Source organism: Raphanus sativus, chromosome 1 (genome assembly GCF_000801105.2).
Source record: "Raphanus sativus cultivar WK10039 chromosome 1, ASM80110v3, whole genome shotgun sequence".
NCBI lineage: Eukaryota > Viridiplantae > Streptophyta > Magnoliopsida > Brassicales > Brassicaceae > Raphanus > Raphanus sativus.
Window position 1 is genome coordinate 19,140,958 of NC_079511.1, and position 72,089 is coordinate 19,213,046.

A 72,089-nucleotide genomic window follows, 5' to 3' on the forward strand; every position below is an offset into this window, starting at 1 on the left:
TGGAAGAGAGACTCAACGAACGAAGTGATGACATTGACGACACTCTCAACGAAAGAGTGACCAGCCTTTGCAGAGCTACTGGTCTATTGAAGAATGAGATACGCAGTATGCAGATAATTCTTGAGTACCAAGGACAGCGCTCAGAATCAATCGACACAGTTGATACTGAATCGACCGACAGAACTCCCAGCGAAACGACCAACGCACAAGTTGTCGCATCGATCGACACTGAGTCCTTGGCAGATCAAGATCAGCAGATTCATGACCAGCACGACACAAAACAACATGATAAACTGTCCGAGCATTCAACATTTGATTTCTATCAGCATCAGTTTGACATGGAAGATTTGGACAGAAGGTTGCAAGTCATCAAAGCAGATTTAGCAAAGATACATCCTAGATGGACAAGATCAGATGATGCCACAAGAAGCTTCACTGCTGCTGAGTCCAAAGATGAGGGAAATGTTTGCCCACCAGCAAACAACAACCCCCACTGCGCCCCCTGAGTCACAAACATACCAAAGCCAAGCTAAATGACTATAACAAAGCGCTGAGTGGGAGGCAACCTACTATTAGGTTTTCTTTTATTTCTTTTTAAGTTATTTTTCATTTTTACTTTTATTTTTCGGATTTATTTTTGCAGTTTTTATAAGATCCGAGTAGAATGATGATTCCGTCGACCAACACGTACCATTCATATCGCTTGACACCACACGACCATTACTAACGACCGACGTACACCCCTACAAATCGATCGACACCTTGTCTATCAGGTTTAATCGTTCTATCTTGTTATATTTATTATTTATATGATTTATTTCTTTTACCTCACTCCGGCTGTGTTACACTGGGACAGTTTAATTTAAGTCTTGGGGGGGGAGTTTACTAATATGTGGTTTTATTTTGGTTTTTATTTAAAACTTTTTTCAAAATTATTTTTCACATAAGTATTAAACAGGGACATTGATATAGATTTATATTTGATTGTCTGACCACTCTTTAGCACCATTCTAGATTTACTGATTGCAGATAGTACTAAAGATGCTAAAGTGGATCAACCTGTAACCTATATACACTAGCTGATATTGTTTGAAGGAACCAAAGCTGACCTCCAACACTAGTACTGATTTATTTGCTTGTCTTGGGGCTTGGAAATCACTGGATCGGAATCCTCTTACAAGTCTGGAAGGTAAAAATTCGGTGTGTTTCTGGTTCCCTTCCTTCTCTCTCTTCGGCATCTCAAAGATCTAAGTTTATGTTATAAAAGATTGAAATGATTTCTTGAGAGGCAGAGGGGTAGGAGTGTCTCCTGCGACCCAGTATTCTAAATCTCAAGGATGATCACACATTGTGGAAACGAGGGATATGTAAATTACCAGAGACCCCAGTATTCGCTACACTTTGTCAAAATGTATGAGTTACAATGCAAATGTCAATGAGATAGACTCGATGACCTTTGTGGCATCGAAACCTGTTGAAATTGAAACTAATAAGAGATTCAGAGAAGAGAGATGAGGGGAGAAAGGGATCAGAGAAGACTACATGTGTGTTCAGATACTTGTTTGAGTTGAATCCATGTGTCCTTTGATCGATACTCCCAAGGTAAAGCCTGCACTTTTATTTTATGTTAAGAAATGAGGTTAGTAGATGGGAATGTCAGATGAGATTTGCTAAGTTGTTGACTAGATGAGTTTGGTTGCTAAGCTAGGATAAGGCATAATGAACTTCTGTGATTAGGATGTTTAGATATGAATTGCAAACCCATAGAGTGATGACTTCAATATTTTGAATCTTTGAGTTCCTACTGTTTTCAAACCTTTTCCAAAGATTACTGTTTTTGCTTGAGGACAAGTCTGGGGGAGTTGATATACCATGGATTTTACCCGTTTTTAACCATTGTATACTAGTGTTTTATTATATATTTAATCTGTTTTCTAAGGCTGTTAGGTATGTTTTCAGGTTCAGGAGCGTTTTGTGATATAGTGATGTTTTTGGAGCATTTTGGAGTACAAGAGATGGTACACCCGAGTTGACCATTCAAGACCAAGTCGGAAGTCAATATTGCGATAAGAATCGATCGATACTCATCCAGAGTTGTCGATCGATGTAGCTGAGAAGATCCGCATACTAGAAGATTATAATCGATTGATACACATCCAGTGTTGTCGAACGATATCGAGGACGAAATGGTTTAGCCGACTACTTCACCAAGACTTCACCAAATTACGAGATTGCCCCTGATGAGTTTTTAACCTAATGGAAATGCTTAAATATTCCTGCTACGTGTTTTTGACGGAAAGCTTTGAAGAGTCTAAGAAACACAAGTCTTGAGAGGCAAAGCAGAGAGTTTGAGAGAGAGACTAGAGTTTTACTTGTTTTGAGAGATTGGAGAGATTTGTTATCTCCTTTTGTATTTCTACTTTATTCTATCTATGCAATTTTTTCATCTATCTATTGTTATGAATTGCTTAGTTATGTCTGAGTAGTCTACTTGTTAGATCTAGGGTTTAAATAGGTTTGTGGGATCAGCCCCAAACTATAATTGCTAAGTTGTGATATTCATCAAATAGATTGCACCCTAAGCTTATTCTAGAGTAGCTAACTAGAATATAGATCACTAGGATCTTTGATATCTTGAATTATCTGTTTGAACTAGTATCTCCTTGGAGAAGAGCTAACCGCCCTCCTTGAGATCTAGTGTTCATTATCAGCTCGCGCCTAGGCATATCTAGAAGCCGTCGATCGATATCCCGATAGGTGAATCGATCGCCGAGCGAAAGGTGTATCGATCGATATCTCTAAAGGATATCGATCAACTATTTTTCTATGTCAACATACGATAGTTGAGGCCAGAGATCTAGATTATTTAACCACTGAGACATCACTGAGAGTTAAGCGACTGAGTTCTATAGTATCATGCAAACAACTTGTTAGGAATTTATAGACATTATAATCTCCATTCCTGAATAAAAGCCCTAAGTCTAGCACTCTTCATTTCATTTAAAACCAACTTCACCTAGGATTGATTAGTAGATTATATTTAATTGGTTCCCTAGCTCCTCGTGATTCGATCCCTAAGTACTACAGCTGTACCTCTTATTTGAGAGAGTAAGCTTTACTGGGTAATTTGAGCACTATCATGCATCCACTACGAAAAGTTGGTAGCCCCTAAACACTCTTTAACTCCACCATAAAATTAGCATGTTTCACACCTAGCCCATCTACCCTGAATAGTGCCTGTGGTAAGAAGCTCACGATACTCTTAAATGAATTAGGGAGTTTTGTCTCGATAGTGTTGCATTTTCAGGTTTGAGATGTAGAGTATGGAGCTGACTTTTGAACAGCGGTCAGTGGGGTTCTGGTAAGGATGTGTTGTCCTAGTTTTACTGCTTGTATGGTTTAGAGATTCGTGGTTAAGGTATGGTTGCTGAGAATATGAGAGTTCCCACACTTTCAAACCTTTCTCCCTGTTCTTGACACTTGGCCTTATTCGAGGACAAACAAGGATCTAAGTCTGGGGGAATTGATATATGGTGTTTTGATATCTTGTATATATGTTTTCTAATTGGTTTTCAAGTCCTTATCAAGCCTTTCTAGTCCTTATCGAGTCTTTCTAGTCCTTTTCGAGTCATTACAGGTCTGGAGTTGCATTTGATGGGAGATGGACCAGCTGCAACAAAAGAGGCAGAAAACAGTGCAATTTGGTGATTTTCATGCAGAACAGCCTGATGACTGTTCCCGATCAAGCGGAACAACCAAGTGCCTGTTCCAGCGGCAGAGATTATTAAGGAAATTACAAGACATCTCGGGATTTGCCCTAATTATCCTATTTTTCTCTCCCAGCCGCCTGTGGCTTTGATATATCATATTTTTCTGTTTCTCATTATTTTTCTACGCTTCTTTTCACACAAGAAACCATTGGAGACTTTAGGATCTGAGGATTTTTCTTAATGTAAAGGGAGAAGGCTCCATCTCTCTCGCCATAGAGAAGATTGCCATGAACCCTCTTTCTATCTCTTCTATTAACATGAAGTATTATTCAGATTTGATCTCTTTGTTTTCTCTTGTTATGATTAAGTAGTCGGCTAGCTTGTCTAGGGTTCTATGGTGTTAATTTCGTGAGCTAAACATAGATAAGTGAATCCATTGATTGTCTTCATTCATAAATGTTCTTATTGTTTGCATTAAACTGGCCGCTTAATGTTAGATCATAGGTTTAACATGTTCATTAACCATGTAATAGGTTGCTAGATCTGTTTTGAATAAGCATTGCATCCTAATCAGTGAAAGTAGATATTAGGGTGTTTTTTGAACCTATCGGACTTGATCTCTATTGCTTGCCATCGTTTCTCACCTCAACGACAGTTAGAAGGTGAGATCGACTTGCAAAGGGGAGAGTTCCACAACAGTGGACTGTTCTACCTTGAGTGATCCGAGTTCTAGACTTACGCTTAACTACGCTTGAATAATTGTTTGGCTCACAAGTAATATCACCGGATGAAGTAACCGTAGACTGGCTTCTTTTTAAATTGAATTCTCATTTACATTATTTTACTTGCCTTGCACCATCAATCAAAATTTCATCATTGTTTTAGCTATATATTGATCCATAAAAATAAAGTGTAATAATTGGTCTCTGTGGATTCGATCCTAAAGTGCTACATCGACATACCATTTGATTGTGGTAGTGTGCACATTAGGTTAATTGGTGTGCGTATACACGTAATATCAACTATAAAAATTAAAATATCCAATCTCTTTGACAAACAACTCTCGGGAAACAAACGACGAAATGGGAAAAGGGGATAACCAGCTCTACCCAACCGTTTGAACAACCTGAAGAAGGTCAGAGCTTGGTCTTCCCAGGCCAGCTCGCCATATGTCGAGCTGAGTCTTCCCAGGTCGCCATAGGGAGAGTCCACTTTGTTATCCTTTGAGTCTCGATCAAAATGTCTTTTGTTTCGTCCCAATCAGAGTTCATGTTGAGATTTTACGAAGAAAACAAGGCACACTTGTATGTCCCAACTGCACTCTTCCTAGAGCGAATACGGCTTGTCCCACTCACCCTAGAGTGGAAACAATTTTTTTTGCTTTGAGTCTCGATAAAAATGTCTTTCGTTTCGTCTCAATCGGAGTTTCCGTTGAGATTTTGCGAAGAAAACAAAACACAGTCCCGGACAACTCGCCCTAGGTCAAGTGCCGCTTGTCCCGGCCCACTCGCCCTAGGGTGAGTGAGGCCTTGTCTCAGCCCGCTCGCCCTAGGGCGAGTGCGGTTTGTCGCAGCCGCTCGCCTAGGGCAAGTGTGGCCTTGTCTCAGCCCGCTCGCCCTAGTGCGAGTACGGCCTTGTCTCCGCGAGTGCAGCCTTGTCTCAGCCCGCTTGCCCTAGGGCGAGTGCGGCCTTGTTTCAGCCCGCTCGACCTAGGGCGAATTCGGCCTTGTCTCAGCCCATACCCCACTCGCCCTAGGGCGAGTGCGGCCTTGTCTCAGCAGTCTCGCCCAAGGGCGAGCGCGGCTTGTCTCAGCCCACTCGCCCTAGGGGGAGTGTGGCCTTATCACAGCCTACTAGCCTTAGGGCGAGTGCGGCCTTGTCTCAGCCCACTCGCCCTAGAGCGAGTGCGGCTTGTCGCAGCCCGCTTGTCCTAAGGCGAAAGCGCATTGTCTCAGCCCACTCGCCCTAGAGTGAGGGCGGCCTTGTCTCAGCCCGCTCGCCCTATGGCGAGTGTGGGAATGTCTCAGCCCGCTTGCCCTAGGACGAGTGCAGCTTGTCTCTGCACGCTCGCCCTAGGGCTAGTGCGGTCTTGTCTCAGCCCGTTCCCCCTAGGGCGAGTGCGGCTTGTCTCAGTCCGCTCGCCCCATGGTGAGTGCGGCCTTTCCCGGCCAGTCCGTCGAACCAATGCCATGCATTCTCGCCTAAGTCCTCGTAGCTCCATCCGAAAGAACCATGAACCCAATGTCTCTTGTTCGCCTCGATTTGAGTTATCCTTGAAACTTTACGATAAAACCGCGGAGATTTCTTTTCTCGTATAAGTTCAAGTCCATCCTATAAAACGGCATCGGTTAATTTAACCACCAACTGCCTAGAATATACTATTGGTTTTGAAGTTTTTTACAAAAACCAACGTCGTATCGAAGGTGGTTTCTCAAAGAAATCGCAAAAACGTTTAGAGTCAAAAAACAGTCCAAGGAGGTCAAAATGCGGCTAAAAGCCCACTTTCGATTTTAGACGAGATTGAGCCCAAGATTACTAAGACGGTTTATCTCTTATTCGCATGAGAAGATAAATGTTAAGTTTCCCAAGATAAACGTAAAGTTTGGAGGATAATCATGAGATCAAAGAAAAATAGAATATTTCCGTTTTATGATAAACTCGACCTAGGGGCAGAAAGGGAATATGCAAACCGATCTTAGAGGAGTATATAAGGGGTGTCAAGGCGAGAGGCGCAAAGGAGAATTCTTTTACTTTAGAGCACTGCACTTAGAAACTCTAGGCATTACTTTCGACATGCCTGCTTCTATGACTTGCAATCATACTAGAAGAACTCGCACAGGCAGTTCGATCTCTTGTTCAATTCATTCCAACTGAACTATGTCCGATTTGATCCTCGAAAGGAGTACTTTTTCGTATGTTTTTTATCTTTTGTTATCTAGCTGCGATTCAATTAGGTTTAAGGTTTTAGGCGGCTAGAACTAAGAATATCGCTGACAGCTCTCACGGCCGAAGCTTTTATAATCTTTTCTAATCATCGCAATGCTCTCACACGAATTCGAAATAAATATCTACTTTTTCTATACTCTTTTTGTTATCTTTCTATATTTTCCGTATTTATTTGGTCACTTATCGTTGACTCTCGCAGATAATCTGGACCTCAAGGAAAGTAGGGTTTTCTTTGCTTTTCTCCATTCATTGAAATCGATGGTGTGAATTTCAGTTCCCACAGTTTGGCGCTAGAAGGACACATTTCCTGTAGTGTTCCATTCGTACCAGATGCAGACCAGAATCTTCTTCAACCATTGTTTCATGCATCACATGCTCCTGACAATCATCATCTAACAGATCACCAATTACCAATGCATCTGCAGGTGATGTAGGATGCTTAAGCATATCTCGCCTAGTGTACTCATTCCCTACAGCTTCCTTTTGATTTCTGAAAGTTACGTTTACATATCACGTCTTCTAGGATTGCCCTCATGCCGTACAACCAATGAAGACAAAGCTTGAATGTGATTCAAACACCTCTCCACTTTCATGCTATGAGGAAATGAGGTACCCTTCTCATTCCACATCATTTTTGGCTGTCTTTAATTGAACAAGTGGTTCCAAATCTTTCACGATTCCAGACCATGTTTCGCCCCTTTTCCTTCATATGGCTTTGGACACCTTGCTCTCTCACTGCAATTACGTTCTTCTCTCGAAGAGAAAGATGAAAGCTCAACACGACTCTGTGATGGCTCATATGAGACCATGTCCTTGATAAGTATCTCCTTTCCCAGTTGCTTGGTGTCATGGTCATAAGGGGCCAATGAACCCAAACATTACTGTTCCTGAGTCGTTACCTGAGACTGCAATACTTTTCTTTGCCTGGTAGATTCAGATTTTATGTCAGCAACTCTCTTCTCACAAAAATGGCCGATTGTGACAATATTCCGCAGTTGGTACAAGGTTTAAATAGTTGATATGCTCAAATTAACCTTTAAGCTACTCTCTCAAATAATAGGTTTGTAGTAGTAATTAGGGATCAAATCCATAGAGATTCAATATTTCACATAATAAACTATTGGTTTCAGAGAGCCATAGCAATAATATAAAGAAAATAAGAAATCACTATAGAGATTGGTTTGTAAGTTATCATGAGAAGACGCTAGACCAAGAATCAACAAATGGGAACAGAGAATCAAGTACCCACTATAGTACTGTGACAATTTCTACATCTGATCAGGTCCTATGCCCTGAAAGCATAAGGCGTGATACAGCCAAGGCCCTGCGTTAAGAAAATAGGCATTGTCATCCACTGAAACGCAAGACCAGGATCTTGAATCCTGCTACATCAATTGATCTAATCAGGCTCTGAGCCTAAAAACATCTACTAGACCATGTTGTACCTTTAAAAATGCATCTCCTTCGGGTTTAATTACGGTTCAGGTCTAAACGAACCCAGAAAAAGGGATTAAAGAAGCAATGTTGTGCTCAGGATAGACTTACTGAGAAGGAATGACTCCGGTAGACTGAGGTGCAAAGCTTATCTCTGGAATTCGATTACAAAATCGAAAGATAAGGGGTAATTTGCTAGGAAAAAATAGGAAGATATTACTCCGGATTCCGTTCAGGATGCCGACCTTCCAACTCCTGCATGGAGTAATCCCAACTCAAACATGGCTCCATTTTGGCCTTAGATAAAAATGGAAGTTTTCTTTAAAGAGGATTCTTCTATATTTTTGAATATGGAATTTTTTGGCCTAATTACCCGTGCCACGTCTAACCTATAAAAGAGGGGGGGGGGATGTAAACCCTAGAAAAAAAAATCGGCATAAAGAGACTAAAATAATATAGCTAGGCGGTTAGAAGTAGAGTTTATACACCAAATGTTGAAATTTCGGCTCAAATAATCAATAATACATCTCTTTAAGTCTCAATTCTTGCTTCCATACTGCTTCCAAACCGTTTTGTATTATCATCAAAGATCCTACACAAAAATACCCTAATAAGATGCTCATGAGGAAGACCATGATAGAGATGCTGACCCACAAAAGAGAGGTATGAAGGTTTCATAACAGTGACATACCTCAAAATAACATGTAACATATTTAGGAAGCCTTTATATAAACATCTAAACTATTAAAACTGAAGTACATATAGTACTTAACCCTAACTTTTCCACAATATTTACCATCCCATGCCACTGCAATTAAAATAAATAATAAATAATTAATGATTAATTGTTATTGAACATTTATTATAACTGATTTTTTAAAAGATTTCCATATATATGATCTATCAATCAAATCTTAGGGATTTGTTGTAATAAAACGTGATATACTCCTAAAGTAACGTTTTTAATTTCTTTTCCTATAATCAAGTATAATTAATTTGAAATACAAATCGATTATATCATATACTTTAAAATAAATGAAAAAGCTTTATAGTTTGAATATTAGTTGGACGACGATGATACTATCGAACATGTATTTTATAATATTACAGACCTCTTAGTCCATATGCATATATTGATTATTTTTTAAAATCATACGGTTTTTTATCAAATAAATCATACGGTTTAAGAATGATTCTGTTTTTTTGGGCTCACTTTTTTCTTATCTACTTGATGCAACATACACTCAATAAAAAATATATATCTAACTGATGCAACTCACATCCAATAAAAAAGTATATCTAACTGATGAATAAAATATATACAATTTTAAGTTGATACAGTCTCTTTTAAAACAAATTATATTTACACTTTATATTAATACATAGTTAGTTTTTTCTAAAACATATTAATATATAACCGATGCAACATACATTCAATAAAAAAAATATATCACAATGCAATTAAAAAATATGGTCTGAATAATAAACAAACACCAGAACGGACGCACGGATTTGCCGATTTAACTTTAATCTGGTTTTTAACATAACTCAAAATCGGTTTGAGGAGCGAGTCACGGTCTGACTTTTTGACGGGCCGGTTTGGTACAGTTTTTAAGACAATGCAAGTATGTAATATTAATATATTATTTAATATATATAAAGTATAAAATTTATAAAAAATATATATATATAACCGCGCGGACGCGCGGATTAAAAGCTAGTTGGAAAAATTATTGGAGGAGCCCCAATTACATATAAGCTTTGTGCTACAGATTTTCCAAACCCAGATATAGTTAATATATATACATAATTATCACTTAACCATTAAAATGAGAGAATAAAACATGTTTAGAGTATTTAATTGACACTTAGAAAAAACTTCCTAAAACAATTAAAATATGGAGAAAATTTTAAATAACACTCTCTGTTTAGTTTTCCTCTCACAGATACATAGACATACAAGTTAATCATATAATAGCCTTGTATATACTCTTGTTGTGTCCTCCTATGCCACATCTATTGCATTTGTATGGTTGTGATTTAGAACCTTGAACACCAAACTCATCAACTGATTTATTCCTCTATGTATGAGGCCTTTCACTGTTTTTTTTATTAGATAGAAATTGACACAATACTCAGCAATATTTTAAAGAAGATGCAATTAGGTAAATCTGAACAAAGCGAGGACGGCCTAGTGGTCTTGAGGGAGCTTTGGCCCCAATACGGACCCGGGTTCGAATCCCGCTGGCCACTGGGGGTTAAATTTAAAATCTAGGTTCCCCTAGCGTCCGGTGACCGAGGCGTACTCCGGCCGATAATGTAGGCTGATACGGACACTCGTCGCTAGTCTGGATCCACTTCGGTGGATGCCAGGATACACCGGATTATTCAAAAAAAAAAAATAGGTAAATCTCAATCAGGGTGTATTCTTTCAGCATAAGCCAACTTATTTTTAGTCAAGTGGAAAACATCAACATAGTGGTTTTCATCACTCATTGTATGCTTAACTATATTCTAGACTGATTTATAAGGGTTAACATATATTTAAGAGAATTATCACAATATTCTAAAAAGAAGATATGGAGAAAACCGATTTACATGTTTCTTTCCAAAAACATTATTATCAACTCTAACTGAAATTCCTCATAAACTTTGTAAAAACTATATGGAAATTTTTTTCCCACTTAAAATATAGGATGTTTAAAAGGCAAATTATCATCAACAAAAAGTGATGAATTCCTAAGCACATGAACCGCTTTCTTTTTGTATCTTCTTTTTTTGTTTTCTTATCTCCATATCAACTACTCATGTATTTAACCAAAACTAATTCACTATCACTTCAACTATTGAGTTTGAAGTAAATTCAAATCCAATCTCAGCTGGTGTTTGTTTCTGTAAAATTAATCAGATTCAATATATAGTTCTGCGAACAAAAGAATCACAAGAAAAAAAAAGCAATGCAAACACACTAAAAAGTACATAAACAACACCAGACACTTTGTTATCATTTTTTTCACACACTTCATTATCTAAGTAATGAATTGAGAAAGAGTATCAGATGAACCCATTCTGATGCTTTCCTCTTAATGTTTGTATAATCAAACTCATTCTGATGATTTTCTCTTAACGTTTGTATAATCAAAAAAAAGATGAATTTATAGTTATGCAAGCAAACACACTACGCACACACTAACACTACAAGAAAACACTATTTTGGCGAGGGAAGTTAACTAGGAAAATGAAACCTCGTATATTTACGTTGCAATTACCAGTAACTTACGAGGAAAAATAAAGTAAATGTTATTACGTCGTAAAATAACGACGAAATTGTTTCCTCGTAAAAATATAGTAAGATTATGTGGTTTTAACGAGGAAAGCTAGTTTCCACGTAAAGTCGACGTAAGCTTAGCGTCTACTTTACGAGGAAATAGTTTACGTGCCTTTAACGACGAAATTTTGAAGCACGCTTTTTCGGCTACCTACTTAAATTTCGTTGTAAATCCCTAGCAAAAAATCAACTACCAGATTAGAAAATTTTCTATAAATATGAAAATTTGAACATCATTTTAAACACACCAACAAGAAGAAAAAAAATGCAAAAGAAAAAAAAATGTCAGGTTCCGGGAATGTTTTCGAGTTGCGGAGGTGGATGTATATGCATAGAGATGCTAACGGGAGAGTGACGAAAGAATACCTTGCGGGGCTGGAGACATTTATGCATCAAGCAGATTCCACACCGCTCGCCCAAGAAAGCGGTAAGATGTTCTTTCCATGTCGGAAATGCAACAATTCGAAATTGGCAAATCGTGAAAATGTTTGGAAGCATTTAATAAATAGAGGTTTCACGCCAAATTACTATATCTGGTTTCAACATGGAGAAGGTTATAATTATGATCAGAATGAAGCTAGTAGTAGTAATAGCAATTTTCAGGAAGAACCGGTTGATCATCATTTGCATAATGAACATAGTTACCATCAGGAGGAGCAGATGGTAGATTATGATAGGGTTCATGATATGGTAACTGATGCATTCGTAGCTCATGATGAAGATGAAGAACCTAACATAGATGAAAAAAAAGTTTTATGAAATGTTAAATGCGGCGAATCAGCCACTTTACAGTGGCTGTAGAGAAGGTCTCTCTAAATTGTCGTTGGCTGCTAGAATGATGAATATTAAAACTGATCACAAATTCATAATCTACCTGAAAGTTGCATGAATGAATGGACAGACTTGTTTAAAGAGTATTTGCCGGAAGACAATGTGTCTGCTGATTCTTATTATGAGATTCAGAAACTGGTTTATAGTCTTGGGTTGCCTTCGGAGATGATAGATGTTTGCATCGAAAACTGCATGATCTACTGGGGAGATGATGAGAAGTTAGAAGAACGTTGAATCTGCAAGAAGCCACGATTCAAGCCGCAAGGACGGAGACGTAATAGGGTACCGTACCAAAGGATATGGTACCTACCAATTACAGACAGATTGAAAAGATTGTACCAATCAGAGCAGACTGTTGGAAAGATGAGATGGCATGCTGAGCTTACTCAGACGGATGGTGAGATGACTCATCCATCAGATGCAAGAGCCTGGAAACATTTTAACAAAGTACATCCAGAATTCTCAAGCAATATCCGGAATGTGTATCTCGGATTATGCACAGATGGATTTAGTTCATTCGGAATGTCAGGGAGACAATATTCATTGTGACCAGTCTTTCTTACGCCATACAACCTGCCACCGGAGATGTGCATGCAACGGGAGTTGCTATTCTTGACCATATTAATATCTGGTCCGAACCATCCAAAAAAGTCTCTGGATGTTTTCGTACAACCACTGATAAAAGAGTTGAAGGATTTGTGGTGAACAGAGGAGAGGACATATGACTGCTCAACGAAGACGAATTTCACGATCAGAGCGATGCTTTTCTGGACCATAAGCGATTTTCCTGCCTATGGGATGTTGTCTGGATGGACTACACATGGAGATTTGCTTGTCCATATTGTAATGGAACGACAGATGTGTTTCAACTGAAGAATGGTAGGAAGACAAGTTGGTTCGATTGTCATCGTCGATTTCTTCCCATTGGCCATTCTATCGAAGAAACAAGACATTGTTTAGGTACAAAGGGTTGTGAGAGACACTCCTCCTCCATATTTAACTGGAGAACAAATTGAAGAGCAACTCGATTACCATAGATCTTTGGAAACAGTTCCTCGTGGTGGTAATTGGCATGTCCCCAGTAATATGCATGATTCTTACGGTGTTCATCACAACTGGCACAAGAAGCGTATATTTTGGGAGTTGCCATATTGGAAGGATCTTCTTCTGCGCCACAACCTTGATGTGATGCATATAGAGAAGAATTTCTTTGAGAACATCATGAATACAATATTGAATGTCCCGGGGAAGACAAAAGACAACATAAAATCGAGGTTGGACTTGCCGGATATTTGCTCAAGAAGTGAGTTACATATGAAAAGCAATGGACAAGTTCACGTTCCGATATTCAGATTGTCTTCAGAAAAAAATTCGGTGTTGTTCAACTGGGTAGCATCAGAAGTGAAGTTCTCCGATGGGTATGTTTCAAATCTCTTTAGATGCGTTGAAAAGGGTCAAAAGTTCTCCGGGATGAAGAGTCATGATTGTCATGTGTTTATGCAATGACTACTTCTCTTTGCATTTGCGGAGTTACTTCCTACAAACGTACATGAAGCACTTGCAGGTAGTATATTATAACGCAGTAGTTTTATAATGATTTAGTTTGCAATAATATATGACTAATAATGTGTTTAATTGTTTTTGGAATATACAAGGCACTGGAGCATTTTTCAGGGATCTGAGCCCGCACACTCTTAAAGAAAAAGTCGTGGAACAGCTTGAGGAGAACATTCTCATTTTATTGTGCAACTTAGAGAAGATATTTCCTCCTGAATTTTTTGACGTCATGGAGTATCTTGCTGTCTACCTCCCATATGAGGCATTGCTTCGTGGACCTTTACATTACGGATGGATGTATTAGTATGAGCGAGCCATGAAATATTTGAAGGAAAAAGCAAAAAACCTCGCAATACTTGAAAGTTCTATAATTTCTGAAAGTTTGACGAAAGAAACTTCTCACTTCACATCGTACTACTTTGCGTCAAAAGTACGTACTCGGAAAAGAGCTCCAATGAGATATGATAATGGTGGTGTCGCGCCAACATATGCAGTTGCTGGTGTTCCAGACATCTTTAGCCAGATGGGCGACTGGGTGGGAAATCAAAAGAGGTTTGGTGGTCGAGTGAAGAAGACGCTCATTGTGCACACACCTATATTATACTCAATTGCGAGGATCCATTGATGCGTTATTTTGAAAGGTAACATATATGGACACTTCTAAATTAACACATATAAGTATAAATTATATAATTGTCAAAGTTAATATAAAATGCTATTTTACAGCCTATTTGTTTTTCAAGTCGAAGAAACATTCTTAGGTATATCCACAAGTGACGTAGACAAAAGGAAAGATCAACACTTTATAAAGTAGTTGAAGAAATAGGTATTAACTCAAACTCTCTTTTTTCAGGTCGATCAAACTCTTTTTCATACATTATTCGTATTTCAATGTTCATTTTATTTTTGCAGGTTGATTATGACAACGATGCAGATTATCCTAAGTGGTTACACGAAGTAATTCAATCTCCACATGTAACGGTCACCACATCACAAATGTATTTCACAGGAGGCTATACTTTTCACACATATGAGTATGGTAGACAGCGGGCGACCAGTAACTATGGAATATGTGTGAAAGGGGAAACCGATTTCTACGGGATCTTGATGGAGATTATTGAAGTAGAATTCCCAGGGATATTGAATCTGAAATGCGTCCTCTTCAAATGTGAATGGTTCGACCCCGTCGTCAACAGAGGTGTTCGGTTTAACAAATTCGGTGAAGTTGATGTCAATGGTGGACGAAAGGTACAACAAATTATTTATTTTGCATACACGAGCAGAATAAATTAACTTCTATGTTTTCTTTATTTTTGCAGGTACAACAAATTCGAGTCTTTCATCTTAGCTTCACAAGTAGATCAAGTTAGCTACCTTCCATACCCTCGGATGAGAGAATCGGGAATTTCTTGGTTAGCCGTGATCAAAGTTACACCTCGAGGACGAATCATCAGTGGAGAAGAACCACCATTGCAAGAAGAACAGATAAATGAAGTCGAGGAACCTGAACAACAAATTGATGATATCCTTCTCACTGATCTGCATAATCATGAGTACGAAGATCTTACCGACGATGCCACAGAGGAAGCTGTTGAAGACGAGTTTAATGAAAATGATGATGTTTCTAGTGATGACGAGAATGTAGATGTATCCAAATGATGTATTGGTTATTAATATGATTGATTTTCAGACTTAATGTTTTGGATTTGATGGATTTAGTCATGAAAAACTATTAATGTAATGGGATTTTGTATTAAAAATAATAGATTGAGATTATTGTTGAAAAGTAAACTTGATTTGGGATTGGGCTAATCATTTCTCTAATCATGTTTAGCCCAAAACTTAGCCCAAAATCTAGAATAATCATCCACCTCCTCAAAATAAAAATCTAGATATTCTTATAGAATTATCTAGATAATTAGTATAAAATAATCTAGATATTTAAGTAGAATTCTCTAGACTTAAGCTTAAAATATTTGAGATATTTTGTAATATGGAGGCTATAAATACCTCCACCCTCCTTTCATTTGTATCATCAAGAAATCCAAGCTTGTAAAAATTATCTAAATATTAAGAAATCCTCTTCAAAGTTATAAAAAGCTTTCTTCTTCATAAAGTTTCTTTCTCTTCAAACACTTAAAATACTTTCTCCATTTCTATAAAGTTTTTCATTCCAACAAAGTGGTGTCAGAGCTACAACTTCCTTTTGAAGATGGCAAACAATGGTGTTCCCCTCCAAGTTCCATTGCTCACTAAGAGCAACTATGACAATTGGAGTCTTAGGATGATGGCTATCTTATGAGCACATGATGTGTGGGAGATAGTTGAGAAAGGCTTCAATGAACCGGAGAATGATGGTGGTCTATCTCAAACTCAAAAGGATGGTTTGAGAGTTTCAAGGAAGAGAGACAAGAAGGCTCTCTGTCTAATCTATCAAGGATTAGATGAAGATACATTTGAGAAGGTTGCTGGTGCAAAAACGTCCAAAGAAGCATGAGAAAAGCTTCGGACTTCTTACAAGGGAGCGGAACAAGTTAAGAAGGTACGACTTCAAACTCTAAGAGGAGAATTTGAAGCATTACAAATGAAGGAAGGAGAACTCATCTCAGATTACTTCTCAAGAGTCTTGACGGTTACTAATAACCTAAAGAGAAATGGTGAGAAGTTAGATGAGGTGAGAATCATGGAGAAAGTTCTTAGATCGTTGGATTCGAAATTCGAGCACATTGTTACCGTGATTGAAGAGACAAAAGACTTGGAGACTATGACGATGGAGCAACTTCTTGGATCACTACAAGCTTATGAAGAAAAGAAGAAGAAGAAAGAAGATATTGTGGAGCAAGTTCTCAAGATGAAAATTGATCAAAAGGAAGAAGCTGCCCGAAATCATCCGAGACATGGTGGTGGTCATTTCCGAGGACGAGGACGTGGTGTCAATGGAAGAGGTTGGAGACCATATGAAGAAAACTTCAACCAAAGAGGAGAGAATTCATCAAGAGGTCGTGGAAGAGGAAATCCAAAATCAAGGTACGATAAATCAAGCATCAAATGCTATAGTTGCGGAAGGTTTGGACATTATGCTTCTGAATGCAAAACTCCAAACAACAATAAAGTTGAAGAGAAGTCCAACTATGTTGAAGAAAAGAGTAAAGAATAAATGCTATTGATGGCTTACAAGAAGGATGAACCAAATGAGGTTCACAAGTGGTACCTTGATAGTGGTGCAAGCAACCACATGTGTGGGAATAAAAGCATGTTCGTGGAGCTCGATGAATCAGTGAAAACTGATGTGGCTTTGGGAGATGAATCGAAGATGGAGGTGAAAGGTAAAGGAAATATTCTCATCCGCTTGAAGAATGGAGATCATCAGTTCATTCCCAATGTTTACTACATTCCAAGCATGAAGACCAACATCTTGAGCCTAGGACAACTCTTAGAGAAAAGTTATGACATTCGACTAAAGGATAATAGCTTTTCTTTAAGAGATAAAGCAAATAATCTCATCACAAAGGTGCCAATGTCAAGCAATATAATGTTTGTCTTTAACATTCAAAATGACATTGCACGATGTCTCAAGATGTGCTACAAGGAGGAATCTCGGCTTTGGCATCTTCGATTTGGGCATCTCAATTTTGGAAGCTTAGAGCTACTTTCTAAGAAAGAGATGGTGAAAGGATTACCTTGCATCAACCATCCAAATCAAGTGTGTGAAGGGTGTTTACTTGGAAAGCAATTCAAGATGAGTTTTCCAAAGGAGTCAGAGACAAGAGCAAGAAAGCCACTAGAACTCATACATACAGATGTATGTGGGCCGATCAAACCAAGTTCACTTGGTAAGAGTAACTACTTCCTTCTCTTTATTGATGACTTTTCAAGAAAAACATGGGTTTACTTTTTGAAACAAAAATCAGAAGTGTTTGAAAATTTCAAAAAGTTTAAAGCCCATGTTGAGAAGGAAAGTGGTCTTAAGATCAAGTCCATGAGATCTGATCGAGGAGGAGAATTCATGTCCAAGGAGTTTCTGAAGTATTGTGAAGATAATGGCATCCGAAGACAGTTGACGGTGCCGAGAACTCCTCAACAAAATGGAGTAGCAGAAAGAAAGAATAGGACAATACTTGAGATGGCAAGAAGCATGCTCAAGAGTAAGAAGCTACCAAAGGAGTTGTGGGCAGAAGCAGTGGCGTGTGCGGTCTATATATCAAACCGATCGCCAACAAAGAGTGTTTTAGGAAAGACACCACAAGAAGCTTGGAGCGGAAGGAAGCCCGGTGTTTCACACCTAAGAGTCTTTGGAAGCATTGCTCACGCTCATATTCCAGATGAAAAGCGGAGCAAACTAGATGATAAAAGTGAGAAGTATGTCTTCATTGGGTATGACGCTAACTCCAAAGGCTACAAGCTCTACAATCCTGACACAAAGAAGACAATCATCAGCCGGAATGTCATCTTTAATGAAGAAGGAGAATGGGATTGGAGATCAAATAATGAAGACTACAATTTTTTTCCGTCTTTTGAAGAAGAGAATGTGGAACAGCCGAGAGAAGAGCCCAATACACCACCAACTTCACCAACACCAAGTTCTCAAGGAGATGAAAGCTCAAGTGAAAGGACTCTACGTTTCAGAAGTCTACAAGACATCTACGAGGTAACTGAAAATCAAGACAATCTCACTCTATTTTGTCTATTTGCGGATTGCGAGCCTATGAACTTTGAAGAAGCTCAAAAAAAGAAGTCATGGAGAAGTGCAATGGATGAAGAAATCAAGTCCATACAAAAGAATGATACATGGGAGCTAGCTTCACTTCCAAATGCGCATAAAGCAATCGGTGTGAAGTGGGTGTACAAGGCAAAGAAGAATCCTAAAGGAGAAGTTGAAAGGTACAAGGCAAGATTGGTGGCAAAAGGCTATAGTCAAAGAGCCGGGATCGACTATGATGAGGTATTTGCTCCAGTTGCTTGCTTAGAAACGGTTAGATTAATCATTTCATTGGCAGCCCAAAAGATTTGGAAGATACATCAAATGGATGTCAAATCAGCCTTCCTAAATGGAGACCTTGAGGAAGAAGTCTATATTGAACAACCACAAGGCTACATAGTCAAAGGAGAAGAAGACAAAGTCTTAAGGCTGAAGAAGGCGCTTTATGGATTAAAGCAAGCACCAAGAGCATGGAACACTCGGATTGATAAGTACTTCAAGGAGAAAGGCTTCATCAAGTGTCCATATGAGCATGCACTTTATATCAAAACACAAAACAATGATATATTGATTGCATGCTTGTATGTGGATGACTTGATATTCACCGGCAACAATCCGATTATGTTTGAAGATTTCAAGAAGGAGATGACAAAGGAGTTCGAGATGACTGATATTGGATTGATGTCATACTACCTTGGCATTGAAGTAAAGTAAGAAGAAAATGGAATATTTATTACTCAAGAAGGCTATGCAAAAGAGGTGCTTAAGAAGTTCAAGATGGATGACTCAAATCCAGTTTGCACGCCAATGGAATGTGGAGTTAAGTTATCAAACGAAGAAGAAGGAGAGAGTGTGGATCCAACACTCTTTAAGAGTCTGGTTGGAAGCTTACGCTATCTAACATGCACAAGACCAGACATCCTACACGCAGTTGGAGTTGTGAGTCGATACATGGAGCATCCAACAACAACTCATTTCAAGGCAGCTAAGAGGATCCTACGCTATATCAAAGGTACAATCAACTTTGGCTTGTACTACTCTATCTCTGAAGATTACAAGCTTGTTGGATATAGCGATAGCGATTGGGGTGGAGATGTAGATGACCGGAAAAGCACAAATGGCTTCGTGTTTTTCGTTGGAGAAACCGCTTTTACATGGATGTCAAAGAAGCAACCAATAGTCACCCTTTCTACTTGTGAGGCAGAGTATGTGGCAGCTACTTCATGTGTTTGCCATGCTATCTGGTTACGAAACTTGCTAAAAGAGTTGAACCTACCACAAGAAGAGCCAACAAAGATCTTGGTGGATAACAAGTCGGCAATAGCATTGGCAAAGAATCCAGTCTTCCATGATCGGAGTAAGCACATAAATACTCGTTATCACTACATTAGAGAATGTGTTACCAAGATGGATGTGCAATTAGAGTATGTGAAGACAAATGATCAAGTAGCTGATATCTTCACCAAGCCACTCAAGCGAGAAGACTTCATCAAGATGAGGAGTTTACTTGGAGTAACCAAATCAAGTTTAAGAGGGGGTGTTGAAAAGTAAACTTGATTTGGGATTAGGCTAATAATTTCTCTAATCATGTTTAGCCCAAAACTTAGCCCAAAATCTAGAATAATCATCCACCTCCTCAAAATAAAAATCTAGATATTCTTATAGAATTATCTAGATAATTAGTATAAAATAATCTAGATATTTAAGTAGAATTCTCTAGACTTAAGCTTAAAATATTTGAGATATTTTGTAATATGGAGGCTATAAATACCTCCACCCTCCTTTCATTTGTATCATTAAGAAATCCAAGCTTGTAAAAATTATCTAAGTATTAAGAAATCTTCTTCAAAGTTATAAAAAGCTTTCTTCTTCATAAAGTTTCTTTCTCTTCAAACACTTAAAATACTTTCTCCATTTCTATAAAGTTTTTCATTCCAACAATTATAAGTTAAGGAATTGTGGTTTTAGAATTTGGAGTTTAGAATGAAAAAAATAGATTGAGGTTTGGGGTTTGGAATATATGAAATAGAAGATAAGGAAGATGGGGTTTGGGGTTTGGGATTTCAGATTTTAGGGATTTAGACATAATCATCGTTATTAACTCGTAATATAACGAGGAAATAATGAAGAATTTGAAAAATAAATAAAGCCGGACTCGATAATTCCACGTAAGCTGAAATCGTCGTAAAGATCTCGTAGGCTTACGTGGAATTACCGAGTCCCTCTTTCTTTTTTAATTTTCTCGTAATTTCCTCGTAAGTTTACGTGGAAATAACGAGTATTATGTTTAAATCCCTAAAATCCTAAACCCCAAACCCCATCTTCCTTATCTTCTACTTCATATAATCCAAACCCCAAACCCATCTTCCCTTTAACCTCAATCTATATTTTTTCATTCTAAACCCCAAATTCTAAAACCACAATTCCTTAACTTATAATCTCAATCTATTATTTCTAATACAAACTCCATTTACATTATAAGGGTTAACATATATTTAACAGAACTATCACAATAGTCTAAAAAGAAAATATGGAGAAAACCGATTTACATGTTTCTTTCCAAAAAAATTATGATACAACTCTAACTGAAATTCCTCATAACGTTTTTAAAAACTATATGGAGAATGTTTTTTCCACTTAAGATATAGGATGCTTAAAAGGCAAATTATCATCATCAAAAAGTGATGAATTCCTAGGCACATGAACCGTTTCCTTTTTGTATCTTCTTTTTGGTTTTCTTCTCTCTATATCAACTACTCATATATTTAACCAAAACTAATTCACTATCACTTCAACTATTGAGTGTGAAGTAAATTCAAATCCAATCTCAGCTGGTGTTTGTTTCTGTAAAATTAACCAGATTCGATATATAGTTCTGCAAATAAAAGAATCACAAGAAAAAAAGCAATGCAAACACACTAAGAAGCACATAAACAACACCACACACTTCATTATCATTTTTTTTTGTTCCCACACTTCATTATCTAAGTAATGAATTGAGAAAGAGTATCAGATGAACCCAGTCTGATGCTTTCCTTTTAATGTTTGTATAATCAAACTAATTCTGATGATTTCCTCTTAACGTTTGTATAATCAAACAAAAGATGAATTTATAGTTATGCAAGAACACACTACGCACTACACATAAACAACCCATATACTTTATTCTCAAAGAATCTAATGGAATAAAATAAATAAAACAAGCAGTACAGAGACATCATCAATAAGTGATATACCCGATCCAAACTGAGCTCATTCTACATCCTTCCCTTTTTTGTTCAGAAAGACGATTAACACTTTCACACCAAGCTGAATCCATCTTATACTTATCCTCAAGCCTCCCTCTGATCCTATTAACCACATTTCTGAACAATTGTGTGTTTTCTCCTTTTTGATATCATCGTAAACCATCCTCAACACTTCAAGCTACAGCTTTTGCTTTCCTCTGCAATGGCTTGCGATGAAGAGTAGGCGCATGATTTCATTCATCCTTTTTAAAGCGTAGCGTTAGCTTCAATGTCAAAAGACTCGCCGCTTATAGGCCTCCGATAGATTTTTCTTTGCTTTCTCCGTTAGTGCACATCTTCATCATTGGTCCACTCACTTTTTTGTCGCACTCCATAGATTCGTCGAGATTTAGGGTTTTTTGCTGTGCTCAAAACTTTAAGGTGGAACTGATGATGGTGGAGCTGAAGAAGATCACCGGAGATGATGACCGCGTTGAGAAAATATAGTGTGGAGAGATGATGGCGTCAATTCAACATTTTTTTATTAGAAATAACAGTAATATGATAATTTTCCCTATTAATGAAACTTGTTTAGTCATACTGAGTTATAGAACCTTGATTGGAAAGAAAACAGTTGGTTAATGGCCGTTTGAGGCCATTCTCTAAAAATTAGTTCTCTTACTTTCTTTACCTAGCCCGTTTTCAATTTATCTCAATAACTACAAATTTGTAACAAAAAAACCATATATTTTCTTTACCTAGACCGTTTTCAATTTATCTCAATAACTACAAATTTGTAACAAAAAAACCATATATTGTTTGTAGATATCTTCTCTTGTGGACTAAAAGTCTTAAATAATTTTTAACCAATAAAAATATCTTAATCAAAAACAATAACTTTCGCAAGATGCCTTACAAAAAATCTTTTAAACGCTATTGTAAGCGAAAGTTTCATTTATCACAAGGGAGGTACGGCTCTAGGCCCTGTTCTAAATTGCAGGCGCCGAGCCGCTTAATCGGCCGCAAACTCGTGAAACGTATGCTCACCGTGGCGAGTTGAGCCAATACGGTTGTATTCTACGCCAGACCCAGTTATATCCGCCGAGAACGTATTTTTGTGTTACGCGGCCGTAGAATTTGTAAATCATGTGAGCTAAAATTGGTTATATTGTGTTCCTATTTGTACGATTTCGATCGAGAAAGTATTTTGGTTTACACAAAACTTTTTTTTTTCTTCTACTTTTCACCATCTCTGAATCTTATTGTTTTCAGTCTTCATTTTGCAGAAAACAATGGCGAACGGAGAAAAGGAGTTAGAAGAAAGTGGTGTGATTTTCTTATTTTTGTTAGGGTTTTATTTTTATATGGGGTTAAATATTTTTAATAGGTTTTAGTTTTCATTAACTCGGCCCATATGTTTTTTTATAGACGTGAGATTTTTGTCTTTTCTCCAAGACCATTGATTCACATAGACTTCTAAGACTAATAATTTATATTTGCTGGAATTTTTTTTCTTTTTACGCTCATTCTCTAGTTTAGGCTATGATACATATATAAATGTCACATACATGAATGAATAACAAAATTATTATATATGATTTAAGTTTGTAAACTATAATTTTATATATTTAAATTAATAATCTATTAAAAATTACTTCCTGCATACTCTCCTATTTTTTTCCAATTTTTCAGTAATTCGCTAGGCATATGGTTGCCATATGGATAGCGCGTAGCGAGTTTCCGAACAGGGGCTCTGGGTATAGTTTAGTAATACTTCCGGTATTTTCTAGTGAATTTTTCTTATTTTAATCGTTAACTAGATTCTGACCCGCCCTTAAAAGGACGGGTATTTTTTTTTTTGTTTTTTCAATATAAAGATTGATAATTCTTTGTTTTAATTATATAAACTGTGACATGATCAAGTTTCAATTATGCGGGTTTGTTATAGTGTGTACAGTAAGACGAACTTTAAGATGCGTCACAACCGTTTTATGTTTGTAAATAAGTTAAACAATGGTTTTATCCAGTGTTTTGAAATCCGACCCGGACCCGCGGTTGAACCGGAAAATCCGGTGATCCAAAATAAATTCGGGTTGGGTTTTGTAAAAAACCCCCAAATTTAAAAACCCGCAAAAACCCACTAAAACCCAAAATCCGGTACCGGTTGAACCAGTAGATAATTTTTTTTAGTTGTATATCAAATGAAAATAAAAATATAAAAAGTTAAGTTAATTATTGTAAATGTTTATTAAACATAATACATATCTAAACTATTATTTTATGTTTTAAAGATATTTAGAAAGTAGTAACTTTAGTTTTATATATTTTTATACTTTTTATTTTATTAGCTAATATATTATTATATAATAAAATTAATTCATTTATTAATCTCCGGTTCATCCGCGGTTTACCTGCAGTCGATTCAATGACCCAGTAACCTGGTAAATCGTCCGGGTCGGTTTTCAAAACATTGGTATCCGAAATTTTTACTTGGGCTATTATATAATTTTAAAGATTTATAATTTATATAAAATATTACTAAACATATAAACTGGCCAATAATATTTTTGATTAAGTCTTATCCTCGTGTAGTTACAAAATTTCAATCTCTAATATCAACTTATTAAAACTATTGCAGACTTTAATTTATGATATCTATATTATTAAAATAGAAGTACAAAATTGAATTAACCCTGAGTTTTTCATCTTATTTACAATTGCATGCCACTGAAGTATTAAATGAATCTATATTTTTTGACAAAAATCTATATTTCTTTTCCTAATTTAAATAATAGATTTCCTTAGTCGAATCTTAACTAAAATAGATTTCCTAATAGATTTTGTATTAACATGTTAATATTTTAAACACTTATTAATAAAAAAAATCACACATCAAAAATCAATGTATATAACATATAATAAAATATAAAATAATTTATTCATAAGTTATTAGTATAACACTTTCATAATATAAGTCAAATTAGTTATAAATATTAGATTTTATATGCTATACTGTGATATAATACACGATTAAAAACAAAAAAATATAAATATTCAAAGTATTAATTAAATTGTTGTTTTAAATTGTTATATTAACAATTATGTAATACATATTAATTTACAAATATATATATATTATCATTAGTACAATGAAAAATTTAGTGAAAGCAAATATTTATATGGACACAGGTCAAGCTATAGAAATAAACAACAACATCGAAAGATTTTTTATGTATTAATAAATTTATTTTATTTGTTTTTAAGGGATGCTAAGATTTTGAAATTAGAAAAAAATATGACCCACCTCTATATTATTTTAATTAGGAAATTTAAAAATTTATATCAAAATATTTTGTAAAACTTTTAATTTATAATTTTTATTATAACTACAAATATTAATTTTCAATCTAAATTTATGTTTAAATATTATAAATATATCATTTAGTAAAAAAACTAAAAAGATAAAATAAATACCCGCCCGATATTAAAAAGTTTATGGAATTTGAATTTAATTATATAAAAACATAATTCATTTAATTAGTTAGTAAGTCCATCTAAATGTTGAAATAGGCCCACAAAAACAAATGATACTAATGCCATTAATGAATTTTTAAGTTTGTTCATATCATTAAAGATAATTTTGGAAAACTTTAAAACATTCATTAAGGGCATAAATCAGGAATGAATCTGATTTAATGGTATTGATGGTCACTCAATTGTTTTATTTGTGAAATTTCAGACTATGAAGTTATAATATGGTGAATCTTTCATATCTATCATCACTTTGGAAGCTTATCGCAATCAGCAGAAACCCATCCGAGTTGTTGTTTCTCATTGTCGTAGATCACCATAGTCCCTTGCATAGATATATCTTCAAAAAAAAAAACAACAACAAAGACAAAATCAGTTTTGTTTAGCCAAAAGCTAAAACATTACTGTTAATAGTTGTTCCTTCTTTACCTCCAATTACGTTGGAGTCTTGTAATCCTACTTCACTTCCATTGAGTATTCCCAAACAGACGTTCCCAGTTTTCTAAATATAAAATAAATAAAAAAACCATTTTCACAATCTTGAATGTACTAAAGGAGTTTCTAAGGTCTTTATATTTCTTACAGAGACGATGAGATAAGACTCAGGTGGGATCTGGAGCTGAGAGTTTGTTCTGCCATTCTTAAAGTTGACTGTTAAGGTCTTGAACAAGTTCTTGAGCTCAAGAACAGATTTCAAAGGCTTAGCTCCTTTCCAACATATTGCTAAAGTCTTATCCTCTTTCACATCCTTCAACGGTTTACCTTTCAGATCATTTCCAATCTGAGACACACGAAGAGATATTGCATTAAGTAACCATAAAAATACTTACATTATTCTTGAGTTTTTGTATAGTTTTCTACCAGGTTAACTATTGCTTGGTATGTCTTGCTGTTGAAATAAGTATAGGAGCTTCCGGAATCAAAAATGAATTTGAGGCCACTTAAACCTGTTTGCTTCCCGTTGTAAAGAAGCTCGGCTGGTCCAGTCGTGTAGTGGTTGCTTCATGTCAAATGATAGACGAATCAATAGTTATAATAAGAAAAACAATACCGACTTCTAGTAATATATATAAAAGAAATAACTGAAGAAATACTTATACATAGGTGACACTAATGTTGTCCAGGATACACCAGTAGAAGGAATGACATTGTCTCCAAAGAACAAAAAGCCTCCACCTTTAGAGCTTAAGCAATGCCCAAGCACATTTCTAGTTAGTCCGGCTGAGACAAGCTGTGTCAAGATGCTGATTTTCCCTTTCCCAAGCCCCAAAACTCCAACAGTAGCAGGCGGAGGATGTGCACTATGGAAATACTGATCATAACCACACCTATAAACACATTGCAGGAATCAACATTTCCATCTCAAGACTCACATTACTGTGTTAATGAAAATACAATTCCCTTAGGTAGCTCACCCGAATGCTAAGCGAGGTACAAAAGACGAGCCGTCTAGGAGTTTTAAAGAAAACTGATCAACGACAAGTGCACCCATTGATGAACCTTGATCAGCATATTCAACCTCGTAGTCGCATTGGTCTTTAGGGTTCGGACATTCAGGCTTCTGAGGCCAGTGTAGAGCTGAGCAAATTGGGTCTGAGCATGGGACAGTGTTTGACTTAGGCTTGTACTGAAGTTCAGTACGCTACAAAACAAACAAATAGAGATAACAATAAGAAGAGAAAGAGGTTGATTTTGACAAGAAAATGAATAGAATAATATGAATATATACCACAGAGCAGCCAGAGCAAGGAGCATCGCACTGAACCCATGTGAGATCACTGCCAGTATCAATATCAAAAGTAAAGTCCTTTGGAGGATTTCCTATTTTAAGAGAGACCGAGTAATATCTGCAATACAAATATGATTCGACGATGAAGAAGATAAAAAAGGGCTAAAAAGTCTACGTTGAAAATTAAAGCAAAAAAAGTCTACGTTGAGAACGAAGGTTTGATCGTCAAAAATTAAGAAAATACACAATGTTCAGATATAAATTTTATATTTTTACATTTTTATATTTTTGAGGTTTTAGTTTTTGCTTAAATAACTTTTAAGTCTTTTTAATTAAAATGTATAACACCAAAGTTCTGAACAGAGGAAAAAACAGAGCAAAATTCGACCAAAACTCTTCTTCACCAAGGAATCTACACATTTTTGAGGGTTTACGGTTTAGTTTTAGACTATAACATAAGCTTGGTTTGCAGATTAATATTTCTAAATCTTGTTTTAGGAGCTACGCCATAAAAGAGATAAGAAGAGAACATCGATATGTTTACCCGAGAGGGAAGACATTGCCGGAGAGAGGGAAGACGAATGAGTAAGGAGGAGATTTGGGAGATAGCGTATTTGAGAAGGTTTTGAAGATGGAACCTTGAATTGATTGAGGAACTATAATCAAAAACAAGATCAGAGGAAGAGACAATCTCAAATTCATATTTTATCTCACTTTCTTGCAAAGCAATTTTCAAAAGCAAATCAAACAGTTGCAGAGAGAGAGAAAGTTGAGATATGCATCTAACCATCAAGATTTCTGTTTCTTATATACTAATAAAGAAAGAAAGAAAGAAAAAATAATTATTCAGTCAACAAAAGAAAGAAAGAAAAAAAAAACAGCATGCATTAATGATTAACCCTTTATGTTATATAAGAAAGAAAGATGAAAATAATTAGTTTACAAAAAAAGGATGAAAAAATAATTATTTTATCAAAGAGTTAGCTGAAAACAATTAATATGATTTCTCAGAAGATAAATACGATTTCTACAAAGAAAAACTCAAGAATATGATTTCTACAAATTGTAGTATTTTCTTGTTTGAACAAAGAAATACGTATAGTTTGCTGCATTCTTACTTTGGGCAAAATAATTTGGTGTATTAAAATATTCTAACATATGAATAAACTAGGTGTCTTCGTACAGAATGTGCAGTACTAAATTTTTTCAAATTTAAATTATATTTAAAAATTAAATTTGTCAGTATTATATTTTATTATTTTGGACCAATATTTAATATAAAATTTATTTAATTAATCATAACATTAAGAGATATATAATTTTGTTTATATTAAATTATATTTAAGAATATATATGTTTATATTTAAAATTATATTTTAGATAACTTTTTATCTATTTCTTTTGGTTAAATATATTATATAGGCTTGTATAAAATTACTAAAAATATTCATATAAATATTGTATAGTTATCAAAAATTTAAATTAAACAATATTTTAAAAGAAACTAATGATATTATGGTTAAAATATCTAATTAAAAAAATTATAGAAAAAACTGAAAGTCAAAAAATTGAAAATTTTAGTAATAAAAATTGTATGATTATAAACAAAGAATTAAATAATATTTCGTAATTTTAATGTCATATTAGAAAATATTTATTTTAGTGATAATTTATAAGTTATTATCATATTTAAAAAAATTACCAAAATCATAAATCAATATTAAATATAATGTATGAGTTATTGTCATATTCTACAAAGATTACCAAAAATATATATTAATATTAAATATAATTGTTCATGTCATATTTAATCATATTACATGTCATAAATTTTAGTTACAAACTGATTGTAAAAAGAAATGTGGCAAATTAATTCATAAACTAGATTATGACCCGCACAACCGTGCGGGTATTTATTTTCATGTTTATATACATATTTGGTTTATTTAATTAGTTATATTTTACGATTATTCATATATTTAAATGTTTAAATCACTATTTCAACTACAATAATTTAATAGTTTTCATGCTGTTAATTAACTAACAATTTCAAATGATCACATATATATATATATATATTGCTTCTTATTATGTATGTATTTTATATTTAATTTATTATGATCCCGATCCGTAATTCAAAGTGCTAGATTTCCTTGAAAATTTTGTTTTTGTTTATTCAGTTTATATAATAAATTATTGTCTATATAAAAGTTTAAGAAAAGTTTACTTTTTATACATGTATTATATAGTTTATTAATGTTAAACCATTCTACCAACATATTATATTTTTAGAATAAATGTTTTATATTTATGAAAATAAAATATACTAACTTATCAATTTAAAATATTTTTTTTTGAACTGAGATTTAAAATAATTTATCATATTTAGTTCAATATAGTAGTTCTAATAAAATGTTAGATTTGTTAGAAATGTCATACTTCAGAATTATTTTATTTTTAGTTTACTATAATTCCGACTCGAAATTCAAGGTGCTAGATTTCTTTTAGTAATTTGTTTTGTTTATTCAATTTATATAATAGATTATTGTATATATAAAATTTTAAGATAAGTTAATTTTTATACATGTTATATAATTAAACAGAAATGTATACTGCTTTCCAACAAAATCTTTTTAAAATCTTTGTAAAATGTATTTTTGGAAAGTAATCATTTTAAGTGGCTATTATTATCATTACAATATTTTATATAATTTTAGTTTTTGTTTATAAATCAAAACTAAATTATATTTAAATTTCTGATTATATTTTATGACAACTAAAATTGAAATTAATCAATTTTCGAAAATAAATATTGAAAAGATTCTTTAAAAATTTTGTTAGAATTTTCTTAAATTAATATTTAAATACTAAATGATATTATAGTTAACTTATCTGTATTTTATAAATCTTCTAAATAATGGTATAACTTAAAATATCACACATGAAATGAAATTGTGACTTCTATTTTAATATAATAGATAATATCTAGGGGATGTTTAAGAGCTGGAAGTTTGGAACCCTCGTAGGAAATATCGGAGGACTTTAAATGGTCATGGTCTCTGGTCAAATTCTAATATACGAAAGTACAAAATAGCATAAATTTGGCAAAAAAAAAGAAGAAGAAAAGAAATGGCAAACATTTATTGTCAAGAAAAGCAAACATTAACATTTGTATTTGTGTTTCAAAAAATAAATACCATTTGTTGCTTTTTTTTGGGAACAAAGCTCTTGCAAACTTTCAGCTGTTGATGTCTTATTGAATAATAGAAGTTTGTGACACAAAAATGTAACAAATGCCATTAATTTGGTTGTTTAAGCAGCATTTGATAGCTCGAGAATTATATACAATGATAATTATATCGCGGGCTGGCATAAATTTGATAGTTTGAGTGTTGTTCTTACAAAATGAATAATAATTACACAACAAAAAACTTGAAATTTTTTCTCTCAAAAATTCCACACAGTTAGGTAATTAAATTATGAACAGAGGAAGCTTTGTAGTAGAAAAATATTGGAGGGGGAAGAGCCGGAGAGAGAGGATTTTTAACGCGGATTTGACGCGGTTACGTCTGTACAATGGGGGTTTGATGATTTTGACACATTTAAGAGATTAAAAAACAATGACCATTTCAGATAAGCTGAATTGTATAACTGTGGGTATTAATGAAATGCCTTATAAACTACGTGTATTTGGAATAATGGACAATTTAAACCATTTATAAATGTTTTTCTATTAAAACATGTTTTCTATTAAAATATCTTATATATTAAAACATAAATCATTACTTTTTTCATGTATGATTTTTTAATTTGGATCATCTTTTAATTTTTATGAAATGTATTTAACTAAGACTAATAATATATAGAAATTTTTAACTACTTTAATTATAACTAGAACATGATCCGCACTCCCGTGCGGGTGTTTGATTTAATTTATACTCCCTTTGTTCCAAAATAAATGAGTTTTGAGGTTTTTACACGTTGATTAAGAAATTACAAACTTTTATTCTATTTTCTCGTTTACCTAAAAACAATAATGATTAAAGTAATTTCAATCAATAAACAATTATACTACATAATATAAATAACTAAAAATATTAAAATGTATTTATTTTTTACCTAGAAACTTAAAAACATCACTTAAAATGGAACAAAAAAATTTCCCTAAAACTCCACTTAAAGTGGGACGGAGGGAGTATTTAAATTCTTAAACCTTCGGTTTATAAAAAAATCACATGTGTATTTTTTATATTTTGTAATTTGACGATTTAGTTAATCTCATGAGAAAAGTTATCTCTTTTTAATACATGCGATTTAGTTAATATTCATACAATATAAATAACGGTCAATATATAAATATTGTTTTGGTTATATAAACTTTGGAAATGTAATTAATTAATTTAAATTGATTATAAATACAGTTGCAGGATCTGTAAATAAAAAGAAATATAAAAAGGAAGTACATAATATATTGTAAATTTAATAGCTAAATATGTAAATAAAAGTAAATACCAAAAATACTGCTACTAAACAATCCTCATTTCATTTCAAACGAATATCCAGAAAACCCTAGCCGTCAAAAGAGAAGAAGAGAAATTTTTCATAGTTTCAAGCCGATGATCGGAGGCTTCTCCAGCTCCGACATCGGCTTGTTTAATTCGTTCTGCATCTCTTTCTTGGATCTGTTTTGTTTGCAGTCGCTGTTTTATTGCCAATTTATTTTGAATCTGGCAAAGTTTTTTATTGTTCTTTGTATGCTTTTCCAATTGGTTTGGAAAGATAAAAATTTCGGTTCAGTTGAACTGTTTAGAAAAGTTAATTGATAGATCTAATGCGGATGGTGGTGACGGGTCTTACCGGCTTCAATCGTTGATGGTTCTTCATTCGATGGTGATGGAGTTCTTGCTACAAACTATGGTTACTTCGAAAGACAGCATGAAATTTCTACGGAACGGTAATCTCTTTGGCTCTACTAATATAGCAAAATAGAGAATTGTCTTATCTCGGTGGCTCCTACTGGAGTAATAAAAAGAGAATGACAATTGTTTTCAACTCACTATGAAGCATGGTGCTTTTGGATTAATATGAAGATTGTCTCCTTTGAGATTCATCTATTCCATAAGCAAATATGAAGCTTTTGTATGAAAAATCTTTAGTCATCCATACGCAAAATAGATGTGTTAGTTTATTTTGGATCCCTACTGGTGTATCCTTTTTCTATATTGTTTTATTGGTTCTTATTGTTTAGAATTTTTTGCCTTGAAGGCTTAATAATACAATTCAACGACAAAAAAAAAACAATCCTCATTTAAACTTTTATCTATATTTCCAAACAGTACTAAAATGTACTTCAGTTTTAATAATATAGATATTTTTTTATATCTTTTCATTTTTAATATATATATATATATATATATATATATATATATATATATATTTTTTTTTTTTTAAAAACTCCAACAAATCTCTTTTTAACAAGATCTTAATTTTCAAACTTATATGTAAATATTTTCACTAATTCGAGATTATTTATGAAATATTATTATAAATTAATATATTTCATAAAATTAAAATTAAAATATAAATTTAATCATGTTTTATCTATTGTATAATCATAATCAATCACTGTAACATAAAATTATTATATCAAGCTAAATATGATAAATTATATTAAATTGTTATATTTTATTTTCTTAAATATTTATATTTAAAATATAATACATTTTTGAAGCAAGTTAACATTAGTAAACTATATAATACATATATAAAAATCAACATGTATTTCATTAAATCTAATAATATAAAATATTTTAATCATAATATCTTTTCATTTTCAATTTAAGTATTTATTTTAACAAATCTGTTGAAAAATATTTTAGCAATATCTTAATTTTCAAAAAGTTTATGTAAATATTTCAACTAATTTCATAATTAGCAATGAACTATTATTATACATTAATATATATTCAGTTATCAAATAAAATGAGAAAAAAAATTATTATATTGAACTAAATATGATAAAGTTATATTAAGTTGATAAATTTATAAATTTTATTTTTATAAATATAAATATTTATGCTAAAAATATAATACGATGACATAACGACTTAACATTCACAAACTATATAATACAGGTATAAAACTGACATATCTTAGATTTTGTATATATAATAATATATTATCTAATGAATAAACGTAAGAAAATATTGCTAATAAGAAATTATATTTTAAAGGTCGGCAGGTCAAAATGAGCATAAATTTAATACAAAATAATTTTGAATATGTTGTTTAATGCATATATTAGTTTGTTCTATAAATAAATGCAAATACAATAAGATAAGTATATAATAAGAAGCGACAAATACATATTACAGTTTTAAACAATTGATAATTATAACATGTACACTATAAAACTATTGTATTTAAAATAGTTATATAAACATTTAGATTTATGATTAGTGTTTAAAATGTATACCACCAAAAGTTTAAAATAAATATATATTTATATCAAATTGAAAACAAACATCTGCACGGTTGTGCGGGTCAAAATTTAGTTTTCACTAAATGATTGACTGATTACTAAACGAAAAAATATACAAGATGAGGTACATAGCTAAAGAGTCATGAAAATTTGAGAACTCCTAAACACTAAACCAGCAGGAAACAACCCTCCTCAAGAATCATTAGCCAGAAGAATAAAGGGAATTCTCCGGAGCAAGATACATCAAACATTACAAACAAGGTTTAGAAATCAAACTTGGGGGTGTTAGTGGGAGTAATATTTATATAGAGTTTGTTGATTTTAATGTAGAGGATTTGTAAAATTTGGAAAGAGTTGTAGAAAATATTGTCTATTGTGAAAATCTATGAAAATAAATTGTTATAATGATTTTTAAAATCTAAGGTGTTGAATCCTAAATCCGGTAATGGGAGATTAGAATACTAACAAGTGATTGAGTGTGAATAAAAGGGTTTAAAGGTTTCGTTTAATGAAGTGTCTAGCAAAACGCCGAAAGGAAATACAAAGAAGAACTCGTCGTTGTTAATGACGCACTCAGAACTAAATCTCTCCTTTGGCCGTCAACAATGGCTTAGAAACAGTAAATATAGGTCGAAACACATTTTGGGCTCTTTTGCAAATAAGAAAAACTTCTGAGCCCAAACTACAATTCTTGGATCTTCATTAAAACTCGTTGAGCGTAAATTTGGGGAAGTGTAGATCGACACTAGGTTGGTGTCGGTCGACACTTGTTGACTCTCGATTGCTTTATCTCGCGTATCAGCTGAACCACTTTTAAGTAAAACGATTATAACATTTTTGTTTTAGGATCCTGATTGACCTCAGACCAGTGGTATTGATAATACAACGAGGTTCTAGATGGATTTGTGGTATCCCAAAAGTGTGCTTATTGAGTTTTCTGGTGAAATTGACACACATAAACTGGGTATTGGAAGGGATATGAAGATCCGAGATGTTCTTCTGAATGGTGAGTGGAAATTTCACAGGTGTCGTGACAGACATACACGTACCATGGTTCACGAGATAGAATGTTTTCCCTGAATGCTAACTGACAGATGGAATGAAAATTTATGGAAACCTGGGGATGATGTTTATGGTAACAAGTGTGTCTCCTCTGAAACTTAGCATCAAATCAGGCATCACAAGGAAAGAGTACTAAGGAGTAAGTTTGTCTTGTTTTCCCCAGGAGTTCCTCGCTATGCTTTCATCACTTGGCTTGCCATAAGGGACATAATTGATTTTAGAATAATTGCACTCCCTACCCACCAAACTCACCCTATTTGTATTCCACACACTAAATCTCCCCAATTTTCTTTCCCATATCACTACCATTTTCCCCTCCTCATATGGCAAATCCCTAATATTCAACTTCTTTTAGGATTTTGAGTAAATTCACTCTTGATTTTAATAGCTCAAATTTATTTTTAAAGACCATATATTAAAATTTATGGATTTTTATTCTAATGGTTTCTCACATGATGGGAGGAGTCTATAAATATGAATGATATTATGGGCATATACACCAGAACCGAACCAAAATCAAATAAAAACGAATTTGAAATTGAACTGAAGTTCACAAATATTCGAACAATATCTGTGTTTCTAGAACAAAAATACGAAATCAAACCCAAACCGAACTGAAAGTCCAATGGGTACCAAAATATATAAATATAGTTTATATAATTTAAAATATCAATTATATTTGATTTTAAAATTGCTAATATTTTAAAATACTGCTTATAAACCAAAATACTCAAGAACATCGAAATACCCTAATATTTTTTTATCTAAATATCTAAAATATTCAAATTACAGGAAAGAATTAAATTACTCAAATATTTTTTATTCAAGATATTTAAATTTATCTGAACTGTCCGATATTTAATCTGAAACTGAAAAGATTTGATTTGTATCCAAACTAATTGAAATTAAATGAAAACCAAAATCGAACTGGTACCAAACTAGACTAAATTTTTATGGGAGATCAGCTGGTTCCTACAATTGTTATCTGAATAGAAAATCAAAATAACTTAGCCAAAATCGAACAAATTTCATAAGCAACAAAACGATTTCTATATCTAAAAAAAAAAGAGTTGAACTAGAACTGAATTGAAGCAAAAACATCAAGGCCTAGTAGGTTTATTAAATATCTTGGACAGTATTCATATTAGGATAACTATGAGGATATCAACGAGTCAAAATGAAAAAGAAAAAGAGAGAGAAAAAGAAAAGAAACAGTCATCTTCTAGTTTTTCCTCATGCTTCTTTCAAACAAACTAGAGAAGAATGGGTGCAGATATAGTCAAAGAGGTCCAAGACTTCTTCATATCGGGGGTCATGCCACAATCTATAAACGAAACCCATGTCAGATTGATCCCTAAAGGAATTGAAGCAACAAAGGTATCAGATTACAGGCATATTGCCCTTTGTAATGTGTATTACAAAATCATTTCAAAGCTTCTTACCCGAAGACTCCAGCCTTTGCTCCACAATGCCGTTGCTGAAACTCAGTCTGCATTTGTCAAAAAGCGAGCAATATCAGACAATGTTCTAATCACCCATGAAGTCCTACACTACCTAAAGACGTCTAAAGCTGAAACCCAATTCTCCATGGCAATAAAGACTGACATGAGCAAAGCCTATGACATGCTAGAATGGAACTTTGTTAGGGAAGTACTTACGCGTTTGGGTTTCCATGCAATCTGGACTAATTAGATATGCAATGCATATGCACTGTGTCCTCCTCGTTTATAGTCAATGGAGCCTCGAGAGGATTCGTGCAACCATAGAGAGGGATTCGACAGGGTGACCCTCTCTCCCCCTACATTTTCATCCTATACAGTGAGGTCCTTTCGGGTCTATGCCTAAGAGACCAACGCAATGGGAAACTAAAAGGAATCAAGATGGGTACTCATTGTCCTAGCATTAATCATTTGCTATTCGCAGATGATACTATGTTCTTCTGTAGGGCAAACCAGAAAACAGCAAAGACACTCAATGAACTTCTATCAACCTATGAGACAGTCTCAGGCCAGCTAATCAACACCCAAAAATCCTCCATCAACTTCTCAAAACGCAAAACCCAAGCAACAAAAGACTCGATCAAGCAAACACTGGAGATTGATAAGGAAGGAGGTGTAGGTAAATACCTAGGACTCCCTGAGCACTTTGGTAGACGCAAGAGGGACCTCTTTGCCTCGATTGTCAGTCGCATCAAACTCAAAGCTGTCAGCTGGTCCACAAAATTCCTTTCGCAAGCAGGGAAGATGGTGATGCTCAAAAGTGTTCTTGCAGCCATGCCAACTCACTCTATGTCCTGCTTCAAGCTCCCCGTTTCCCTCTGAAAACAAATACAGTCAATATTAACTCGATTTTGGTGGGATTCAGAACCAGAAAAACGCAAGATGTCTTGGATATCCTGGAACAAAATGGCAAGACCAAAAAAGAAAGGCGGACTGGGCTTCAAAGAGATTACCTCCTTCAATGACGCCCTCCTTGCAAAGATCAGCTGGAGAATAATTAAGAATCCGTCATGCTTATTAGCTCGCTGTCTCTTAGGAAAATACTGCCATACCTCCTCGTTCCTATCATGCCAAGCAACTAAAACCTGCTCTCACGGCTGGTGCAGTGTCCTTAATTGCAGAGACCTCCTCCTCAAGCAAGTAGGATGGATGGTTGGTTCAGGCTCTATGATCTCGGTTTGGACAGACCCTTGGCTCTCACATAGCGAAGCAACTAGACCCACTGGCCCTCCCCCTGAGCACCTCCAACACCTGAGAGTCTCGGACATCTTCCTTGATGGCTCCACTGATTGGGATCTTGGTTCCTCCCTTTTCACAAATATCAAATCCTCAAAAAAAACAAGCATCAAAGGCGCCCCCGATGAATTGGTATGGCTTAAGACCCCCTCAGGAGAGTATACAACTCGATCTGGTTACCTCGTACTAACAGATGAAAGCCCACCTCTGATACCAATGGAACAAGAGCCACAAACTGACTGGATAGGCAATGTTTGGAACCTGAAAGCTGCCCAAAAAATCAAGCTCTTTATCTGGAAATCATTCCATGGAGGCCTTCCTGTGGGGGAGCAGTTTGCAATAAGACAAATCCCAATCCAGACTAAATACCCCCGATGTGATGAGGAAGAATCGATTGTTCACGCTTTCTTCAAGTGCCACTACGCCATCAAAGTTTGGGAACTTGCTCTGCTGGCTCTGCCTTTTCACCCCTCCCTGGTTGAGTCTGTTATTGCAGGTCTGGAACAAGCAAGAAGAATCCCTTCTCTACCACCGCTTGGACTCCCTAAGGAGACGATCTCAGCTTGGATTATATGTTCCATTTGGCTATCAAGAAATCAGCTAATCTTTCAACAACGAACCTTCACACCAGAAGAGACAATCGTGAAAGCTCTCTCTGATGCCCGAGAATGGACAATCGCCCAAGCAACCCCAACATCTTCACCCCACCTGATCCCGATGATCAATCCCGAACCAAATCCTCCTACTCAAGGCCGCTGCACAATCTCCACTAATGTGGCTTGGAACCCCTTGACAGGATCTGCAGGATTCGGTTGGGTTGTTGATAATCATGGCTCCCTCTCCCAACATGCAGCGACTGCAACTTTTGTTTCATCGCACCTCATGGCGGAAGCCTTGGCTGTGCGCGCAACCATAATCTTCTCCCTCAATCGTGACCTGGAATCGCTAACTCTCCTCTCTAACTCTCAATCGCTGATTAAGATGATCAAGAATAAGGCTATTCACCTGGAGATCTTTGGCATCCTTCACGACATCTATCTGCTTTCTCATCACTTTACTTCAATCAAGTTTAATTTTATCCCTAGAGCTGCTAATGATATGGCAGACTCTATAACCAAACAAGCTTTGTATTCACTAAACCCGGTTTAATTTAAATGAAAAATCGCACTTTGCAACAAAAAAAAAGTCATCTTCTAATTAGTAATTTAGCTGTTCTAATCCTAGTGTTCTTGTCTTAAAACAGATCGAACTAAAGAGAGAGAGAGAGAGAGAGAGAGAGAGAGAGAGAGAGCCGTATGGCTTAGAGATGAATGAATTGTTGTGTTATTCCATAAGTAATGAGTTCCTTATATAGGATTACATAGCTTGGAGACAAAGTCTAATAACTTGGAGTAGGGAACAAGTAAATCTAGAACATTCCATAATAGACATCACACAATATTCATAACACTTCCCCTTGATGTCCATTATGCATGTAAGATGCTATCTCGTTAAAAACCGATATTGTAATGCCATAACCGTCTAGAGTTTGTAATGCGTTTGGAATACTGCCTCGTTAAAACCTTTCCATGGTAAACCCAAAAACCCAATGTGGTAAAAACGGGAAGCCATGGATAGGAAAAAGAGTACAGCCGCATTACTCCCCCTGAAGTGAACATCACTGAAGGTCTCTCAGTGATCGCATACCAATCTGCTGCATAAGGTTCCTGAGCGTGCATGTTGGTAATGCCTTACTGAAGAGGTCGGCTGAGTTCTCGCTGGATCTGACTTGGAGTACCTTGACCTCTCCTTCTTTCTGAAGATCGTGGGTGAAGAAGAACTTGGGGAGAACATGCTTAGTCTTGTCACCCTTGATGTAACCATCTTTGAGCTGAGCTATGCGGGCCGCATTGTCTTCGTAAAGAACGGTCGGCTCGTTTTTACCATCCGTGATTCCACATGCTGTCCGAATATGGTGTGTCATGAGTCTCAACCAGACACACTCTCTGCTTGATTCATGGATCACCAATATCTCTGAGTGATTGGATGATGTGGCTGATATAGTCTGCTTGACTGATCTCCATGAAATGGCCGTGCCTCCATATGTGAAAACATAGCCGGTTTGGGACTTAGCACTGTGTGGATCGGACTGGTAACCTGCATCAGCAAAATGCTTTCATGATATTCATGGTCCATTCGGATCATATGGTTTATCTCTCTTAGATAAATTCGACCATGAATGTCTTTGTATGTCCATGATCTGTCCGGATCATGACATCATCCATAATCCATCTGGATTATGTTCTTGTCCACTATATATCTTATTCATATCCTTTGACCAAAACTCTTTATGAATTTTTAGTATATGTCCACGGTCTGTTCATGAAGTGGCTATTGTGTTATAGTTTGAAGTTTAATCAAAACTAAGCCACTTTTTGGTCAATAGGACGTTCCTCTCACTTGGATGGTTTAGGTCGGATTTAAGACCTAGAGGAACTGGTCGGAACAAGCTGGACGGGATGGATTGGTCGGGACCAATGATGATTAAGGTCGAATTAGGTCGGACATGATCCTAGTCGGTATGGTTCCCTTTGGTCGTGAATCTGATGGATTCTCAGACCATTTGATCAATCTATTCTTGGTACGTTGGATCATAGATCCCAACATTCATATACGGCTAATGATCTCTACTATAGATCATCGTAGTCTCTTCATAGCCTTTCCAAGAATCAATCATCTTAATCATCCTTTCTTTAAGTATAAACACAAGAAATATATTGACTACTATATGGACTGATCTGAAACGTTCTTATAGAACTTTCTACTAAGCATCACTTAGTCTTATCATATCGTGTGTACATACACGCATGCAGCTGCATTTCAGTCCATGAACAACGCAGGAACGATGTTGTTCTATGAGAACTTCTTTCTCATTTCTCAAGGTATCTTATGTTACCTTTATATCCAGTGATATATCCAATGTCTACTACATCTTCCTTAGATGTCCAAATCTTTATTAATTTCGATATTGGGTAGTAGCATTCACCACCTAGGAATTCATTTCCTTGTTCCTTAGTCCCTGTGAGTATCCTTGTGTGATCAAGCCATTCCTTTTGAATGCTTTATGTAGCAACATGTACGACCACTTGTCTGTACTTTCATGTTCTACAGCTCACGATTTTCTTTTCCTCACAAGACTCATCTGTTCACTGGTTAGATGGCGTCTATCTTATGTATTTGGCCAATACGCCCATCATATACATTCTTTACTATAACTCCACGTCCCATTCATTTCTCTATGATGAGTACTCTTACGTGGGTTAGTGATCCTCGCATATCTCGTATGCTCAAGTGCTTTCTCTTTATCACTTATGAGTGTGTGTATGTGTCGACACCTTATATAATGTTCCTTCGCGTTTCTATCGCGTTCTAGACATGATACAATCGATTGAGATTTTATTATTATCAGGATCATTGAATACTTTGTAGTTTGCAAGGCTACATTGTATGATACGTGTACCTTAGGACCGGCCGGTCTTATCTCATTGTCTAGTATGGTTTCTCTTTCATGAACCCGGATCTATCATTATGAGCACCTTATCTCTTTCTATCCGAGGTTCCTTGTATATGGAACATACTGGTCTATCTTGTATAGACTTCTAGCAACTTGATTATGTCTCTACTAGGACATTTATATAGTGGTGCTAAGCTGGTATGACTTAGTCATTCTTTCGGGTCTGTCTGGCTATCATTCTTTCTTTGTTTATGGACGTCCAGTACATATATATCTGGTCCGAGGATCTTTGCCAAGACTTGGATGGTTAAAACCATTCCACTTTCACTTTCTATTTACCAGCTTATAGCTTTCTCCATGATGTTGGATAGTCGGATTCATCTTGTATGTAATCCGTGTACCTTGGCCACAATATGATCACCTTTGTTTGGCTCATGGTCTCATTGAATTCGTGGGAGAAAGATCATGTTCTCTTATCCAACATATATTCCCGATTTTCATCTCATTCTTAGATGAGGTATTCCATCCTAGATGGCACATAGGTATGTGGTGGTTTATTCATAAACTCTTAGGATGGTCTATATCTGGATTATGACCCTTTATCATCTTTAGACAGGAATATCTATGCTCACTTTATATGGCCTGATGTATCTTATCTTTCATACATGTATTCTTGTGGTGTACCCAAGCTTATAGACTTTTGAAGTCTCAACCTTATAGGTTATGCCTTATACGGCCAAGCTATAATGCCTTATGGCCTTCGGCCAGGCTTATCATGTTCGGGTTTTATAGTATGGTCATGGACCACACGGAGTGTTTATTCTCCCCCTCATGAACATGCTATAAAATACGTTTGTTTGTCCTCACTTAAACGTAATGCTTGGACGGCCAGCATGGTTTTAGACCATGATACACGAATTTGTGGTCTGGTCATGATCACGGGTTTTGTCCTCACTACCCTTATGATCAGATTATACTTTCGTGTTGCTTGGAACAATGAAGCCTACTGAGTTTCCCTTGTGTACATGTTTCACAACGTGAGATCTTATGGGATAACTCTTTGTGCTTTAGTAATTTTAAACTTTGCATCAAGTTCGGACCAGGATGGCTAATCCGGTCATGCCATAAAGTGTATAAATTTGTTGGTGAACCTTACTGGTTACCTACGCTTTTATGCCTTATCACACTGATCCTTAGCATAGTATTAGATCAGTAGGGAGAATGTAGTCTCGACCTCTCTTATATATATGCCTTTGGCGATTTTCATAAGCTTAAGGGACATTTCCTTTTGCTTTGCCCATTGGTTTATTATAGAAACCATTTTGATGTGGCTTGTAATGCCATTTCGACCTTTACTCCCTCCTCGGCCATGATTGGATCTACAACCACGGTTATTGTGGTATCCTTGTCCACGGCCAGTGGGGATTTTGGGTCTTTCTCAATGGGTCTTAGGTGATAAATTTCCTGCCTCTTAAGGCCATGCCTTAGGCGTGGTGATCTAGACATACTCTTCTCGAGTTTTCATTCTCATTTGTCAATCAAAAAAAATATTTTTCAAGCAAATCAATCAAGATAAAGAAAAACTTTTATTAATGCTATGAAATTTGAATGACAAATTATATTTAAAACAAAACACCAAATCATAAGTATGAAATCAGAATGTCTAAAGGCTTTAGACAATGGTCTAGCCGGCCACTCCATCTTTCACTTTGGACGTGGCTCCCATGGATTCTTCATCATCACTATCTGCCTCATAGCCGCTCATACCATCTTTCATCTGATTCATCTGTTCATTTTGAGATAAGTATAAGAACAGATTGTTGCATGTGGTGAAACCTTTATCTCGATAGGTTAGTTGTAGGAATAAATCTTTTGGATCTGCTGTGGAGAAAACTTTTTCAAGTAATTCCTCCTCTGTCAACTTTTCACCACAAAACATCAGTGTATGAGCTACTTTGGATAGAGCATAATTGTATTTTTCCACGGACCCAAAGTCCCGGAAACTGAGGCTCATCCACTCATGCCTTGCCTTTGGTAATATCACCTTAGTGTATTTGAACTTTAACTCTGTCCAAAGGCATCGAGGGTTTTGTATATCTTGGTACTAATTTCTCAGTTCCACATTGAGATGATGGCGCATTACTGTTAATGCCTTATATTTCTCATTCTCGGTTCCATGATCATCCTTGATGATATATTCACTAAGACCTTCTATCGTTAGTATAACCGAGATATTTATTGCCCATCTTAGATAGTTCTCTCCAGAGATATCTAGGGTATCATAGTCCATGGGTTGGAATCTAAACATCTGAAATCATATCAAAATGATTTAAGTGTTAGTACATACAATTTCTGATGCCATTCGGCTATACAAGAAATAAAAAGGCACTCGGCCAGTATGTAAACAATAAAACCATATGGCTTGAGTGACCAATGCCAATCGGCTATTACACAATTAAAATCACACGGCCAGCAAACAAATAAGAGGGCCACACGGCCAGTTTGCATTCTTTTAGAAATTTATTTTTCTCATAACTCATCCATCTCTTAATCAACTTGTTTGATTTATAAATCCCTTGAAAATAGTGGGATGGACGAGTGCATGGTCTAGCCATACCATATGGTATGCTACATCGACCCATGCGGTTTAATGGTCTAGTAGTACCATTCGGTACACTTCCTCGACCAAATAAAACGGATCGTGACTTAGCTGCACTGTGGTGCACATCATCCATCACCGGTGATTGTGGATCACCGTGGATCATCGAGGATCACCGTGGATCACCTTGGATCACTGATCATCGTAGATCATCGCGGATCATCGAAGATCATCATGGATCATAGATCAACGGGGATCATCGTGGATGATCACCGTGAATCACAGGTGAAAAAATCTAGTTGCACCTGAGGGTGAATATCATCGATCAATGATTTTTTTTTATGGTCTAATCGTACTTAAGAGTACGTATCATCGACCTTTACTTCATATGGTCTAGTCATACCTATTGGTATGCATCATTGACCTAAAAGAAAAATATGGTCTAGCCACACTATGGTGTGCATCATCGACCAAATATGTGGAAAACATTAACCTTATGTTTTGTTTGGACATATGGCGTGTCATCCTTAAAGGGGTATCACTTGTTGTCCATACAAAACAAAAGTCATGTAATCACATGCTTTATATTTTAGGGTTTAGGGTTTCTTAAAATCAGATTTAAACTTTAAGGATTAGGGTTTAAAATTCAAATCTGATTTTAGGATTAGGGAAAACATTAGCCTTATGTTTTGTTTGGACATATAGCGTGTCATCCTTAAAGGGGTATCACTTGTTGTCCATACAAAACTAAAGTCATGTAAAACTATTAAGGGTTTAGGGTTTTGATTTTAAAATAAAACAAGAACTAAAATCAACCAAATCAAATTGCAAACTTTTAAATCGGATTTAAGATGAAGAGAAGTTTGAAATCCGAATTGCTTGAACCACAAGTAAAGATTAGGGTTCTTGAGATCTTACCTTAATCTTTGCCGGCATCTTTTCTCCTTGCTTTCTCTTTTAGAAACCTTGAATAATCAACAATGAAAGTTTCAAAGTTGGATTAGTATGAGATCTAAGAACAATAGATATCGAAATTAAGAGAGATAAGGAGTTGGCGGTTATTAGGGTTTTGGATGATCTTTGACGGCGCGGCTTGCACTGGGAGGTGACGGCGCGTCCGGAGTCGGATTGCTGCGTGGTCTGCGGCGCTGGATTCTTCTCGTCAAAAGCTTCGGTTTGATATATTACTTGTCGTCTGGATCCTTACGGTTAGGGAGATGTGTCGGTTTGAAGTTATGGCCGAAATTAGGGTTTTTGTGGTCGCCGGATTTTAGTTAGGGTTTAGAGTCTCGTGCTGATAATGTGTTCTAATCCTAGTGTTCTTGTCTTAGAACAGATCGAACTAAAGAGAGAGAGAGAGCCGTATGGCTTAGAGATAAATGAATTGTTGTGTTATTCCATAAATAATGAGTTTCTTATATAGGATTACATAGCTTGGAGATAAAATTTAATAACTTGGAATAGGAAACAAGTAAATCTAGAATATTCTATAATAGACATCACACAATATTCATAACATTAGCTAATTAGATATACGCGTTTCCTTTTGTTTTTAAGGATCTAAATTTATTAATTTTGATGGGATCCAGTATTACGCGTTTATTATCTCTGTGTTTCGTACCTGTTTCCATCGAAGTCAAAATACTTTTTGTTATTAGAAAAAGGAAATTGTGGAAAAAGACAGTTTTTCTTTTTGGAAAAAGACGTTACACATTATGTAAATATTCTCTGGATATATCTCTACTCGCTAACAAATAAAACAAAACGTCTATTCCACTCTCCTCTCTTCGCCGTGAATGGCAACACCAGGGGTGGCTCAGCCTTCGACCAAGAAACGAAGCTTCCTCCTCCGTGATATTTTCAAAATTTGCGGATCAATGTCAAGAGTTTTGCCTCCTGAGAAGCCTAATCATAAACACGAACGAAAGTTCTACAAGGAATCCAAACGCCACGAAGAACATAAATCCAAAGTTACTAACGAGGCAAACGCTTTCAATTTCCAGGTAATGATATTACAAGACACAACTGGTTCGAAGTTTCGGTAGATGATGCAATATGTGTATGGATTTCCATGGTAAATATTTTCTAGGAAGCCAAGGCTAATACGGTGGAAGGCGCGAGTCTTCGCAAGGTTCGAAGCTATAACAGACTCGACAGCGTGAGACACAAGAAGCCATTATCTTTATCAAGAAGTCATAGCCACAACACGGCCACGGCAGGTGCAAGGCAGAGTTCATCATGTGTAGGGAGAAGCAAGAGCAGCAGCAACAGGACGGTTTCAGCTGGTTTTATGCCTACACTTATGAGATCCACGACCACATCGCCTAGGAGCTTTGCAAACCCAATATTGTACTCGACCTCATCAGAAAAAGTGGCTAAACCTCAACCAACAGAGAAGAAACTAAGCTGCTCGCTCGAGGAGCTATGCAACGGATGCACTAAGAGGATCAAGATCAAGAGAGATGTGACTACAACCTCAGGGTTTGTTTCTTTTCTTTTTTTTTAACCAACGACTCAACTTTTGTTACGTACGAGTCTTTTCGAACAAGAAGAGTAACTAAGCTTTAATTCTGTTGTGAAGGCAACTGAGCAAGGAGGATGACACGGTGGAAATAAGAGTGGAACCAGGATGGAAAGAAGGAACCAAAGTGACATTCGAAGGAAAAGGAAACGAAGCAATGGGAAGTTGTGTACCGGCTGATTTGACATTCGTGATAGTCGAGAAAGAGCACGAGGTGTTTAAAAGAAAAGGTGACGACCTAGAAATGGCGGTGGAAGTCTCTCTTCTCGAAGCTTTAACGGGGTTTGAGCTCTGTGTTGCTTTACCTGATGGTGACAACATGAGTTTGAGGATAGAAGATGTTATTCACCCCGGATATGTCACAGTCATTCATGGCAAAGGGATGCCAAAACCAAAAGAGAATGGGAAGACGAGAGGAGATTTGAGAGTTCGGTTTCGGACTAAGTTTCCGGAACAACTTACAGATGCTCAAAGAGCAGAGATTCAGAGCATTCTTCAGAATGATTCTTGATCTTGTTTCTTTTTCTCTTTTTCTTTTTTTTTTCTTCTTTTCCTAAGGGAGCTTTTACGACTTGGTTAATTAGATTAAGAATCTAAAGAATCTTTTTTGTTTTTTTTGTAAACAACCAATTTGAAATGAAGAAAACGGATTTCCACAATCAATCTCAAATCTCTTATTCATCAACACACATATCTTTAACAACCAAAGTTCATGTCCGAAGAAAGTAAGATACAAGGGGATGTATAACCCATTGTCATCATCCTTTTAGGATAAACCTAAAAGGACTTTGAATGTGTCCACTAGATTGCTGTTGACAAGTGTCTTTAACAGTCCAAGCTTTCGTCTAGAGTATGGTGGATACCTGATGGCTGAATCACCTAAAAAGCTTTTGAAGAGAACAGATTTCTTGTGACTGAATGCATCAAATGAGAATTTACCATGGTAAGAACCAATTCCACTTTCACCGACTCCTCCAAATGGCAATGTGGGAAGTGTAAACTGGAAATATCGAATATATTTAGATGAGGATAAAGCTTTAAATAGTAATGATAAAACTGCTACTAGGTGAGATATGACTAGTGTATCTTACATGAACAGCTGTGTCGTTGACTACAATGCCTCCAGCAGAAACTGTCTTGGTAAATTTCTTTTTCAGCTTGTGGTTTTTGGTAAACAAATACGCAGCAAGTGGCTTGGGTCGAGAATTAATCACGCCAAAACACTCCTCCAGGTTGTTGAGCTGTGCAGAACAAATGAGATCATTAGATATGCCTTTCAAAGCATAACCTGCCAAGTTATGTCACACATGGCATCCAAATTGATGAAGCAGAGTCTGTATTAAATGGCAAGTGGTTCTTACCGTGACGATTGGCAGGAGAGGGCCAAATATTTCTTCACTCATGATCAAAGAATCTAATGGCACGTCAAGCAAGACTGTTGGAGAAATTTTCCTGATTGATTGAGACAAAAAGATTAGCATAAGGGAGAGATGCTGTCAAGAATGAGAATAAGAGAGAGGAACTCACAGGTTCTCTCTGTTCTTTTGACCTCCATAGACGATTTTATTAGAAACTTCCTTCTCCTCTAACATCTTAGACAGGCGATCAAAGTGATTCAAGTTTACAATACGTGACGTATCTTTGGACCCCATAGGGTTATTCCCATAAAATGCCTCCAATTCTTTCTTCAGGGCATCAATCTTGGGAAGAGAAAAGAGAGCGTCAAAATACAGAAGTGCATCAACGATGTATTTTAATTTCTCAACCTCAGTGTCAGCTTAGATAGGGGGACAAGCTATCTGAATAGATAAGGATCCGTGTTTTGTAAAAATACATGTATTTTAAATTAAAAATAAGAAATAAGGTCTAAATATTTTGTTATATGAGTGTATTTTTATTTTTATCACACTTTTATTTAAAAAATACTTCTGGAATTTAAAAAAAAAAAACAAATATCTATCAGATTCTTTAAAACAAGTATTTGCTTAAAGACTTGAAAAAAAATTTGCCCAGTCCATGATACCATTGAGCCGGGCTCTGCTTAACCTTACCACTTTTGGAGCATATTCTTTTGTCGTCAGGATGTAGTCTGGAGAAATGCACGCCTGTCCATTGTTGCAACCCCATTTACCTGATATTATACGCCTGACAGTAATCTTCATAGACAAAAGAACAATGTATTCGGGAAGTTACATCCTCTAAACAAATAAAATCGCACTGCAATGTCACTAGGAAAAGAAAAGTATTTCATTACTACTTTTAAATTGGTATCTGAGTCTATGACAACAGGAGATTTTCCCCCAAGCTCTAGAGAAACAGGGGTGAGATGCTTCGCAGCTGCCGTCATTATGATACGCCCAATTCTCGAATTACCTAACCAAGAGTGGAACTTTTAGTGTTTTGAAACTATGTCTTAGAAATGCGTTTGTTAGTACGTTAAAAACCTGTGTACCAACTAGGACTTGGTCTAGTGGTTAAAACTCTTAGAAAATCTAGTAGGTATCTAAAGGATCATAGGTTCAATTACCTTGGGAAGGGTTTGTTCTCCTAAAGAGGGTTAATTTAAAATGGTTTAAGATTCACCCTAGAATATGTACGGCCTTTGACAAATACCTCTAGACATTAAAAAAAAATGAACCTGTGTAGAATATTTTGTCCCACTTCTGCTCCAGCAGCAAAGTTGTTTCAGTAACAGCTCCTTCTACAACTCTCACTGCAGAAGGGTCTAGATACTGTTTCAGTAACTTTGCGAGCAGAGAGGAAGAAGCTGGAGCCAGTTCTGATGGCTTTAACACAACAACATTCCCAGCAGAAATCGCACCAATAACAGGATCAATAGACAACACTTGCAAGAAACAGGCAATAGTCAAATGTCGTTTGAAGGCATTCAAAATGGATAAGCTAGAGGTAATACATAAATCAGTAAGGGATTGTTCAAACATACTAAAGGGAAAATTCCAAGCCGAGATTACAAGGACAACTCCGAGAGGTTCTGACACAATTTTAGCTGATGCAGGAAACGTTGTTAGAGACGTCTTTGCCTGAGGTTAAAATAAAACAGTGTAATGGTTATTGAATTTGACAACAAACTCTGCAATCTGCACAAATCTGTATCTAAAAGCACACCTTATGTGGTGCCATCCAGTCTTTTAGTTGCTTAAGAGCTAACTTGATCGAGTTTCTCAACAAAGCTACCTGCATAATTACTTAACCATCATAATCATATAACTACTACTCCAAACAAAATTTTAATTTTCACACATACTAATAACACATATTAAATATTAATTATAATGCGTTAATTTTTAGAACTAACTATTTTCATAATTTTTAAGCAATAGAATTTTAAAACACAAAATTACCTTTTTGAAATTACAATTTCCTAAATATTGCACTAAAATGGAAAATATTTCTTTTTGAAATTGTTTTTGTAATACTCGGATAGTTTTTAAACAGAGGGAGTATATTGCATGGTTTTTCTAGTCATGATTAGTTAACCATCATAATCAAATAACTACTAAACTGAATGGTTTTCCTAATCATAATTATGTAACCATACTAGATTGAATGGTTTTCCTTGTCATTATTAGGTAACCATCATAATCAAATAACTACTATATTGCATGACTTTGCTAATCATAATTACTTAGCCATCATAATCAAATAACTACAAGGATTGCATGCAATTCCTAATCATAATTACTCAACGACCATAAAATCAAATAGATTGAAAGGTTTCATTGTCATTATTAGTTAGAGTATTATGGCTGCATGGCTTTCCTAATCATAATTAGGTAAGCATTTTACATATCTAGCAAAATGTAATCAGAATATTGATCTAATCAAACTCACCGCTTGTACACCAAAAATGCTTAATGACCAGATTATACATATTGTTCACGCCAGACCATAAACACATACCTAAGAAATAACACGAATAAAAAGCTACCAAACTAGAGTGGCAATTTATGTTGGTAACACTATAAATGTGAAATGTCAATTTTCGAAAGCTCAGTTTTGTTGTTCATTGTGATGTAACGAGGACACGCGGAACAAACGTTCGAAAAGTACGTGGAATCCCCACAAAATACAGGTTCGTTGACAAATTAAGGACCTGACTTGTTTAACCCCAGCGATTGAGTTTGCGGTTGCGGGAGTTTACGGGTGCGGGTGGTTACGGTTTCAAGCGTTTTTTAGAGATTTGTACAATTGGTACATCAGTTAGTAATTGTTACGTTTGCGGCACTCTTGTGACTGGTAAACTACCAAACGCAACATCTGTTAAATAATAAATTAACAATATTTATATTTTATATAATTATAAAAATATTAAAATTATAAAAATATAATAAATATAAAATTTATATTTATAAAATCATATAATTAAATTTTAAAATTTATAAAAAATATTTTAGTTTGAAATTTTTATAATATAAATTAAAATATAATATGTATACATTTTACAATTTCTATTATTTCAACTTTAAAATTTTATTGGACATTTTTAGTATTATTTTTATTTATTTTGTTTTTTAAGAAAAAAAATATATATCCTCCCGCAACCTTCCGCAACCGCCCGCAACCGCAAACACTAGCTGAAACCAGCTTTTGATTTTAAGAGGTTCGAAGCGGTTTGAAGCGATTTTTAGCGTTTTCTATGATTGTTTCGAAACGTCAGCAACCGTTGCAAACCGCAACCGCAAAAGCTGCGTTTGCGGGTGATAGCGGGGAAACCAGTCATGCCCTAAATGTCTAGGGTCCATTGAACATAAACATTACAAAAGTTAATTGCATATTTGTTTTAATAGGACCCTTTTTATATTTACTTTTTTAGGACGGATTCCCACAAAGTTTACTTGCAGTCGTTTAAGATGATTCTCTATAACATACTATGAAGAAAAGATTGGCATTAAAGTCTCTACTTACGCAGTGGTTGGACAAATGTCAAACCAGAACATAGTGGTCACACAACTAGGTGATAAAAACATAAATGACACCGCCCAAAAATAGGAGAATAGGCTTATCGAACTTACGGAGCCATGAAGACTCGTAAAAACTAGATTCAAATGATTGATGAAGATTTGAATAATGGCATTAAAGTCTCTACTTATGCAGTGGTTGGACAAAGTGTCAAACCAGAACATAGTGGTCACACAACTAGGTGATAAAAACATAAATGACACCGCCCAAAAATAGGAGAATAGGCTTATCGAACTTACGGAGCCATGAAGACTCGTAAAAACTAGATTCAAATGATTGACGAAGATTTGAATAATCGATTTGAAAACTAACTACGTAGGAGCATGAAAAGGATATCATAAAGAGGACAAAAGGCTTTCACCTCATAAACAGAAGACTCGAGTTCAGGTTTGCCTAAATCGTCGTGGAGAGCGGATACGATCTCAGGCTCGTGTTTGTCGCAAATTACGAGAAGTTTCTTAAGCTGAGTGACTCTCCACTCGTAACCGCGAGTTACTCCGGCATCGAAGTTCCGACGAAGCTCTGTCACCAAATTGCTAGCATCCGCCATTTGAAAGATTTTCGCCATAGCAGAACGATCAACGATCACCGATATAAACGCTTACGTAAGCAAACACCAAAATGAAGAAAGAGTGAAAAAATAACAAATATTGAGTTTTGATCCGGAAAAGAGCTGACTTGATTCTGCTGAATAAATGAAACAAGCGAATATATTGTCGTAGATTTACTCAGTGTACCTTCTTCAAGTTTGCTCATGTTAAAGAAGGGACAAGTATCTAACTTTTGTCTATATTTCAGTGTTTATAACACTGGACCGACCTATGGTTGGACAAGGTTCCACGATGAATTTTACCAGATTGGATCTAACAACTGGTTTAATCATGACCAGTCTCGTAACCAAATTATATCTCAAAGTTATTGAATTGGTCTTAGCAAAAAAAAAGTTATTGAATTGGATAAAAACCATTAAAACTATTAAAAATCTATAAACCAACAATATGGAACAAATATATTAGTTTACATTTATAAATTTATATTAGATATTATTTATATTTTAATTATTTACCGTATTTACTAATATTTTTTTTTAACTTTTATATTACAAATATATTGAATTAGGTTTACTGAACAAAGTTTACCCGGTGGATTTTTATTGAGTCGTGACCCAAATCATTATACAATTCAGCTTCCGCTCCGGTTTCAAAAACATTGCTTTATGTCCGCCTTTCAGAATATATTTCTATGCCATATTTATTAAATTTATTAAAAAAATTATACATAATGTTTTTAAAATTTGATAGAAAGAAGAAATATATACATTTTGACATCAGTTCTATCAAATAAACAAGATATTGTCTAAAAAGACATACCAGAATCGAGTAACCAACATAAAAGGATCCATATGAAAACATAGCAGATTTAGTTAATTAATCATCAATTACGTTTTGCGCCTGAGATATGTAAGTAATCCTTAATTGGAATCTTCTTTGTCGCTTTTTAAATTTCTTCAGCTCTGTCAAGAATCTTGGCCATGCCTCCGGTTCTACAATCATTGAAATCATGTCCTTACGGCTGCGTCGATTGCCTTAGTTACAGTGACTGTATCTGGATTGACGTCTTCTTCTGGGTTTGTCTTCTTCGGTTGGGCTATAATGTTTAGGCCTAATAATGTTGGGCTCGAAATCTTGCTTGCTTTTGTTGTCTGAAACTGTTGCTTGAGTAGACGATGCTGAGTTGTCTTTTTCGAATCGTTTTCAGCCGATGGCTGGATTATCCTCGTGCGCTTGGGTTTCATTATTACAGAAAAGTGATTTGCCTCAGCTTATGTTCAGCCTGGAAGCAAATTTGCGACTGTTTTTGGCATCTCCAGATTGCTGAAATTCCACTAAGAGTTAAGAATTCGATGTCTAGGTGATATGTTGAAGGGACTGCCTTCATGGTGTTATCCAAGGCGTTCCCATGATTACATTGTAGATGGCTGAATGGTCAAAGACCGCGAAGTCAACTATTTTGGTGACTTCTTTGGCTGTGACCGGGAGTTTAGTCGATCCAAGATTCATTGACGCTATGTCAGTTAGTGGCTTTGGCATTGGTGTGACTTCAGATAGAGAGGGCATCGCGGAAGATGACGTTGACCGTACTTCCCGTGTCCACGAGGATCCTGGCGAATTTGAGATCTCTGATTACAAGGTCAACAACGAGCGGACCACCGTAATGAAGTTTATTGATTCCGCCAGTTTCTTCTTCCTTGAATGTGATTGCGTTGTTCGGGACGACAAGGGGTGGAGACTAGGTCGACTAATTCTTGCTTGATTCGGCCTTTTGCTAATAAGCCTTAATGGATGAGACCATATCCTGGCAGTACTGTGATTCTCCGATGATCATGTTTACTCTGCGATGATTGTTGTCATTCCCTTTGTCGTCTTGCCTTCTTCCACATTTTTTGACCGACTGATTCTCTTGGGGAGTGTTATCCGGCGGCATGGTTTTATCAGTCTTTGGTGGTATATCAGCTTTGCGGATGAGATCTTTGGTGCCGGTTACTTTGGATATTTCTCCTGCGAAAAGTTTCACGGTTTGCCTTGCGGCAAGAACTTTGCAGTTCACGGTCGATTGCCCCGAGTCTTATGGAAATCGCAGAAGGTAGTCTCGTCGTAGTTCAATTTTCGAGTCCATATATTTCGCGAGTTTCTTCCTTGTTCTGATGCGGAGTTGATGGCATAGTTATGTGCCCCTTGACGTTGTATCCCTCTTGATGGACATACTTGTCGTTAGGAGAGGTTTTCTTTTTTTGGCTTCTGGTCTGATGCCTCATCTTTCGAGGAAGTATTTGTCGGCTTATGATTTTGCGACAGGAATTTCTCCTCTTCGATGATGACGTGGTACATGGCTTTATGGAGAGCGTCACGTATCATGCGTGGATTTTTGAAAGTTTATCAATTTTTTGAATTTCGACTTGTACCAGAACATTTTTCTAAGCACGTCTATCGCCATCTTGTCACTTATGCCGCTAGCTCTCGACATGACGACTTTGATCATATTCATGAAGTCATAGATATGTTCGTCTTCCCTTTGGGATAGAATCCAAAGGTATTCGTCGAAAGTATTCCTATCCATAAACATGGAATACTATTTGAGAAACTCCAAAGCGAGTTGGCGGAAGCTTCCGATTGAGTTCCGCTTTATATGAGAAAACCATTTAAGTGCTGCACACTGGAGATTTTTGACAAAGAGGCGCTTTTGTGATCTGGAAGGTCTTGATATTCCAAGGGTCTGAGATTTTTGTCTCGGCAATGTGAGCAGTGAAGGGAGTTTTCCGAGCTTCTTCGAGAAGTCTGTCGATCTCGGGTGCAGCTTTAGTAGCGTGGTTGATTTGAGATTTTACCACTTTTACCTTTGCCGCCGTTTTTGTGATATAATCAATGTGTTCACGAATCTTGACAAGATCATCGCCAATAGTTTTTCGACCATTTCGGCATTTGCTGTGAGTGATCCGAGCCTGCTCTTCAGCCGGTTTCTCTTTTTCTATCAGAAGATGTTTTCTTCTTCAGTGGTTTGTCGAACATAGAATCGTTCCGAGTCATGCAGCTTCTCGATCTTCTTGGATGCAGATCAGCATCCTCTTCCTAATGATCGGGTTGATCGATGGGATCCAAGTTGACTCCCTCGACTTTGTCGTCCTCTGCCTCTTGGTCACTGGACGAAATATTTCCATCGTTGTTTTGCGTTGCATGCGTCCGGAGTTATTTTGCCGGAGTTTTGTCTCGATGAATTTCTGGTGCGTTTGCGGCTCTATCTGATAGAGTCATGAAATTGAATCTTCTTCCTCACTGTTAGGGTTTCAACCTGTTTAGCGAGGGAACCCATGAGCTTACCTTCTTCTTCCGTTTTCTTTTCAAAACTGGAAATATCTTCTTTACCTCCTCGAATGCCGCTGTGTTAGTGTCAGCATTAACCGCAGAGACGTTCGCTGTTGGAGTGTTATCGACATTGTCGCGGGTTTCTCCACCGTCGCAATGTTGTTAACTGTTCTGATCGTCTGTCGCTATATATGATCAAACGTTTTGCGGCTGAGAGTTAGATTGATCTGTACCCCCCGCCATCCCCTTCCCTCTTGCGCCAAGTTGTAAGAAACATAAATTCACACCGTCGATTTCTGTAAACGGAAGAAAACCAGGAAACCCTAACTTTCTTTCCTTGAGGTCCCGGATTTCTGCTAAGCCAAACGTCAAGCAATCAGGATACAAAAACAAACAAAATAATAAATCAAGAATGAAAAAGAGAGAAATCGATATTTTATTCTGAATCTGCGTATAAGCGCTTACAATAGGTAAAATCATTGGCTGCAAGAGCTGCCGGCGAGTTCCCTAGTACTAACAACATATGACTTGAAAACCTAGTTGAGTCGCAGCTCGATAACAAAATAAGAGAATTTCCTAAATTGCTAAGAAAAAGTTGTGTCCCTTGCGCCTCTCCTCTTGGCTTCTCTTATATACTCCTCTAAGGTCGATCATCATTTCCTTTTCTGCATGTGGCCGAGTTTATCTCTTTGCGAAAATATTCCATTTTCTTCGATCTTCATGATTTTGAAATTTGACATTTATGTTCTTCTGCTAATATTTGATAAAACGTCATAGTAGTTTTGGGCTTATTATCAACTAAAACCGAAAGTGGGTTTTTACCGCGTTTTACACATTTTCGGGCTTTTTCGACTTAAGGATTTATACGACTTATTTTGGAGAAATCACCTTGGTACGACGTCGGTTTTATGAAATAGTGAAAACCAATCATACAGTCAAGATAAAAATGGTGTTAGGTTAACTGTTATCATTTTTATGATTCATTCCAATTCATACGAGAAAACAAGTCTTTGTTAATTTTATCAAAACGTTTCAATGGTAACTCCAGTCGATGCGAAATAAGAGGCATTTTGGTTAAAAATCGAAAGAGAGAGCTGCAGAGTGAGTCACCTGCTTGCGCCTTTGACTGCCTGAGTCATGGTCGCCTTCTGGCAACCTGGTCGGACAGGATTGTGGTTGCCTGCTGGCGACCTGGATAGGCTGATTCCTGGACTTACCAAGTCTCGGTCGCCTTCTGGTCACCTGGACTGACTCTCGGCCGCCTGCTGGCGACCAGAAGTGATGGAATGGCCTTTCGGTGCGATTGACTGAAGACAATGAGACGATAAGAAGTTAGGACTCGATCTTTTCCCGTTTTGTCATTTTTTCGGAAGTTGTTTGTTAAATGGTTGAACAATATTTTTTCGAAAACTCATTACTTAATTCTCTTTTTGAATTATAAAAAAAAATTAGTTTCCCGCACTTTTTCTTCTTAGTGATGAAATCTAATAAGTGAATTATTCAGACGTAACAAAGCACATGGAAAATATAGGGCTAAAATGCATAGATAGAATAAGATAGAAAAACTGGAGTTTCATACAAAACTCTGAAAGAGTCTTGGATCTTCTCTTCAAACTTATAAAACCCTAAACTTTTGTGTAAATGAATGAAAATAAGAAAGTGTGTGTAGCCTAATAAAATGGCAAGACACATAAATATTTGGTCAAAGTCGGCTAGGGGTAATCTTGTAATTATGTGGAATTTGGGCTTTAAGTCGGTCATGAATAAGCGGCCCGCTCTGGCGCTTCGTTGTCGATCCACAACAAGGGATGTTTGTCGATCGACTTTTGACTCTGATGTCGATTCTGGCTGGTTCTATGAATAGCTGCGAGTTTTTATGTCTTTATCTCCAAAATGCTCCATAATCACCGCATTACTCAAAAACATATATGAACTTGTAAAGACTCTAAAAAGACTAAAGGCATAATAAATACACTCTATAACACTTAAATACCATAACTAAAAACTGGTAAAATCCATGGTATAACAATATAGTGGTGCTCCGATTGTGAACATATATCATGTTTATGATCAAACTTTATGTTAATCTGATCTTGCTTCTGCAAAATCATTCATTTGACATTTTTAATTTTAAGCTTTTATATACTAACAAGCCGCTTGTCATGCGAACCTCAACCCACTAAAACAGATAAGCCTTATTAATCTTAAGAACACTGAAATAATAAATATATGATGCACCAATATGGGTATTGGATATAACCAAGAAAGAGCTGCCATATTATACAAAATATCCATTGTAGGGGCTAGATTAGTTTTTGGTAGGCTTAATGTGACATGAGTTTTGAAGATGAACGCAGAAGCGGCTCTTAATCAACAAACGGACATGGTTATTGCACTTTTTTGTCCTCTTCATAACAATCTCTTAGCATTCCTTGTCCACTTCAAAATCCTTCTCTGTCTGGCTCGCGGATATCTGCTGAAAACATTTTCTGCTGTCTTTGATTCATCTTTCGTCAAACATGTTTTCATTTCAACCGATTGGAATAAAACTACTGACTCCAACAGCGGTACAGGAGATATGACAGGGATGTTAGGGATCCTCGGGAGGTCATGAATATTAGGTACCCTTGGAATGTTAGGGATCAATGGAAGTAACAGAATGTTAGGAATCCTCGGAATGTTAGGGATCAATGGAAGTAACGGAATGTTAGGAATCTTCGGTATGTTAGGGATCTTTGGAATCCTCGGAATGTTAGGGATATCCGGAATACTTGGAAGGCTTGGAATGTTAGGAATCCCATGAAACAATACTGGGGTCAATGAGGATGTATTGGGGTTTGAGACAGAAGAGGGAGCCCGACTAACCTTTTTGATGTTTCCACCGAAGGCAGAGCCTTTTTGATGGAGGTGGGCTGCCACTGGTTGCGAGGGGTGATGTTTGGACTTTTCAAGGGTCCTTAACCAAATGGTATAAAAGATTGTCGAACCAATCCTAAGTGATTCTAAAGCAAAGGGAATACAAGACCATGCTTAATCTAAGTGCAATCATTAAGTGAGATGAGATTAAACTAGAGCAATACTAAAATATAATAAAATATGAGACTTTCTTTGATTATGAGATAGAAGAACTCATAGGATAAGGGATTAGACCTTGGGTGATCAAGTTTTGAACTAAAGGTGGCAGCTTTCAATCAATCTATCAAACTTAAGCCTAAACACAATCCTAAACAAGCTCTTTCTCAAGATGGATGTTCATTTGCTAAAATAACTCAAGCATCAAATCTCTTTGATTGAAAGTTATAGAAGCAATCATTAATATCAAATCTACTAGCCATCTTAACACCTTTAACAACAAATCTCTTTGGTAAAGTATGTTAAAAGCTTATGAGAGTTGGTTCATGCATTTCATCAAACACCATGTGGGTGGAAAATGCCTAAAAGCTCAACTTTTGAGAGGCCAACTCAAAAGATGCATTAATAACATTTTACTAGCAATGAATAAGAGAGATTTATACTAAAACACCTTATATCTAGCTTAATCATCCTTAGTCTCCATAACCCACAAATCCTAAAATGGATTACTCACTAATCACCATGATTCTTCTCAAATCCATGAGGGATTTAAGCTTAATCATGTAAAGAAAGGAATATAAGAACTTAAAATTACTCAAGAACAAGACGATGAATTGATTCAAGGAAAGAACTGTCACCAAAAGAGGTTTTGTGTTTCTTAAGAAATAATAAGATAATTCCAACATTATGTCTTACAAAAGTATTTATAGTTGCTTAAAAAACCTAAAAACAACAAGATAAATGACCAAAAGGTCCCTAGAAAAAGATAGGTCTCGACCAATAGGAGCTCGACTCGGAAAGAAGCAAAGTCGTCCAACCTGGGTGGTCGAACCCGAGTAGTAATCATGCTCGGAAACGAGCGGGTAGTCGACCCGGGTGAACCAACCTAGGTGAAGTCCTCCATCGCCCAAGCTCGACCAAAACAAGCGGGTAGTCGACCCCGGGTGAACCAACCCAGGTGAAATACGTCCATCTTCATTTTGTATATTCTTGTCTTTGCCAAACTTCATTCTTCACTTCTTTTTGGATTTCAAAGCTCCCAAACATCTCAAATCACTCCATAGAATGCTCCAACATCAGATAGAGACAAATGAATGCAACATTGATCCTAAAGATGCCTAGTCCTAATCTATATGATCAAAAAATGCAGAAAATGGGGTGCTAAAACAATGAAATTATGCAAGATATCAAGGGGTTAAGCCATGATTTTTCCGATAATGCTACGGTTGAAAAAAGAAGAGAGCTGAGGCATAGCAGAGCTACAAGAAGTGTCGTGACTAAAACTAAGCTTCTCATGAATGATTAAGGAGAGGTGAAAGGTTACTCTGGGGGTAAATGAATTAATTTATGAGGAATTATTTTTTATAGATGGCGTTTACAAATTATAAAGAATCATGAACATTATCTATTTAAACAAATTTTGGAAATTATAGTCACGTCGTTTACATTTGGCTAAATATCTGGTCATGAAAATTATATGAGATGTCAAGATGCCAATTATATGTAAATTTCTCTGTACATATATGCATTTTCAAGAACAACAATGCAGTGTCTACTCCCACCAAACGTCAACAACATTCACGTTGTCTTTAATTCTTAACTGCCCTCATCTGTATCTTCATTATCAGACCTTCTTGCTGTTGTTTCCAAACATCACCTGGTGAAATAGGTTACAAAATTGTCTACAAACTCTGATAGTTTGATATGACGAGAAGATCTCGTGAAGATCATTGCCTAAAATCATTTCAGAAGCTAAAGGATATGGAATGGTTCATATTAGAGGCAAGGGAAGGTGTGGAAGAAGTAGCGCTCCACAGGGTTGTCGATCCCACTATGACTTCTCAAATCCTAAAAGTCCTGTTTTTTTTTCCCTTTTATGTTTTGTTTTTAAATAAGAGAAAATTACCCGGAATAACTCTAATCTTTTACTTAATTACTAGTCTAACTTTATATAATCAACATAATCTAAAATAGGTAAAAAGACTAATTAACCTCAATGGTTCCTCTTAACTACAATTTTGCCATTATACATTAATTCATTAACAAAAATAAGCACAAAAAAATATATCGTGAAACATCTCCTCGTCGTCGTAACAAGAACAAACAAAAGCTAGGTTTAAGAAATGTCAGATTGATTGTCGTCGGCGGCTTGATCTACTACCTCCGATTAGAATCAACTTCGCCGGTGAGGGATTTGATTTATCCGCTGTTAAACACTCCACGAGGTTTGGGAAAAACACCATCGCTTCACCTGTCATCTCTGTCTTCTTCTCTACTGTGAATTGATTTCTGGTTTTGTTAATCCATTGTGTGCTTTAGGTCATTGCTTGTTTCTGTTTTCATAGATTCTTAGATTGGTCTGTTTAGTTAATGTTCTTTGTTTATTTATTCTTTGCTTCTCTGATTTGATCGTTTCACATTGTTGTTTGTTTTGTTGTTAAGCTTTGATTGATCAATTGATTGTTTACTTTGTGTGTGAGCGTCTGAAAATGGCTTTCAATAGTCTGAATATGATATTATGATGTCACTTTGAACAACCTCTTGCCTATATATGTGTTTTTGTTTTCTTGTCTAGTTTCATTGCACTTGCCAAATTTTCAGATGGTAAGTGTGGGATTTGAAGCATGGGAAGCCGTAAAAAAGGTAGTATGTTCAGTTCTTAGTGAATAGTCTTATGCTATGTAAATTGCCACGTTTAGTAATAGTTTTATTTCCTGCACTTATTTTCTTAGTGAATTTGTAGTCTTATTATGTAGTCATATTTTTAACATGCGTTTATTTAAAAGTATAAGAAAAGCAAGAATAAATTGTAAGTAGCACAAAACAAATGAAAACATTTTTAAAAACTCTTATTAGAGAAAACATCTAAACTCAAACAAGCAAAAGTTGTAAAAAAATCTTTGGACCAATTGTTGTTGTTCAGTTGTCTATTGGGAAGAATGGTAAGAACAATAAAAAACAAACATACCTCACTTTTGATTCAAATTACTGGTATATGAAATAATTTCAAAATTAAAGGGTTTAATTTGTTTTAACCATCCTGGTTAAGTGGAAATAAAAAAATCTGTGGCCAAATCATAAATAAATCTATCAATTTCTAACTAAATCTGTCAAAATTAAGTAAGTTTGTGGCTAAAGAATAATAAATCAGCCAAACCAAAATTAAATCTGTCAAAAACAAGTAAGTCTGTGGCTAAAAAAAAATTAAATCTATCAAATCATACGTAAATCTGTCGCCAAATAATTAAATTCTATTAAATCTGTTAATATTTAATAAATTTGTGGCCAAACGTGACATATTTGTTATAATAAATCTGTAGAAATCTTATTAAATCTATCAATTTTAAGATAAGTTTGTGGTTTAAGAAGAATATATTTAAGTCTGCGACTAAATAAACCGTATGCAAAATAAATCTATCGGTGGCAAAATTATAAATATTCCAAAAATTCAATAATGACATTTTCGTAATTATTTTTTTTTAACAAAAAAAATAAGGATAAATTTGGTATGAAAAATAAATTAGTAATTAAAATAAAATTAAATTTAAACTAATAATTAATTGATAAATAAGGGTTAAACTAGTTTTTTTTCCAGCACCGAGACCAACATCTGATCTCCTCCCTGTAAGTTATCAGTGTCTATGGCTCGTGATGCTCTCGCTTCCCCAGATGTGGTTGACCACGCTACTAATGATGGTCTTCGTCATAGATGTTTGGGTGGTACGGCTCTCTGTTAACACGTAAGTCCAATATTCACTATTCCTAATAAGATAACTACTATGTATTTAAGATAACTCCTACTATTTCTGATATGTATCTAAGATAATGATATAATTGTCCTACTTGTTATCTCTTTAGGAGTTCTACGCTTGTATATATAAAAGCTATTTGCCTAAGGAATCAATAACACAACTATACTTTTACATTCTAAAGATATTTCATGGTATCAGAGCAAAAGTTCCTAAAACCCTATTTTTTTTTTAAAACCGGCGTTTCTTGACGTTCAAGAAACATGGCCGCCACTAATTCTTCTACCGCATTTACTCTAGTTCCTGCAGTAACTGCAGATATTCCTTCTTCTTCCCCATACTATCTCCATCCTTCTGATAATCCAAGTGCTCTTATCACTTCTGTCTTGTTGCGAGGAGACAACTACAATGAATGGGCCACCGAACTTTCGAATTCAATACAGGCGAAACGTAAGTTTGGGTTCATCGACGGCACTATACCAAAACCAACAAGCGAACCTGATCTTTCTTGATGGCTTACTACTAATTCAATGCTTGTGGGTTGGATCCGCACGTCCATAGATCCAAAGATACGATCCACTGTATCCTTTGTCCCCGAAGCACATAAACTTTGGGATACTCTCAAGCGTCGATTCTCTATTACAAATAGCGTCAGAACTCATCACCTCCGAGATGCAATTAGTAACTGCAGACAAGATGGTCAGACTATTATTGACTACTATGGGCGCCTCACTAAGTTATGGGAAGAATTAGACAACATCAAAACAACTCGTGCGTATATCTGTAAAGCGGCGACTGATATTGAGAAAGAAAGAGAAGAAATTTGTGTGCATCAGTTCCTATTTGATCTAGACGAATCTCGCTTCCGCACCATTCGATCACAAATCATTGGCGAAGATCCTTTGCCTGACATCAATACCGTGTATTCACGAGTCATTAGAGAGGAACAGCACAACAATACTACTCGCTCTGCAGAACACAAAACAGAGGCTGTAGGCTTCTTTGCTCAGACTACTAATCCTCAGCAAACTGCAACTACAATAACCCGTTTTCGAGATCCAAACCGATCGTGCACACATTGTTCTCGGACAGGGCACGACAATACTGAATGTTTTCTTCTCCATGGGTACCCAGACTGGTGGCATGAACAACAAAAGACAAACACAGGAGGCTCTAGTCAACGTGGTGGTCGTGGTGGTCGTTTCTCCAACTCGTCAAACAGGGGACAAGGTCGTTCTAATACTACAAGAGCAATCTCAAACAATACAACGACAACTACATCATCTCAACCATCCCTCAACAGCGACCAAATAGCCCATCTCCTTCAGCTTCTTCAAACATCTCGGTCAAATATTTCTACTAAAAAACTGTCGGGTAAACCAAAATTCAATGATGTTATTATTGATACCGGCGCTTCTCATCACATGACAGGGGATTTATCCCTCCTGATCAATTTCACTGATATTATGCCATCATCAGTACGATTTCCTGATGGTAGTGCGTCAAGTGCTGAGAAAAAGGGCACTTTAGTGCTTAGTCGGGACTATTATCTACATGATGTTCTATATGTTCCGAATTTAACTTGCACCCTGATATCTTTCTCTCGTTTATTAAAACAGACAAGATGCATAGCCATATTCACTGATGCTTTATGTGTCTTGCAGGACCGTTTTACGAAGACCCTGATTGGAACGGGTGAAGAACGTGAGGGAGTTTATTATTTTACGGGAGTCATGGCTGCAAGTGTTCATCGGGCTGAGTCTAGGAATGCTTCTACATCAGAACTGTGGCACAGGCGGCTGGGACACCCATCCTTTCGTGTTTTATCTTCTTTACCGGTTTTAGACAAAATTTGTGTTGATTTTGAACAAGCAAAGTCTTGTGAGATTTGTTTTCAGTCCAAACAAACTCGATCTGTGTTTCCTGATAGTTCTAATAAAACTTCATCTCCTTTTGATTTAATACACTGCGATATCTGGGGACCGTATCGAACCCCTTCTTCTTGTGGAGAAAAATATTTTCTTACCATAGTTGATGATTACTCTCGCGCAGTATGGACGTTTTTGATGTTAGAAAAGTCGGAAGTATCTGGCCTACTGCAGAATTTCTTTGCGATGTGTAAAACACATCATGGAAAATCAGTTAAGTAAATTCGTACAGACAATGGCTCCGAGTTTATGGTACTCTCTGCATATTTCAAACAACACGGAATATTACATCAGACCTCATGTGTGGACACACCACAACAGAACAGACGCGTGGAGAGGAAACACCGTCACATTTTGAACGTCGCAAGAGCTTGTTTGTTTCAGGCTTGGTTACCATCTACCTTTTGGGGCAAAAGCATCCTCACCGCAGCCCACTTAATTAACTACACGCCATCTCAGGTACTCCACGGCAAGACGCCATATGAACTTCTCTTTGGAAAGAAACCGGATCTTGATAGGCTACGCGTCTTCGGCTGTTTATGTTATGCTCATCGGAAGTCACGTGATAAAGATAAGTTTGGAGATCGAAGTAGACGATGCATTTTCGTGGGTTACCCTTATGGGAAGAAGGCGTGGTCTCTCTATGATCTCACGACTAAAGAGTTCTTTACTAGTCGCGACGTTGCTTTCTCTGAATCGAAATTTCCAGGTATAGACACTGATGACTATGTTACTCCACCTCCCAATCATTATGACAATTATATTGATGACTGGCTACTTCCGAGCACAGAATCAAGGGGGAGTTTGGAAACTTCGACGCCAAGCAACATCCATCCATCTCCTTTAGTTCCTGCGCCTACTACACCATCCACTACTGCTCCTACTACACCTACCAATGCTAATCTTCCTGCGTTTACAGACGTGGCTACTCCATCTTCTCCTACTGCAGACATGGCTACTTCGCCTCCTGCAGAGTCATTATCTCCTGGAATACCTGAAATTCTTGGACGGGGACAGAGACTAAAGACTCCATCTATACTACTTAAAGACTATGTCACACACTCAGCTCAAACTTCTGATAATAATAAACTCTCTCATGGTCTCTCCCCGCCTGATCTTGGTCTTCCAAAAACATCCTCAGGTATCACACCTTATCCCATATCTAGTTATCTTACTGACGATAAGTCTACAGATAAGCATCGAGCCTTTATGACGACTATCATACATGACAACCCTCCACGATCATTCAAAGAAGCTGTCAAACTGAAAATTTGGGTCGATGCAATGGGAAAGGAAATTGATGCTTTTGAAGCTACTGAAACATGGGACATCACAAACTTACCTCCCGGGAAGAAAACCCTCGGTAATCAGTGGCTCTATACGAACAAATATCACGCCGATGGCACTCTTGAAAGACCTAAGGCGCGCCTGGTAGTCTTAGGCAATCACCAAACCGAGGGAGAAGACTTTACTGAAACTTTTGCACAGGTTGCAAAACTCACTTCGGTTCGATTCATTCTGAAACTTACAGTAGCTAAAAATTGGCTTGTACATCAGATGGACGTACATAATGCTTTCCTACATGGGGATCTTGATGAGGAAATTTACATGAAGTTGCCTCAAGGTTATAAGTGCTCCGACCCAACTAAAGTATGTCGACTAAAGAAATCTCTATATGGACTTCGTCAGGCTCCACGATGCTGGTATGCAAAACTCACAACAGCCCTCACACAATTCGGATTCTCTCATACGCAGATCATTCCTTGTTTTCCAAAGTTCGCGGCTCGGTCTGTATACACATACTAATCTACGTGGATGATTTCGTAATCGCATGTAATAATGCCACTGCCCTACAGGAATTTAAAGACTACTTACAGAGTTGTTTTCGCATGAAGGACTTAGGCACTCTAAAGTATTTTCTTGCTTGAAATCGCTAGGAATTCCTCTGGGTTCTACATCTCGCAGAGAAAATATGCCCTTGACATTATCACAGAAGCTGGCCTCCTTGGCGCCAAACCATCTCCTGTCCCGGGTGAACTTAACCATAAATTTGCTAAAGCTACTGGTCCTCTTGCTAATGCACATCAGTACAGACGTTTGGTTGGTCATCTGATCTATTTGACAAATACTAGACCGGACCTTGGATATGCAGTCCATATACTTGCCAGATTCATTCAGAAGCCTTTATTGCCTCACTGGGAAGCTACCTTACGGGTTGTTAGATATCTCAAGGGGTGTCCAGGTCAAGGAATATTTTTAAAAGCCAACGACTCACTTTAAATAAGTGTTTATTGTGATTCAGATTGGAGTGCATGTCCTACATCGCGTCGGTCTTTAAGTGCCTATATTATTTTTGTTGGTGAATCTCCGGTGGTCTGGCGAACAAAGAAGCAGGATGTAGTGTCCTTATCCTCGGCTGAGGCCGAATATCGAGCCATGTCTGAGACACTCAAAGAGCTGAAATGGATGAAAGGCCTACTTCAGTCATTTGGGTTTCCGCATCTGTCTCCTATGAAGCTATGTACTGTGATAGCAAATCTGCTATTTATATCGCCCCTAATCCAGTCTTTCATGAACGCACGAAGCACATAGAAAGAGATTGTCATCATGTCCGTGATGGTGTTACTGCTAAGCTCATCACTACAGATCACGTCTCCTCCAAGAATCAACTGGCGGACATGCTTACAAAAGCCTTACCTCGCCCTCAGTTCGAAGATCTACTGTCCAAGTTGGGTGTTCGGAATCTCACACTTCCAACTTGAGGGGGAGTAATAAGATAACTACTATGTGTTTAAGATAACTCCTACTATTTCTGATATGTATCTAAGATAATGATAGAACTTGTCCTACTTGTTATCTCTTTAGGAGTTCTAAGCTTGTATATATAAAGGCTATTTGCCTAAGGAATCAATAACACAACTATACTTTTACATTCTAAAGATATTTCAATTCCAGTAAAAGCTTGAAATTGTTTAGTTGGGATCTCAATTTCTCTCACTTTTATAAGTGTTCGTAACAAAATAATTGAAAAGGTGGTATTTGTTCGTATTATTTGTAGTAGTATTTTCATATATTTATCCTCATTTATGTGATTTGGCAGATTGCATGCAAGGCAAGGGAATCTTGTGATCCAAACAGTCTGAATGCTTCTTTGAAGGTGTCTTAAGCGCTGATTCTACAACTCTTGCATTTGTTTGTGTTTCAATTTATTTAAAGTACGAACATTCATGGTATACTTTGTGACCCAATATATTGATTTAGTGATAGAGACTAGAGAAGTTGAAGGACACACACTCCGTCACCACCAAGCAGTTTGGGAGGAGGAATCAAAGCCCAAACCCTAAATGAGGTAGATATGAAGGTCGTAACAGGGGCTTCCTGACAAGCGTTTTGGTTTGCAATCTAAGCTATGATTGAAGGTTTATATTTGTCATACCTTAATTTCCCTTCAGCCATTTTCTTTAGGATGCCATAATTTTTTGGATAAGATTTTCTTATATGTTGGCTTCAAATGATATGTAGATCAAGAAAACACAGATCAAGCTCAAAATACAGATCAAACAGAGCAGATCAAACAGATCATGTAGAACAAATGCAGATCTAAATGGTAAAGAATCTTTTTTGAATTAGTGTTAGCCAAATGTTAAAAAAAAATTGTAAAGTAAATATCTAAAACAAAAGTACAACTTTTTTTTAATAAATACAAATAAAGTTTAAACATTATAAAAAAGGTAAATATAATTACAGCAAAAAAACCGTAAAAAAAACTCTGAAACTCTTGACACTTTTGTTTACAGTTCAGATCAAATTCGAGTATTCGGGTTAAAATGTTTATGACCCCGTTTAGAAACCAAATTTTTTTAAAGCGTATAGGTTTGAATAATTAGTATCAGATTCAATGAAAATTTAAACATTATATAAAAATTTACGTCTCGTATTTTAAACATATTTTTATTTTGTAATTCACTGAAGAAATGATATGCCATGGATTTTACCTACTTTTAACCATGGTTTATAAGTGTTTTAATGATATCTTGCATATTTGCATTGTTTTAACAATTCATTCTTCTACATTTTGATCATATAGATTATGATTTAGTCATCTTTTAGTTGCATTTTGCATACATGAGTCTTTATTAGGTGATGGAGTGTGCTATTGAGTAGCTGGAGGTGGTAAGAGACATTTTGTGGTGCAAAAAGGTGAAAGATGAATATTGATGAAGACCTTAAAGATATCTTTTTAAGTCCATCATTTGGGAATATATGGGAAATTGAGTTAGCTTTCTAATGGAAGTGGTTTCAAGTCATTTGGAGCTGTATTGGAGAAGTTATGATCGATTTACTAGAGGCATATCAACCCCTGGACAAGCAACCCAGGTTGACCAACTCCGGTTGCCTTACCCGGGCGGCCGTACCATAAGCTGGACGATGGGATAACGTGGGTTGGACGACCCGGGTTGTCGACCATGACTCCTACCCGGGTCGCATACTTTCCTGGGCCGATTTTAAGTGTTTTTAAAGGGTTTTAAAGACTTTTCAAGTGTAACCATTAGGTTTTCCAAGGATCCTATAAATACCTTGTAGCCCCCAAAGTTGAGACTTATCTCATGTTCTCTCTAGAAGCACTTTGCCTCATTTTGTAAAGCTTGATTTTTTTTTTATCAATCTAAGGAATTATTTCATATTAAATCTTGTTTCTTCTTTTTTATATTTCTAGGATCTTAGATTGTTCTTCGTAATCTTTTCTTATTTTTTTTAGATTAAAATTTTTTGTGTATTTTTAGTGTATAAAATCTCTAGTTCTTTGTGGATTCGATCCTAAAATGCTCAGCCACTGGTATTCATAAAATACTGGTTTCTTGTGTACTTTTCATTCTTTTATCTATGATGACATTAACATTCATACAAAACATAATTATAGAATCTTTGTTTTGTTATTTTCAGTATTTATATCACATTATTTAATTCATAGTTTACCTCATTAATTTGCAGCTGAAAACACGTATCACTAAAGTGTTAAACACATTAGACTAATAGACGTAAGTAAAACTTCGTTTTCCTACATGTGCAAAAAAGTCGGAGAGGAAAGGATCAATGAGTTTTAAATTGGTATTCATAAATACTGGTTTCTTGTGTACTTTTCATTCTCTTACCTATGATGACATCAACATTCATACAAAACATAGTTATAGAATCTTTGTTTTGTTATTTTCTGTATTTATATCACGTTATTTAACTCATAGTTTACCTCATTAATTCACATCTGAAAACACGTATCACTAAAGTTTTAAACACATTAAACTAACAGACATAAGTAAAACTTCGTTTTCCTACATGTGAAAAAAAGTCTGAGAGCAAAAGATCAACGCAGCCTCTTGCTCGTGAATGCTACACACAATCAGTATAGAAAGGAACAAGCGGACAAGGGAACAGCCAATGCGTACCTGTTCCAACTGTAGAGGAACAATGGTGAAATATCGGGATCAGTGCAAACCAGAACAATGAGAACCACCAGTGCAAACAAGAGATTCACATGTTACCTACTTCTTCGACACCCCATCTTCCATTTATGTATTCCAATTTCAAAAAAAAAAAAATTACGTTTGTTTCATACATGGTAATGGAGAAGGAGATGATTTCGAGTATAAAAGTCACTGGGAAGGTTGAGAAAGGAGTTGGTACCAATTTGAGAAGAGTATGTGGAGGAAGTTAATGCAAGCAGAACAGCCTCATGGTTGATCCGAATCAGAGAACAATTGTTCTGAGTAAAGAAGAAACGAGTAAGGGATGTGGACATCAATGAATCTGTCACCTCTTGCAGTTTTACATGATGTACTGCATATTTAAAAATTGGTAGCCCCTAAACACTCTTTAACTCCACCACTAAATTAGCCTGTTCGACACCTAATCCGTCTACCCTGAATAGTGCATGTGATGAGAAGCTCACGGTGATCTTAAATGAATGTAGGGAGTTTTGTCTTGATAGTGTTTCTTTTTCAGGTTTGAGATGTAGAGTATGGAGCCGACAGGGTGTGTGGTCCTAGTCTACTACTTATATTGTTCAGAGATTCGTGGTAAGGGTATGGTTACTGAGAATAGGAGAGTTCCCACACTTTCCAACTTTTCTCCATGTTCTTGATACTTGGCCTTGTTCGAGGACAAACAAGGATCTATGTCTGAGGAATTAATATGTGGTGTTTTTACACCATTGTACATACATTTTCAAATTGGGTTTAGTCCTAATTCATGTCTGTCCAGTCCTTTCTGAGTCATTACAGGTCTTGAGTAGGTAGATAAGTCAAAAAAGGATGCATGAAGAAAGATGTGGTAACCGAGTCCGCACTGTCGAATTCCGTCAGATTAGGAAAGTTAGGAAAATCCTAATTTCCCAGAGTTCTCGGATATCGCTAAACCACACGCCGAGAAATCAGAAACACGCAAAATATATACGAAAAAATGAGATTCGAAAAGAGTGCTAAAGGTGTCTTATTCCGAATCTGCGTATGAGCGTTACAACAAGGTAGGAGCCTTGGCTACGAGAGCTGTCGGTGAGATCCCTAGTTCTAATAACCCAAGATTGCAAAAACTTAGTTGAGTCGCAGCTCCATAACAAAAACATAAAGTTGCGTAAATGCTATAGGTGCTAAGTCTACTATATAGAAGTTATCCTTTGTGCCTCTCGCCTTGGACTCCTTATATACTCCCTCCAAGGTCATTTTACACTTTCCTGTTATGCTCTTAAACTGACTTTACCATCCTGCGGAAATATTCCATTTTTCTCGATTTCATGATTATCTACAGAAACTTGACATTTATCTCCGGAAACTTGACATTTATCTTCTCCCGCAGATAAAGTATAAACCATCATAGTATCTACGGACTCATTCCTGGTAAAAATCGTAAGTGGGCTTCTAGTCGCGTTTAGGCCATTTTGGGCTATTTTTCGACTTTGCGCGTTTATTAAGATTTTTCAATAAAAAAAAAGTTTTCGCGGTTTTTATCGTAAAGTCTCAACGATAACTCCGATCGTGATGGAGTAAAAGGCGGTATAGTTGAGGTTCGTAAGAGATAACATTGCGGAGTAGACGAGAATGCACGGATTCGTAACGTCCTGGTCGTCTTACGTCAATCTATGGTGACTGGTCTGTTAACCGGACAGGTCCCCATATGTCGACCGATTCGTTTGCCCCACGGGTATCCTTATAGCGACCGGTTCGGTCGTTCGATCGGTCGCCACACAGAGATCGTCTCGAATGCTTGTCCGATTATTTGTTAGTGTGTTCGTCCGACATTCTTTTGAGCATGTTTTTGATCGATTGGTGCTTAATTTGGTGTTGCGGATAATTCTTTCTAAGAATTTATGTTAAGAATTCTTTTTCAATAATTTTACGAAATGTACTTTTTCGAGAAATGTTTTCCGAAGACATGCAGGCGTTAATTTTGTCGTGACCATTTTTGACCCCAACAGTTAGCCCCCCAGCTCGTTAGACCCGTGGATGGTCGATGTGAGGATCTAGTGTGCGGTTAGGCGAGTTGGATGGAATTAATGCCCGAAATTCTGAAGGCAAATAGTGAATTTTTATGCCTATAAGAAGGTGAGATAATTTTTCTCAAACTCATCACTTGCTTACTTCCATAGTGATATCACTCAAATTACTCTAATGAATGAATTACTCTCATCAAAAGAGGTCAAGTTATAGTACTTAGGGATCAAATCAACAAGGAGTTAAAGCGCACACTAGATATAATAGTTATGAGATTAAGCTAGGCTAATAGTTTATAAAGCAGTAAATAAATATAGTAAAGCAGTAAATAAAATAAAATAGTAAACAAGATAAACAATATAATTGTTCAGCTTGGCAAGGAGTTGTTTGATGGAAGGATGGTAGCTAGATCTAGGGCTTTTGTTCAGGTATTGGGGATTATAATGTCTATAGATGTCTAACAAGTTGTTTACATGATATTATAGAACTCAGCCGCTTAAGAATCACTGATGTCTCACTGGTTAACTAACTAGATCTCTGATCTCAACTGCCGTCTGTTGACCAGAGAAAGAGTCGATCGATAATCCTATAGGGATATCGAGCGATACATCTTTCACAACGCCGATCGATTGTCCAGTCGGGATATCGATCGACGGCTTCTAGCTATGCCTAGGCACGAGCCGATAATGAACACTAAGTCTCAAGGAGGGCTCTCGCTCTTCTCAACGGGAGAGAAGTTAGTTCAAATAGATACTTCAAGATCTAAACATCCTAATGATCTGTGTTCTAGTTAGCTATTCTAGAACAAGCATAGAGTACAATCCATTTGATCAATATCACAACTTAGCAAAAATAGTTTGGGGCTAATCCCTCTAACCTATCTGAACCCTAAAACTAACAGGTGGATCTATTCAGACATGATAGTTGTCACAGAAATCACAGATGAATAAATGAAATTGCAATAGATAAATAAACCAAAAGCCAAGGAGTTCCAGGAGGACTCTGAAGGAGTTCCTCCCTTCTCTCCTAAACTAAGAATAATGAATCAAAAGAAAGCGTAAAAAGCATAGCCGTCAACAATGGCTTAGAAATAACATAAATAGGGTTTTTGGTCGTCAAAGGTATTTTGGTAA

At 36.1% G+C, this 72,089-nt stretch overlaps 4 protein-coding genes and 1 long non-coding RNA gene across 13 annotated transcripts; 3 read left to right on the forward strand and 2 right to left on the reverse strand.

Annotated features, from left to right (window-relative positions):
- The first annotated feature begins 16,390 nt into the window (after window positions 1–16,390).
- LOC130497461 (uncharacterized) lies at window positions 16,391–16,963 on the forward strand. Its single transcript, XM_056990263.1, has one exon. The coding sequence runs from the start codon at window positions 16,391–16,393 to the stop codon at window positions 16,961–16,963; it is 573 nt and encodes a 190-aa protein (XP_056846243.1).
- An 8,374-nt stretch (window positions 16,964–25,337) lies between these two features.
- LOC108851343 (aspartic proteinase Asp1) lies at window positions 25,338–27,786 on the reverse strand. 2 transcript variants are annotated; one of them, XM_018624769.2, is made up of 8 exons: window positions 27,537–27,786; window positions 26,993–27,110; window positions 26,679–26,905; window positions 26,364–26,591; window positions 26,125–26,263; window positions 25,847–26,044; window positions 25,693–25,765; window positions 25,338–25,603 (listed from the first exon to the last, which is right to left on the reverse strand). In XM_018624769.2, exons 1-8 carry the CDS (start codon window positions 27,692–27,694, stop codon window positions 25,512–25,514), a joined length of 1,233 nt encoding a protein of 410 aa, XP_018480271.1. In that variant the 5' UTR covers window positions 27,695–27,786; the 3' UTR covers window positions 25,338–25,511. The 2 variants fall into 2 exon arrangements, with proteins under 2 accessions (XP_018480271.1, XP_018480264.1); XM_018624762.2 differs by having other exon boundaries at window positions 26,358–26,591; window positions 27,537–27,785.
- Window positions 27,787–45,060: 17,274 nt separating this feature from the next.
- On the forward strand, window positions 45,061–46,484 carry LOC108831247 (protein psi1). The gene is made up of 3 exons (XM_018604835.2): window positions 45,061–45,365; window positions 45,452–45,843; window positions 45,944–46,484. The coding sequence occupies exons 1-3, from the start codon at window positions 45,159–45,161 to the stop codon at window positions 46,392–46,394; spliced, it is 1,050 nt and encodes a 349-aa protein (XP_018460337.1). The 5' UTR covers window positions 45,061–45,158; the 3' UTR covers window positions 46,395–46,484.
- Window positions 46,485–46,520: 36 nt separating this feature from the next.
- LOC108831009 (aldehyde dehydrogenase family 3 member H1) lies at window positions 46,521–51,728 on the reverse strand. 8 transcript variants are annotated; one of them, XM_056987136.1, is made up of 11 exons: window positions 51,601–51,726; window positions 51,225–51,463; window positions 49,010–49,078; window positions 48,828–48,924; window positions 48,522–48,728; window positions 48,138–48,256; window positions 47,935–48,039; window positions 47,411–47,583; window positions 47,245–47,335; window positions 46,975–47,124; window positions 46,521–46,883 (listed from the first exon to the last, which is right to left on the reverse strand). In XM_056987136.1, the coding sequence occupies exons 1-11, from the start codon at window positions 51,617–51,619 to the stop codon at window positions 46,650–46,652; spliced, it is 1,503 nt and encodes a 500-aa protein (XP_056843116.1). In that variant the 5' UTR covers window positions 51,620–51,726; the 3' UTR covers window positions 46,521–46,649. The 8 variants fall into 8 exon arrangements, with proteins under 8 accessions (XP_056843116.1, XP_018460204.1, XP_056843110.1 ...); XM_018604702.2 differs by having other exon boundaries at window positions 48,141–48,256; window positions 51,601–51,723; XM_056987130.1 differs by having other exon boundaries at window positions 48,522–48,924; window positions 51,601–51,728.
- A 14,668-nt stretch (window positions 51,729–66,396) lies between these two features.
- LOC130495692 (uncharacterized) lies at window positions 66,397–68,139 on the forward strand. The gene is made up of 3 exons (XR_008934807.1): window positions 66,397–66,504; window positions 66,573–66,629; window positions 66,734–68,139. It is a non-coding gene; the product is annotated as an uncharacterized LOC130495692 (long non-coding RNA).
- Window positions 68,140–72,089: the final 3,950 nt, after the last annotated feature.

Excerpts from the sequence above, each read along its gene's own strand:
- LOC130497461 (XM_056990263.1), top strand. The coding sequence starts at position 16,391 with ATGAAGGAAGGAGAACTCATCTCAGATTACTTCTCAAGAGTCTTGACG.
- LOC108851343 (XM_018624762.2), bottom strand. The coding sequence starts at position 27,694 with ATGAATTTGAGATTGTCTCTTCCTCTGATCTTGTTTTTGATTATAGTT. Across the intron at positions 26,264-26,357 it reads TTAGTGTCACCTATGTATAA|CAACCACTACACGACTGGAC; the intron begins GTATTTCTTCAG and ends TTTGACATGAAG. Across the intron at positions 26,045-26,124 it reads ACCAAGCAATAGTTAACCTG|ATTGGAAATGATCTGAAAGG; the intron begins GTAGAAAACTAT and ends CGTGTGTCTCAG.
- LOC108831247 (XM_018604835.2), top strand. The coding sequence starts at position 45,159 with ATGGCAACACCAGGGGTGGCTCAGCCTTCGACCAAGAAACGAAGCTTC. Across the intron at positions 45,366-45,451 it reads CAAACGCTTTCAATTTCCAG|GAAGCCAAGGCTAATACGGT; the intron begins GTAATGATATTA and ends AATATTTTCTAG. Across the intron at positions 45,844-45,943 it reads GATGTGACTACAACCTCAGG|GCAACTGAGCAAGGAGGATG; the intron begins GTTTGTTTCTTT and ends TCTGTTGTGAAG.
- LOC108831009 (XM_056987130.1), bottom strand. Across the intron at positions 48,040-48,137 it reads CAGATACCAATTTAAAAGTA|ATTACTGTCAGGCGTATAAT; the intron begins GTAATGAAATAC and ends TTGTCTATGAAG. Across the intron at positions 47,584-47,934 it reads AAGAATATGCTCCAAAAGTG|ATTGATGCCCTGAAGAAAGA; the intron begins GTAAGGTTAAGC and ends TCTCTTCCCAAG.